Genomic DNA, 60,680 nt, shown 5'->3' on the forward strand with positions numbered 1-60,680 from the left:
AGAGTCATAGAAGGTCTTCAAGAGTGGGCCCTCCACTCCAAATGACCTGAGTCTCCGCAGCAGGTACAGCCTGCTCTGCCCTTTCCTGTAGAGGGCGTCTGAGTTATGAGTCCAGTCCAGTCTAGTGTTCAGATGAACACCAAGGTACCTGTAGCTGTCCACAGCCTCAATGTCCATACCTTGGATGTTCAGTGGTTGCAGTGGAGAATGCTTGTGCCTGCGGAAGTCTACCACCAGTTCCTTGGTTTTACTGGCGTTGATCTGGAGGTAGTTCAGCTGGCACCAGTCCACAAAGTCTTGGGTCAGACCTCTGTATTCCTTGTCGTCCCCATCAGTGATGAGGCCGACTATTGCAGAGTCATCAGAGAACTTCTGCAGGAAGCACTGGGTGGAATTGTGGGAGAAGTCTGCAGTGTAGATGGTGAAGAGGAACGGAGCCAGAACCGTTCCCTGTGGGGCCCCCGTACTGCAGACGACCCTGTCCGACACACAGCCCTGAGTCCTCACATACTGTGGTCGGTCGGTGAGGTAGTCCAGGATCCATATACCAAATAAATCCAAATATTCCTGTGATTTTGTTCAGCGGCATCAAAAATATACCCAGTTCTTCTTCTATGGACAATAATAAATGCATTCCAGCTATGTTCACTTTTTCTTCTCTCTTTTTGTCACATCTTACTTTAATATTATCCAAACTTATAGACTTTACTAATAGTGCAGTGCTTTTTATCTAGACATACACTGCCACCTCTTGGTGTTTCTCTATATCCACAGATAATATTTTCTTTGGTCTGTCCTGTCAATTTTTTAGCTATTTATTTAGCTATACATTAATAGAATTATGTATTCATGGAATAATTCAATTCAATTTAATTCTGTTTTATTAATATTGCATCAATTTACAACAACAGTTGCCTCAAGGCACTTTATACTGCAAGGTAAAGACACTACAATATTATAAAAAAATCTCCCAACAATCATACAGCCCGCCCAGCCCCTTTTAACACAGGAAGAAATATCTTGCAGAACCAGGCTCAGAACTGTACTTGAACACAAGTAAGAAAAATATAGGCAGCCCAGCCTCCTCATAGCTGTACTTATCAAATAGGTGCATCTGTGGTATAAATGTGAAAATCCTAGGTGATTTTCAGAAAAGTTGAACTCTGACCTTGACCTTGAGGTCAAGATTCCTCTCCTCTGGGATTTTTAGTAAATGCACGTATGGTGTACATTTCAAAATCCTACGTTGCCTCGTTCTCAGGTAATGGCACTCACAAACTTGGGTGTCCAAGTTTAGCTCATATACCCGACATAAGCGACTGTAAACCAGTAACGACAGCTACTTCACTACGTGTGGGAATTTACACTTAATAGTTGGAATCAAAGTCATAAACTATTAATAGTTCATATTTTTTTCGTTTTAATCCTTGGTACGCGGATCTTCAGAAATAATTTGTTCGTCAGAATCACTTATCCGCTACAAAATTAATCTAATTTAAATACGCATGACTAGAATTTCCACTCTTTACACCCCCTGTGGAGCTAAAAATGAGGTACAAATTTAAAATAAGTGTAAAAAAAAAAAGATGCACATTTGTTGACTGGAATATAAAAGAGCAAAGGCGAAGAAACACCGAAGCAAAGCTGATAGAAATTTTCACAAAAATATAGGCACGACTATTGACTATTTTTGACGCACTTTGGAATTCGGACGCTGTTCGGCGCTCTCTCATCGCGAGAAAAGCCCCGGCCTTGCCCGGCCAAAGATGCTCCGGCATCTCCAGAGTCTGCGAACACCCCCAGAAACTCAGCATCCAGCATTTCAGCCCTGACGCCGGAGCGCACCGGTTTACAGGCGACCTCAGAGGCGCTGCTGTGACAGAACAGTTTGCAATGGACACGTCTGCACCGGAACCGAGGACCACTGAGGTTTGTGAGGTGGAGGAGGCAGAAGAAGCTGTAAGCTTGAGGAGAAGTAGTAAATCGTCAGTTTCCATTTAATTCCTGCCTTTACGCAGGGTGGAGAGGCAGCGCGATCCGCCGCCTGACAGTAATCCTCTGCCCGGGAGGAGCAGGGAAAGCCCTTTCAAGGCTGAGGCAGAGTGAGGGAGGGAGAGTTTTAAGTCGGACGGGGAACGAGAGAGTTGTCATATTCGGAGCTTTTGCCCTGCCACTCGAGGTTTAACGGGGCGACTCTCATTCAAGCTTCTGGGAATTAACTTCGCACCATGAGCGGACCGACGGACGGTAAGCAGTGTGCGCGAATCTGCCTGATCAATACCACAGTGTCCTGAGAGGGCTTAGCTTGAAGTAGACATAAACAGCCTCTCGCCAAGGTTATTGATCACTGGCTCACTTATTGACAGGCTGTTAACTAGCTTTTTTTTGGCTGTGGCATTTTGAAACAGAGCATGATATTGGTTATAGATCGGTGACGGGATTCATCAATGTTTTCCTCAATGTCATTGCGTGTTGCCAGATCTGAGGACTGTCAGCAGTATGAACTGACTCATGAGGGACTCCAACAGTAGAGAAATTTCCAAAGTCATATCACCCAGCAGGCTGTTTCCTTTTATTGACCCAATATTTAAAATCACTACTCGAACATTTACTTTTTGAGGCAGATTTTATTGTTATTATTCTTATTCTATTATTCTTTGTGTGTGTGTGTGTGTGTGTGTGTGTGTGTGTGTGTGTGTGTGTGTGTGTGTGTGTGTGTGTGTGTGTGTGTGTGAAAGAGAGAAATCATTTTTGTAGTCAATATAAGTAAGACGGTTAGAAGACTTTGTGATGGCTTGTCAGATGTATTGTCAGATGTATTTTGGAGAGAAGGAGCCTGCTGTTCTTTGATAGCTGGAAGACAAAAGAGCTCATCTGTAGTTGACACTGTGCTGGGTGCACATATTAAAATGCATCAGTGACTCAACATAGCACCAAATAAAAGCAGGTTTTTTTTATCAATGTGAAACCACCTAATCCCAGAATTGTATCTCTGAAGGAACATAGAACAAAGTGGATCTGCTGCTTCTATACAGTGCTTTCCAGTAAGAGCTACCAAGCAGCTGCCTTCTCCTCCTAGCAGCCATTCAATTTTATACCTCCCACCACAGGGAATAGTTAACCTTATAAGGGCTTTGGTGGTGCTACACTTGTACAAGTAGTACCATGTCAGTATAGTTGAGGCCACCCCCAGCTGAGTGACTGTAACCCCCACAAACTCTGCCACAGAAAAGAAGAGGATTATCTGTTTGCTGGCTGATTTGATTATGAAGTCACGAGATAAATCCGATGGATCCCCAGACTGTTAAATGATTCATGCTTTAGATGTTTTTTATATTTTTTGCATGCTTTGTGTGAATCACTGGATATCTCAACTCTACTGCAACTCAACTATTCAAATAATTTAACTTGGTCAATCAGTGGTTTCCAGTCGTTCGTTGGGACCCATCATGAAGTCTCAATTATACAAACGTAAAAATTTCAGTGGCTTTACTTATGAGTTACTGCATATTAGGCATCATTTGTGCCATTTCATTTTCAAGGGGTCACTAATGCACTCCTCAAAAATAATAAAGGGAACTCTTGATCATCACAATATAACATGAAATCAGATAAACTTCATAAATCTGACCAGTCAGAAAGCATTTCACCTGCTTTAGTGCAGCTGAACGCGACAACAGGTGCACTGTTGTGGTCTCTTTTTATCCTTCCTGACCTCCTTTCTGTACTTCGGCTTCTTGCTGGTGTCCTTGTCAATTCTTTTAGCACCAGATGATGTCTGCTGCTCATTGAGATTGCACATGTAGTCCAGCTCCAGCACGTATTCATACGTGGTTTTATGAGAAGGTTTGCTGTGTCTCTCAGCACAGTCTCCAGAGTGACTGGGCGAAATGAGGAGTACTGAACGCAGCTGTGGTTTGAATAAGAACAGGAGGCCTGGCATTGCCAGAGCCCTACTAAATGACCTCTAGCGAGCAATTCATGTGCATGTTTCTGACCTAACTATTACAAACAGACTCCATGAGCATTGCATGAGATGCTGATGTTCTCTAATGGGATCTGTGCTCACAATCAAGCACAATGCAGCTCAGTTGGCATTCACCAAGGATATCCAGATGTCTGTGAAGAGAACAGCACCTCTAGTGGACCTGCCAGTTCTGGTCTTCTCTGGCAAATGCCAAGTGAGAGAGAGATTGGAAATTCTAGTTACTTTTAATAATTTATCAGCATCATACATCCGTGATAACAATAACACTCACCAGCCATTACACAAAGTACACCTGCCTGTTACTGGGTTGCACCGCTTTTGCCTTCAGGATTGACTTACTTTTTCATGGTATAGATTCAACAAGGTGCACGAAACATCCCTCAGACATTTTGGTCCATGTGGATTTCATGGCATCACACAGTTGTTGCAGATTTTTTGGCTGCACATCCACGATGTAAATCTCCTGTTTTACTACATAAGTTACTCTGTTGGATTTTGATCTGGGACTTGCGGAGGCCATTTAGACTCATTGTGACATTCCAGAAACCAGTTTGAGATGATTTGAGTTTTGAAGATGAGCACACTGAGGTCACAAAAAACATCCACGTGGTCAGCAGCAATATTCAGGTTGGCTGTGGCGTTTAAATGATGCTGAGGTGGTACTAAGGGGTCCGAGAAAAGGCCCCACACACACCATAACGCCACCACCACCTGAATTGTGATGTAAAGATGTTTACATCACATTCTGACCCTGCCATCCAAATGCTGCAGTAGAAATCGGGCTCATTACCAGGAAAACATTTTCCAGTTTTATTATTGTCAATTTTGGTGTGAACTGTAGCCTTAGTTTCCTTTTCTTAGCTTACAGGAGCTGCACCTGGTGTGGTCTTCTGCTGCTGTAGCCCATCAGCTTCAAGGTTTGAGGTGCTGTGCATTTTAAGACTATCCTCTGCATACTTTAGCTGTAACGAAAGGTTATTTCATCTACTGTTGCCTTCCTATCAGCTTGAAGGAATGTGGCAATTCTCCTCTGACCTCTGACATCAATAAGGCATTTTCTCCCAGAGAGCTGCCACTCATGGATATTTTATCTTTAAAATGCCAGTAGATCAGCAGCTTGTGAAAAACTCAGACCAGACTGGCACAACAACCATGCTGAATTCAGAGTCACTTAAATCACCTTTTTTCTTCTTTCTGATGCTCAGTTTGAGCTTCAGCAGGTTGCATTAAGGGGTACACAGGGTACCTAATGAGGTGACTCTGACTGTATATATAAATGACACAGCGATTCTCTCATCTGTAACTGGAAAGAAAATGTATTTTTTCACTGCACTCTGGTGTTAGTGTCAGTATTATCATTATTATTAAATAGTAATAATGTCATGTGATGTTAATTTCCTTTAACTAGCTCCTTCATTTCCTTTCCTCCAATGGGAGCCTCTTATTTTTCATCACAAATCTGCAAATTCCTGAACGTTTTAGTCAAGGTAATATGTTAGGAAGACCGCCCTTTTTGAATAAAAACAGATATTTTTGATTATTGTATTGGTCATGTATTGCTTAAAGAAGCAAATGTTATACAGAGCAGTTATTTGTTGTGTGGACAGAACTTTTCCTAGCTCCATTATCAAGAAAGCAGTACCCATGCTACACACACACACACACACACTGCATATACAGTACACGCACACAGCACGAGTTCAAATTCCAAAATTTAGATCACTTAAACCTGCTAATAACACACACACACACACACGCACACAGTAACACATTTAATTTCTCAGCCACACACAGGTGGCTCAAATCTTTCTATGTCTGTTGTTCCAGTTCTTGTGCTGCCATCTGGCTACAAAACCAATGCCAGCTTCTGTGATACACACACACACACACACACACACACACACACACACACACACACACACACACACACACACACACACACACACACACACACACACACAAATGTGTGTGTACTTGATGATACAATTTGTTAGGAAGCATTTTTGTCCCAGTTTTACCTTTTCTTTATCATGAAAACATTTTTAGATTCACAACCCTCTCTTTCCGTGTCTCTCCTGCTGTCACCAGCTTAACCTGCCAGCGTGGTGTTTGCTGTGATTGCATAATACTCTGAGACACAGCAGCATTAACTGTAATGTAATTGAATTGAGCAGAATACAGTAGAATTGTTGCTCAGAGTGCTGTACGGTCTGTTGAGCGCAATTTACTTTTATGGCAAAACAAAATTTAATGAGTCAGGCAGTGAATTTTAATCCTCCCACTGCTCTTTTCCTGTGCTGTCCTTTCATCACACAGATGTGGTACATGGACATGTGTGTCTGGGAGAAGTTAAAGAAAGGCCTTTTTCATTAAAATGGATTTGACTAGTTTCATAAGGATGACAGAGATGTAATCTCACAAAGACCCCAGAGTGCACTGTTCTCTCTCCAGCAGTGTGTGTATCTTTGCTATTCTGCATGTATGTTGAGATTTGACATCATTCAGAGCTTTATTGACATATGCAAAAAGATTAAGTCAGAAAATGCAATGCAATGGTTTGCTGCCATCCAGGATTAGAAATGGAAAAAGTAAATATATAGGAAAGGGAAGGTAGTCAGGACTGAGGGAGATTGCACTACCTGAAGGCAACATTGTAGACATAGAGGACAGAACTTGGAATCCCACAGGCAAATGGGAAACATGAAGAGCTCGCTAGAAAAGCTGCAACCACCAAATACCTGCAGAGACTAAGACAAATCCTGTGGAGTCAGTCGAATGGGAAGAACAACCATCAACACCTACGCCCTGCTGCCCGTTAGATATCCTGTTGGGATAATCAGCTGATCAAAGGAGGAGATTGAAACCACTGACCAAGGCAAGAAAGCTGCTTTCCATGCATGGAAGTCCAGCACCCTGAGACTGTATGCTAAGTGGAAGGAAGTAGTTGGAGGACTAGTGATTGTCAGAACCACTATTATCAGGAAGATGACCACGACTGACCACTTGCTTAGTCAATACCACAGGCAGCAGAAATCTGAGAAAGAAGAGGAACCATCATGGAAGGACAGGTCCTTGCATGGCATGGACCACCTTTACATAGAAGAAGTGGCTGATATTGGGAAATCCTACCAGTAGCTAGATTGAAAGACAGCACAGAGGCATTAATCATGGCAGCAGAGGAACAAGCTCTGAGCACAAGATCCATAGAGGCTGCGGTCTACTACACCAGTCAAGACTCCGGGTACAGGCTGTGTAAAGATGCCCCTGAGACAATCCAGCACATAACAGCGGGTGCAAGATGCTAGCAGGCAGGGCATACATGAAACGCCATAACCAAGTGGCATAGTATAGAGGAACATCTGTGCTGAGTATAACCTGGAAGTCCCGAGGTCAAAATGTGAGACCCCCCTCCAGGATGATTGAGAATGACTGAGCTAAGATGCTGCGGGACTTCCAGATAAACTGGTGATGGCTAACCATTGATAATGGACATGGACATAGTAATGGTGGACAGACAGAAGAAGACAGATGATAGATGTTGTCTATGTGCCTTGCAATAATAATGGTTGTAAATCAGGCTAATCTCCCTTGCAGACTAAGAGGCTTCTGAAGACATTGGGTACAAAGTCAATCTCTTCATGTTTTGTGAACATTCAATCAAGTGTGTACGCTGGTGTGTCTGTTCTATTACTGTAAATGTTTTTATTCATGTTTTCTGACTTACTGATCCAACAGGATTGGTTGCCATAGTGTTTGTGCACCATTTAACAAGAGTGTCATCTGAAGGCCACACTGACGTTTTTTTTTTTTGAGCGGTTGATGTTGGAAAGTAATTGTTGCCTTGTAGAACTGATTGCTTTCATCTTAACTCATGAGGCAAAACTGAGAAACTGTTTTCAAATTCATTAAGATTCATTGTTTTGCCATCCCTGTAACAACATGCTTGGCTGAAAAAGGCGTTTAAAACCTTGTCATTTTGAGGCTGTGGAGCAACTGGCTCAAAAAGATAACAAGTAACATGCTTTTTCATCCTTGCCTCTCTTCTTTTCTCTGCCAGCAGTTCAGTACCAGTCGAGCCTCTATGGAGGAAACAGCAGCAGCAGCTCTCCCGTCTCCAGCCGTGGAAATTCACCCATCGTGTGTGAGCGCTGTGGGGAGGTTTGTCGTGGGGAGGTGGTGCGTGTGAAGAACACACACTTTCACGTTAACTGCTTCACTTGCAAAGGTAAAAGAAAAAAAACTAATAAACCCACACACAAACATGCTTTATGTATGTATTTATTTTTTTGTTTTTTACATTACACACACATAAAAAACTCATTAAGTGTGCACCACAGTTATATCTGCTTCCGTACTCCACTCTTAGCCTTACATACAAAGGTTTAAATTCATTTGTTTTTCAGTCTTGGTCTAATGCATTTCATCCGCATCAATTTACATAGTTAAATATTAAATAATTACTCAGACAAGAAGGAACCAAGGCAGTTGAATAATTGCTAGCTTCTTCTTGCTCACTGAAATGGAGGCTGAACCACAACTTCACCGGGAACAGCCAGAAAAAATTAGAGACACCGATTTGGAAAATAGTTCTGTCTCCAGAGACAAAAATTATGTTGATGTAGGAAATATCATTTAGCACAGTGGAAAGATCGTTGGTCATTTAAACATATAAGGCATTGTACTTCTGTCCAGATTTTCTGGCCACATAACATGCATAATATCATATTTTAAATCACCCAGATGCACATGTAAAGAAAACCAGTATGCATAATTGTTCAAGGTCTGTTAAATAACTTTCCTCCTTTTTTCATGTTGTTCCAATTCTGGATACTCACGAAAAACCTGGTTAATTGGTCAGAAAATGAGACTGAAATATGTACAACTGTGTTTTTAGACAGACTGAGGTCCTGTGTAGAAAGTTATTTAAAAGACTGCAATGTTTTGAAGTCATTTAACATATATTTATAATAGAAAATGCCCCCAGTAAAAAAAAAAAAAAAAACTAAAAGAAAACAATAGGTGACTTGATACTAAGAAATGCGTTTTTGTTTTTTATTTTATTGTCCTCTTATAGAATTAGATTCTTGCAAAATGTTTCAGAAAAAAATGGTCTAATGATAACGTCTACAAATGAACAAGGTTAATTAGTCACCTGACTGAGCATTCCTGAGAGTTCAGTCTCTCGGGGATGCTCGAAAAAGCACCAAAGTAAGAAAAAAAAGACAGAATGACTGATTGAATGACTGTGATCTTCAGGCCCTCAGGAGACACTGAAATAAACAGTTTGTAGCTGCAGCCATTAATGGAAAACTCCACCATGCAAAGAATCACATATCAACAAGTTCCAGAAGTGCCGATTTAAGGAGCGCTGCATCAATGCCATGCATAAAGTAAAATAAATAAAGGATTTCTAATTTACCCTAGCGGAAAATTAAATTATATCGATGTTAAGGAAGCGACTTTTTTGGAAAATACGCTTACCACACTTGCTTGCAGAGATAAAGCTTAGCTTTGCCTATTAGTTTCGCATAGCACAAAGACACAGTCTGGGTGAAACAGGTAGCATGGGTATGAATATTGCTGTTCTCCAAAAGAAAAACTGACCCTCTTGCAACTAAGGTTAGCAGTAAGGTAGTAACACATAGCCAAAAAATTGTATAAAGTGAGCAAATCTCCAAAAATAAATCCTAGCTGTAAGCAGTGGATGCAGGTGTAAAGAAGCAGAGGAAAGATTTAATCATTTAGATTTAGTGTGAGGCCCTGTTTTTAGTAACACAGCTATACGCTGTTTTAAAAACATGTTTATGCATGACAGTGTGCATTTGTGCATGTAGTTGTGCGTGCAAACCCGGAACTATATATGTCACTTGATGTCTCTGCATGGTTGAGCTCCACCAGCGAGCAGGTGGGACAGAAGGCACTAACACAGCTTTGCAGTCAGCAGCTAGCTTAGCAGTGCAGTCAGCAGGTTTTCAGCCCCTAGTCAGACTCCAACCAGCTAACCTCCTTTCACGGGCCGGGACCTACACAGTCCCAAAGCATACTGCAAGACAACACAGTTTTCTCTGTTTGATCTGACAGAAGCATCGCATCAATGCACTCAGTCACAAAGCACAGAAGAAGAGGATTTTCTATTTTTTTTTTCTTTTCTTTCATGGAACGCCATGTTTTATCTCACGCACCATTACTTACAGATGCAGATCTTAAAATAGCCTGAGGTGAAATGACTCTTTTGGTTGTTTGGATGAATAATTGATTATCTGCTCGATTGAAGCACTCACTCCTCCTGACGGGACATAAGCCAGATGTACTGACAGAAGTGTCCCGTTTGATATTAAAGTTCATATTATTATGGACAATTGATCTTGCAGAGTAAGCTTAATGACTTTTAGCTAATGGCACAGTCCATTAGTACTTCATCAGCAGAGGAGACGTCAGCTGATGGAGCAGACAAGAATCAAAACGTCAGCTTTTAGTACACAGATGTCTGGTTTTTCCACTCTTCTGCTTGTTATCTTCTTCTTGCTTCTGCTCTCCCGTGCTGTCGCTCTCTCGTCCCACCTTCTTTGTTTTTTAGATGTGAATGTCAGTGAGTTACAATGCATCTTTGGTAAACAGCTTGCCTGTTAACGTGACTATTCAGGAAAGAACAGGGGTATTTTTAGGGAACAAAGACATTAGAGTGAGACGGATGAGGCAGCTACACTCTATTTTAGAGTGACTCCAATTGTTTTTTAATGTGTTGTGAAGTGACTAGTGGTGATGGTGGTATGCAATGAAATCAAGATCTTGGGCCTTTTTAATGACATATAAATTAAACGTATTGAAAACCTGGAACTATTTAATGACAGTTAATTATAAGTTTTCATTGAGTCAGAGAATAGAAATCTAGATCAGACTGGCAGTATAAGAAGTCTGTGATGTGATGCATGAAGAAAAGACCGTGCACGGTTTTTCTGACACTTTTAGTCGTGAAAATATTAACCAGTTTGTTTTATTGAAATGTCTCAACAAGTATTCAGTCAATTTTTGTGTAATTTGGTGACTTAGCAGCAATAACATCAAGGTATATTTTTTCTAGGACTTTATCAGTCTCTTACATGGTTGTGGAAGAATTTTGGACCACTTTTTCTACAAAGTTATTTTAGTTCATCGAGGCTTACAGGCATTCATTTATGTACAGCTCTCTTCAAGTCCCACCACAGGATATCATTTACCAACACCCAATTATTTTCTTTTTCTGTTGTAGATTTGCTACTGTGCTTGAGATCATTCTCATTTTGTATGGCCCAGTTTGGGCCACGCTTTAGCTGTTGGACAGATGTCCTCATATTTGACTCTAGAATACTTTGGTACATGGTCGACTCAGTGACTGCAGGGTGTCCAGGTACGGTGGCTGTAAAACAAGCCCTACATCCTTATTCATCCACCGCCATGCTTAACAGTTAGTATGAGGTGTTTGTGCTGATATACTGTGTTCTCTGTGCATTATGGGCAAACATCTCCACGTTGGTCTCATTTGTCCAGTGGCCACTGGATGCAACTTAACCTAAGCTGTGCTGCCATGTTCTTTTTAGAGAGAAGAGGCTTCCTTCTGGTAACCCTTCCAAAAAAGACATAATTTCTCAGTTTTTTCTGATTGTACTATCATAAAATGTACCATTTGGTATGCTAACTGAGACCTGTAGAGTCTGTAGCTCTTGGGTTTTTTCAGTTTTTCTAGCCATTGCACGGTCTGATCTTGGCATAAATTTGATGGAAACTCCACTCCTGGGAACACCAGGGCACTGTGTTAACACACCTGAATGCTACAGAACAGCAAACATCTGCTGTTATAGAGAGAGTCGTACCTGCTATGATCAGTTAATGAAGTGCATCTCATTAGCCGCACCTTCTGCTACTTACCCCCTTAATTCCTATGGAAGCAGTAAAGATGTACTTTTTTAGAGGACTGGTCAGAGCGTTGTATGTAACACTCTGTCCAGTATTTAACCTATTTTTATAAAATTAAGCTCACTACTGTGCAGAAGTAACTTCATCCCATGTGCAATTTAGAGCTGAAAGTTGTACCAAAAAAATGGCCTTGTACACATTCTAATATACTTGTCATCAATGTGAATTTTCATAAAGCAGATAAAAAAATGTGGCTGCACATAATGATTTCTCTGAAAATCTCTCATACAGCATTTCATTTAAAATCTGACTGACAAATGTTGACTATTCACAACCTCAGCGTCAAACAATACTGCCAAAATCCATGCTGTAGCACATAATTCTGCCTTTGTACAGTTAGACCACAGACTGATTAGACTCGTGCTTTTCCCTTTTCCCCTCATCAGTTTCTCTTTGATCCTTCTGTCCCGATCACACACTCATGCAAATCCAGACGCGCTACAGAAAAGGAAATCCATCTTAAATTGATGATGCTAATAGATGAGGGAAGACAGTGACGGGATGGCAGATGTGTGCTGGATGGACAGATCAATAGCCTCATTGATACCTCCCTAGAGTCCCCCCGCATCTTTCTCTACGTCCTCATCCCTTCACTTTGCTGTCTGCTTTCCTTTCTCCTCACATATGATGCTCTTTCTCTATTCAGCTTCCTCTAATCTCTCCCTCGACTCCCATCTTGCCCTTCTTCGTCTTCCTCTGTCTTGTCTGAGCCTTGTGTCTGAAATAATCCTCTCTCCTCGACATCTCTGCTTTTTCAGGCAAGAAAACTTCCCCATCTACATCATCTAAAACCTTCCAGCATCTCTTTTCTGGTAAATCTATTCGAACACTGGCAATAAGGAAAAGTGCTCGGAATTTTCCTTTGTATTGAAACAAGACAAGACAAGGCTTGTAATGTCTTCCCTCAAAGGCAGTGAAATATCGGCACGCACTAATTTATTTTGATAGATCATCCAGCTGCAGGTGCTTTGCCTTCTCAAATGAATTTAAAACAGACTCCTATGATTCTAGTGAAGCTTGCTGCCAAGGCTGACCCACTTTAAGATAAAACAAGTTTGTGTTTCACAAGTGAAACATACCAGGAGCAAGAGTCTGTGTATTTTATCACCATTAGTGTGTGCTCAGCCATACACAGTCATGGATGGCCTGGCTCTTTCTTCAGAACAGACTTCAAGGGCAAACTGTAAAGCATTAATCGCTGTATCAGCTCTGCTTTGCAGCACTTTTTTGTGGTTTTGAATGAACATTTGCTGACGTCCATGTGTGTTTCCATACATGCTTGTATTCTGTGTTTGTACGTGTAACTGAAAGCCAAATCACAAAGATGAGACAGTCCACACCACACCTCCAGGAGTTCCTTTTGTTTTGCATCTTCATTATATCTGTTATTATTAAATCTTATTCATTTTTCTTCTTTGAATCTTTCCTTCATTCACTCAATGCTTTACTTCAGGCTTCAAATAAAGAAATCATTACTTGCAGTCTTTCTGCCAATATCGCGTGTTTGTGGATAAATGCATTCACACCTGAAGCACTTCAGTCTAATAGGCTTTAAATCACTATTAACAGCTGTAAAAAGAAAAAGTACTTGGATACTTGAGTGCCTCTGACAAAGTGCAGCTGAACCTGTCACTTAAAGGGAGAATAAATAGAAGGCTGGGGAACAATTAAATCGATGAAGCAGGGCGTGAAAAAAGGGAATACAGTTTACAAAGCAAATTTATTTAATGGTTGATATTTAATTTATTTATCTGTGCTTTGGGAATAGTTTTTATTGTTTTCTTGAATAGCCCAGTCTCACGGCAGTTTTTGAAACAATCATAAAAAATACATTTTTTCATGTTTATGGGCACAAAGCAGGTAGGTGTGACCACCGCAATCAGGAAAACAAGTTTTGAAAGACGTGTCGTATTTTAACCCAAGCCGTGAAACTTTTTAAGCCTAAACACTTTTAACTGACAGTACTTTTAATGCCTAACCTTAACCAAGATACATATTGATAATGAAAAAACTGTGATATGTATGTAAGGTTAAGATGACTTACACCTCCAGCACCCCTCCTCCAACCTCCAAATTTTTTTCCTCAACTTTCCATAAGTACATATTCAATTCAATTCAATTCAATTTTATTTATATAGCGCCAAATCACAACATAAGTCGCCTCAAGGCGCTTCATAGATACAGAGAAAAACCCAACAATCATATGACCCCCTGTGAGCAAGCACTTTGGCAACAGTGGGAAGGAAAAACTCCCTTTTAACAGGAAGAAACCTCCGGCAGAACCAGGCTCAGGGAGGGGCGGCCATCTGCTGCGACCGGTTGGGGTGAGAGAAGGAAGACAGGATAAAAGACATGCTGTGGAAGAGAGACAGAGGTTAATAACAGATATGATTCAATGCAGAGAGGTCTGTTAATACATAGTGAGTGAGAAAGGTGACTGGAAAGGAAAAACTCAATGCATCATGGGAATCCCCCGGCAGCCTATGTCTATTGCAGCATAACTAAGGGAGGATTCAGGGTCACCTGGTCCAGCCCTAACTATATGCTTTAGCAAAAAGGAAAGTTTTAAGCCTAATCTTGAAAGTAGAGATAGTTTCTGTCTCCTGAATCCAAACTGGAAGCTGGTTCGTACATATCAGAGTGGACTCATGGAAAATCATGTCCTGGGCCTTAGGAGTTGTGTTGAAGATAAATAGATTACTTCTTGATATTTATAGACTGTTCTGCAGGCCTTGTGATTACAGGACAATTTTATAACCTCAATAGTGCCTTAATTTCATTGCTTTGCAAATCACAAATTAGGGTTATTAGTGAGACTTTGTTAGAGAAATTAGATTTCTATTGATTGTTATTTATGTCAAGTGAGAAGTCGTGCAAGTTAAAGTGGTTTCAAAAACTGCTCTCTACACATGGATTGAACTGCAGATGAATGAGCTAATTAAACAGAATTTATTCAAACCCCTCTCACTTCACTTGCTTTTCTTATTAAGAAACCAAAGTAATTAGTTAATGTGAAATATATTCATCTGTACCCATTTAAGCTTCTTGTTATTAAACTACTTGATTTCCTGTTTAATTAAAGGAATAAAAGACAAATGTGAGGCAACTTTGAAAAAGCAGGCATGATGCAGACTGAGATCCCCAGTTTTGCACAAAATAGAATATAAAAGCAACTTTTACACAGCTGAATAAACGTCAAGCAGATAACTGGTTATCAGAAGTGTGAGATGCTGGAGAATATACTCCGGTGTCCTGTTATATTTTAGATAGCAAGGAGTTTATTAAACTTCACTGAAACAATCTGCAAATTTCATTTAAATTCAATAAACTATCATCTTGTCTTTATTTTCAGTTAGCACATACCTTAAACACTTCAAGCTGTAAGCTAATGATAGTTATATAAGAGCAGATGCATGCTGGTGCAATAAGCTGTAAGTTTTACGTCCAATGGATGCACGATCTGATTAGTTGACTAATCGCAAAAATAATCGGTGACTAGTCGACTATCAAAATAATCGTTTGTGGCTTACACTGCATATAGGACTCTCTGATATGTCAGGTTTTATTTAGCTCCTGGAGGAACTGGTTAATGCTGATTCAACACACAGAGCAGTCTAAATATTAAAAAAACAAAACAAAACAAAAAAACCCTCCTTCAGTTTGGGACAGCAGGTGAGGGTCACGGAGTGTCAGGGGTAAGGTCACATTGTCCTAAGGTCTTGTTTGACAGGGTATGGATAGAAGTGCCTGACAAGTCTCTGACCTATATGAACATTAAGGCTCAGTCAGCAAGTTCAAGTAGCAGTGGGAAGATTTGCTCCAACTGTCCATGAAAGAGTAAAATGTCATGTGACAGAGGGAGAATAATGGATGGTAGCAGGCCGGCACATGCTCATTTATATTCTGGGAGTTCACTGCTGTGACATTTTCGTCTTCTATTATAATTACACTGTAAATGTGTCAAATGAATTTTTTAGTTCAATGGAATTATTTGTGGTCAGGCATGCCCTTGTATTTTAAAAGACTACATATAGGGATGGGCCTTTTGTGGCAGTATCTGCGTACATTTTAAAGAAATGACTGCAAAGGAAAAAAAAGTTTTTATAAGATATGGTGAGCTACTGGATGATGTATCAGCCCTCCTTCCAGGTCTTGGGTCCTACTGTGTTCATTAAAGCCGTTGTCTTTTTAACGTGCTTTAATGCTTTGTATCTTCTTTTATGTGATGCAAACAAGCCCCTAAAAATAATCAGTGGTCAATGTCAGGCTCTCTGGCTTTTTATTAGCACTAGCATGCTAATAAAATGTGCAGCACTATGTGCAGCAGGTCTTTTAGCCCAGTTTTAAAAACTTTACAATGTAACTGTAGCCCAACGGCTCATGGTTCACCAGACTCAAAATATTTGAATGCTTCAGAAAACAATCATTTAAAGCTAACTAATATTTGAATGGGCACATGAAGCCTAGTCTGTTAAACTTTCCTAAAAGTCCTCTTCACATGGATTGGACCTGAAGTGGGTTTATATCAGTTTCACAAAAAAATAGCAAAGCATTGTGTAAAGATATGCCAGCAGCTGATATGTGCATAACATGCAAATATTAAACTGGATAAGCGTATTTACTATCTTAGTTTAGTTTGTTACTAAGCTAACAATTGCTAGTTATCACTGAACACAAAGCTGACACTATAACGATAAGTTTGTGTTTTAGTCATAAACCAAAGCAGTGGCTGAATGTGAGTATCATCAAAGGAGAATTGGTTAAATACCAGGTTCAAATAGTTCGACAATAAATACCTGTACAATACTCTACAATCACGCCTCGCCGGCTTAAAAGTCTGGATTTTGAGTTAAGGTTGTTGTTTTGTTGAGCTGGCAGCGGGAGAGATGCAGCTGTGCGTGTCCAGCAACCGTCATTAGTGAAATACAAATGATCAAAATGCCACTAGGTCTGTCGTGGATATTGTTGAAATGATATTTCAGTCTGGACCAGCAGTGGGATTACACCTACCTACTAACTGACTGCTTTTGCCATCCCTAGTAAGATAAAACTAATAAAAAGGTTTAAATATGTTTAAATTCACCAGTGAAAATTAAAATGACATAAATATTTGTTGAATGCTCTCTGGTGATCTTGATTATTTGAAAAATAAATATGAAAGGATATCAGCCTGTATAAAATTCATGCATTGATTTTTGTCAGCGAGAACAGCTTTTGGAAACTGGCCTACGATTTGAAATCCAAAAATAACAGAGAGGCCTCTGGAGAGGCCAAGTCTTAACAGCTCCCACTCTTCCCTGTTTCCTCTATATCTTAATAGCTTTCCATTGAGACAGTGATGAATGTGTGAACGTTATCTGCATGGTGAGAAATGATGGGATGTGTATTTGAGGCTGGTTGTGTGGCTGGCAGAGTTGGACCCAAACGCAGGACTGGGGAACACAAAGGAGAAAACTAAAAAGTGGCTTTATTAACTAAAACAAAGTACAAAACAACATGAGGAAAATCAAACTTTCAACTTAACTGGGAAAACGTGCTGCAGAAGACACAACCATGATGGATGATGTAAAAGAGAGCAAAGGGAGATTCAGACAATATAGATGCACCAGGTAATGAGGGAAATGGGAAACACCAGGGAACACAGCTGAACACAATCACAGTAACGAGACAAGGGGTGCCAAAACCAAACACAACACACAGGAGACGAGGGATCATTAAAATAAAAAAAGAAGTAATAAACACTAATGCCAGGACTAAGACGCCAACTTGACACAGTGACTGGAGATAAACAAACATGGCGACATGACTGACTGGGGAGACACAAAGGGAACATAAAAGATGATAACTAAAGATTACATAACCTAATGAGGAACAGAGACTGGAAACAAAAGGAAACCAACATAAAAAAAAATAAACCTCGAACCACAATAATCGATATTAAAACTCAGAGGCACCAGGAATATAGAACATGAACAAAGGACTCAAACACAAAACTCATTTTAACCTAGAATGAACCTAAAGACCTACAGAAGCGCAGAACTATAATACAAAAATGATCAAAAATGAGAAAAATCCCAAAACATCCTAAAATCTCAAAACCATGACAGGTTGACTTGCTTGGCTTGACAATATTTACCTTTTATATGTCACATAAAAATGGCCTTTTGTTTTGACATGCAGTATGTGAGTACAATGAGTTCGAGAATGAGTGCTTCAGTAACTGTAACTCTTCCTCTGTGAACTGCTTTAGTCTCAGCCCGACTGATAAAGGTCAGGCTGGCATTTCAAAGTTGTACAACAGCCGCTTTGCCAGAGGAGAAAAGAACCACCCACCCCCACCCAAAGAACGCTTAATACAGTATTGTTATCTTTTTTCCTACACTACAAAAGTTTACTTCAGAATCTTCAGGCTAAATAATAAGTAACGAAATACTTAGTACATAAGACAGACTGTTAGCCTTCACTGTGAAGAGTTACAAAAAAGTCTATCACAGTGTGAGCTTTGTGCTTTAATTCGGGTCAGAGAGAAATTAGAACCTTACTGTAAAAGTCATCAGTTTAAATGCAGCAGTCAGTGTGTTGTCTTTACTTTGGGATCCTATTTGTCAGACACTTCATTTAAAATATTGTCATTTATTTCTAAAGCACTGAATGAATAAGGATTGAATAAACTTCTCATAGTTCTCTGTAGTGTTTACTATTATTCCACTCTTTTTTATGGTCAGCAGTCCACAAATGATTATTGGCATTATTGTAATAAAATGTATATTGAACAGCAATACCATATAAATCTAACTTTTAAGGTGTTATAAGGTAATTGTAAAGCGAGTTGGATCCTTTTCAAAACCCTTTAAATATATTTAAATGAAAATTCCTGAGTTTGGCTGCAGGCTCATATTGTTACTTAATGTTGCTTTACCATATTTATGATGTCTTCAGCTTTCCTATACAGTTCTATACATCTCTCTCACTCCTTCTCTCTATCTGTCTGAGCCTCTTAACACACTGGCTCAGATTAGATCCACTCACTCTGTTGGGTTTAGAGCCATTAGCTTAATTAGAGACTAGACGTTCAATTCACTGTCCGATATCTTGATCCGTTGGCTGCCTTTCAGTCGTCTAACCTAAAGTACGTAAAGGTTTCATCATACTGCCTCTGTGGATAATGCAGCGTATCCTGGGCAAGTCCGTTACAAATTATCTGTCAGTGACAGACGTGCAGAGGTGAAAGCATAGCAGTAATTTGATTCTTTTTAGATACTTTCATGGGAAAATATCTTTACACTGGTTCCACTACGTAAGAATTTTTGGTTAATATAAGCCATTGGCTGACACATATTGTAATAAATACTATAAAGCACAACTGATGGCAGATGAGGGACTCAGCTCCCTCCAGCTGGAGCAAATAGCTGTTCAGTTCCTTTTAAAACACCTGATCAACCAGCTGAGCAGAGGCCGCCTAACCTTCACACACAGTCGGACTAGAAGCAGTCACTTGGCTGAAGGACTTTGTATTAGCTAAATGAAAGCCGTAGATCATACTGCCAGTATATCTCGCAAACACTGTGTCTATCTGTGTGCCCTTTTTTTTGCTGGATATGCACTTATCACACAGCTCTGCCTCCACATAAATGTATTTAAAGTTGTGATTTGTAATTGGACACATGCAGATAGAGACAAAATTCCATATATAGTATATAAAACACAACACGTGCAAGCTAAAAGCAATACAAATTAGGATCAGGGTTCTGTAGATGCTGTACCGTCTGTTGCAGGACTTCTTGTTCTTCTTGTCCCTGAAGATAGTTCTGTGTGTTTCCTACTCAGTGTTTGGAGTCGCTGTTCTCCATGCACAATGTGAGGCCAGTCAGAAGCCTCCCTAATGGTATTACATAATCAGTGAGACTCCAAACATTTGAAGTGGCTGAAACTTTATTGCACCTTCATTTGGATGGACAAGCATAACATACTGTATGAGTTAAGACACGATGGTCGCTGGTCTAATCCCTAAAAGCAGATTAGAGTATTAACCCTTCTGAGCTCAGAAAGGACAACAGCTCGTACTGTACTAATCTACACCCACAAACAGTACACGCGCGCGCACACACACACACACACACACACGCACGCACTCACACAGAATATTAATTGTGACTTTAAATCAGCCGGTGAAACCTTTATGTGGATAAGTGGATTAATACTGTTGATTGTGTCAAAGAAGGCTGTCAATTAAAGTTTCTTAATTACTTCAGCAGCTTGTGGAACATCATACATACTGATCACATACATATTTGACCAACTCGACACCCTGTTCTTTTATTGGTCATGACAGTTTGCCCTCAATAACATGACTACCATGAGCAACCTTGCCACATTGTAACTATGCATCCTTTTTTTTGCTTCTGTTTATGAGAAATGAAGTTCTGTGTCTCTGTTTAGTGTGCGGCTGTGACTTGGTGCATGCGGGTTTCTTCCACCATTCTGGTGAGTACATCTGTACAAAGGACTACCAGCGGCTCTATGGGACCCAGTGTGACAGCTGTAACCAGTACATCACCGGAGAGGTGGTGTCTGCCCTGGGGAGAACGTACCACCCAGACTGCTTTGTCTGCAGCATCTGCAAGTAAAGAATGAGTGTTTCTTCATGTAGACCTAAATGTTGGCAGGCAGATAGTCAAACAGACAGACTGATTGAGTCAGGCAGTCAAAGTAATAAAAAGTTATTTGGACTCGCATTCATCTTGTAAATCTATACTTGGTAGTAGTCTGTCTGAGATCAGTAATAAATTCAGACGAAGGGATCAGACAAAAAAAAAAGAAAGAATAAAATCCAGTTTAATAATCACAGTGGGGATTGAAGACCGGTCAGGACAGGTTGTCTGATGACTTAGTCGAGTGGCAAGGTTCAGTGTTCTGGTGCTCCTGGTGTCAGCAGATTTATGGATCATGACATAAAAGTATTATTTAACCAGGGGGATTATCTTACTCTAACCTTAAAGAAGTGCTGTGATTCCATAAGTACAACTTAAACATGACGATCAACAAGTAGATATTGTGAGCAAAATGAACTACGCAGAAAATTAACAGACTTACTCTGCGTGAATGTTTTCTGTCATAACACAGAGATGCAAACCTTTCAAAAAAAAAAAAAGATTGATTAAAAACATAATTGCAAGATGTTTGTGTTGAAATTCTGCTCCACATAAAAATGATCCCTGGCCTGAGTGTAGTGGTTTACATGTTTGCTTGCCAAGTGAAAAGATGCTGCTTCATTTCCAGCCGGAGGCACAGATCCCCTTTGGGGTTGTGTCATGAAGGGCATCTGGTGTAAAGCTCAGCCAAATTAAACCTGCAGAGCCGCCTGCTGTGGTGACCCCTTGTGGCAAGGCAGCATTTTTTTAAAAGTAAGACATCGTAGTTGTTTCTCACACGACTTTAGAAGAGGCCTGCTTAGATTACTGTGTACGAGTAAGCTGTGTGTTAAAATGTTCTTGGTTTCTTAAGAACAGCTCCTGTGTCTGCCTCACGGGCTCTGTGCTCGCCTCTGCTTTTACCCTGAAATATTATCCCATACCTCACTGGGTATGAAGCGTTATTCATTTTAACTGTTACGCACTGAGAATCTGACAAAGATTTCCAGAGCTGAGAGCAACATTTAATCCTCGCAACTTTGACATCAGCCTGGAGATCTCGTTTTATTCTTTGCTACATTCAAACTGCAGAAATACTCCTCTGACACTGCCGATGGTAGTTTTTGACAGTATTTATGTTATTAAAAATGTCCCAGTGTAAAAAAGAATTTGCTAAATGTTCGTTTTCAATGCTGGGAAAGTTTTCATGTATAATGTAAGGGTAGCAGAAATAATGGCAAATATTGTGTGAAACTTCTGCTAAAGAAACTTGGAATTACCTGCACCAATACTACTTACGTACATCGATACTGTTCAACTTGGGAGTACAAGCAAATTGGAATTTCGTGTGTTTTCTGATTGGGTAAACTGTGAATTATCTATCACCCTATCTGCATTCTGCATGGCATTACTGAAATGGTTTTTTTATGCGTGCTTTCCCAGAAGCCCATTTCCAATTGGAGACAGAGTGACCTTCTGTGGGAAAAAGTGTGTGTGTCAGCAGTGTTCACTTTCTCTGAACAGCGACAAGCCCGTCAAGGTCCACGGACCAAGCTGTAAGAAACAAACACGCACACACACACAAATGAAAATATACGCTCACTGATGTGTACAACACCATACACAGCAACAACATATCTCACATTTTCTTCACTAGACAAAGGATAAGCCAACACACATTATCCAGTTCTTCAAAAGCTGTGCAGGTATTACTTTGTAATAATTATTTTTCTATGAATATTTCAAGGAAATGCATGGTGTTTTAAATAGAATATACTCAACTCAAAGGTTCATTTACTAGCCTGTAGAATATGCAAAATGTCATGTTTGATACTCCAACAAATTAAAGAAATGGAAGAAATAAATATGTGTCCAGCTTTGAGTATTTAAGTTTGTGTGTGTAACTAAATCCCATCAAGTCCCATTCATCAAACCTAACACAAGCAGAAGAAGATTCAGAAGAAGAAGAAGATTTTTTAAAAAAGCTATTAGCTATGGTTTTTCCCTGCCTAATGATATTTAACTGACTCATATCTTTGTGATTCATCCAGCATGTAAGACTGTTTGTTCCCCTACAAATGAACACTTAGAGTTGCACAGTCCACCTGCTGAACGCTGCAAAAACACAGCATCTTTGTAGGTGTGTAGCTGCAGGGAGATACTTCCAAACACACCCACAAACACAGAAGGTGGCCTGCTGCTTCAGGTAGTCCTGGTAGCTCCATCTGGCAGAGACAGTGTGACTGTCACGACAGGAGAGAGGGATGAGGAAGAGAGGAGGAGGAGGTAGAGAAGTGATGAGAGGTTGGCAGAGCAGAAAGGCAAGGACATAAAAGGGGAGTGATAAATGCATAAATGCTCAAAGTGTTCCTGCCTGTTCCTATCGTACATGTGTGCGTTCTCATTACCGCGCTTCCTGCTTTTCCTCTCCCCTCTCCTCCCCTCCCCTCCAGACTGTGCCGGCTGTGGTGAGGAGATCAAACAGGGTCAGTCTCTGCTGGCTTTGGAGAGACAGTGGCACGTCAGTTGTTTTAAATGCCGAACATGCGGCTGCGCCCTCACTGGAGAGTACATCAGCAAGTAGGTGGCTTGATCCTTCCTATCTCAAGTCAGTCATAGGTGTGCTTGGGCAAATATCAAACGTTTCTTCAAGCAATCCACATCAAAAGCCACTGCACAGAATCTGCCTCCTGTATCCAGACTTTTAATTCTGAAACTACCGTACTAGAAAATTGCACGTTTAAAACATTTGTCATCAAGTTGTGGAAAGGTTGAGGTTTTTTACTCATTTTTCTACTATTTACTATCAAAATTAAATTGAAATGTTGCACTTGCTTTGTAAATCTTTACAGGATGAATAGTTGTGGAGTAAACTGTGAGCTTTTTGTCTTTCTCACTGTTTCTCACTGTTCAGAGATGGGATACCTTACTGTGAGACTGACTACCACAGTCAGTTTGGGATCAGGTGTGAGAGCTGTAACAGGTACATAAGTGGCAAAGTACTTGAGGTGAGTGCATTTTTCTGTTGTGTATGTGTGCTTTTGGGAATATGCGTGCATGCTTAAAGACAGCTGGGAACGACAGTGGGAATGTGCATGTTCTGTGCTTGTCAGTGTGAGCTGGTCTATAAAAAGCTGCAAAAAAATGCAGCTGTCCCTCTTTAAATGAAGTGCTGACTGATGACGAAGCAGCTTTGGAAACCCGACAAAGCAACACTTCCCCATCTCCTTCACACTATTCATCTTTTTTTTCCCTGTTTCTTATCATGCCTCTCCTCCTTCTTCACTCTGCATTGTTTTTCTGTTTCTTATCACCACTCTGTTCCCGTTTTCTCATCTGTACCATTTGCTTTTGCCATTTTGTGTCTGATTTTCCTTTCCTTTCCTTTCCTTTCCTGCAGGCTGGAGGAAAACATTACCACCCCAGCTGTGCGAGATGTGCCCGCTGTCACATGATGTTCCTAGAAGGAGAAGAAATGTACCTGACAGGTAATCAGGATATTGTGTGTTAACTAGCAAAATAAGTTTCCCTTGTATGAAGTGGAAGAAAATTCCACTATCAACCTGAACTTGGATAAAACAAAGCTTAACATTTAATAATAATTATAACTTCTGAATATAAAAGTCTGAATATATTTGTTAGGAAATCAATTTAGTCTGAATTTATGTCTCCATAGTCACAAATGTGCTTCTGCATTTGTACAGTTAACAGGCATAAAAATAGACTTCTAGCTTCAATTGAATTAGTACCCTGCAAGTATCCAGATGGCCTCTGTGTGATTCTGCATCTGTGGAAGTGTGTGTGTGTGTGTGTGTGTGTGTGTGTGTGTGTGTGTGTGTGTGTGTGTGTGTGTGTGTGTGTGTGTGTGTGTGTGTGTGTGTTGGTATTACTAATGTTGTGGGGACATTAACATGTTTACTCATATTTTGAGGACAAGCTTCCCTTATGGCAAATACTTATAATAATTTAATGACTTCTAGGTAAGTGTATATGTATGTGTATGTTTACACCTGTGGTGGACACAGACATAAGACTAAGATTTAGATCTTGGTACTTGGCTAAAATGTCCTCAGTTCCAACTAATGTACCATGCGTCATTTCCTGAAACCTCTGCAAAGGACTGCATGAGAAGGATTTGGGGGTTTATGTCTGAGTGTGTGTGTATGTGTATATATTAAAAAAAGACCAGGAATGTCAGTGAAAAATACCTTGACCTTATAAAAGATTGCGGTAACAGCCATTATATAGGTTATTGATCTCAAGTATAACACTTGTGGTAAATACACAGAAACCCACACATCCCCCTCCTCTGTCACACAGAGAGGTTGGAGTCAATTACCTGTCAGCCTTCACCTCCTCCACTGTTTCCATTACTCTCAGCTGTCACTGACAGAATTATCCTAAATGATGTTACCATCACCAGGTTTTAAATTGAATCATCCAGGAAATGTTGTTTTATAAATCAGATAACAATGACTAAAGTTAATGAGTTCAATCATGGAGATACATGAAGATAAAGAAAACTCTTGTTGTGTATATATATATGATGAATTTAGTTTGAGTCCCACATATTCAAAGAGCATGCAGCATTTATATCATGATAATACTGCTAAGTATGAATTAAAATTGGCAGATTTCTTATACCTGACAGGTGTGTTCATTTGTCATAGAACAAAGAGTTTTTATACAGTCTGACAGAGAACAGCAGGAAGATTTCCTGAAGCGTTATTTATGGTAATTGGGTTGAATCAGTCAGAGGGCTAAGGAGCTCTGCTTCCTTAGTAGTGTGGAGTGGAGGGAGTTGTGATGGGTTGTCCATAATGGAGAGCAGTTTGTTCAGTGACCTCCTGTCCCTCACTGACTCAAACGGCTCCAAACTCTGGCCAGTGATGGTTCCAGCCTTGTGAATCAATTTGTTAATCCTACTCGCATCTCTGGTGCTGATGCTGCCCTGCCTAGCAGACAACAGCAAAGAAGAAAAACAAATAACAAACAGGGAGTGAAACATTATAAAAAAAAATCAAAAATACAGAAAATATGTACAAAAACTTAACAAATAACAAACTAAGTGTACTGAAAGGCATACTATGAAGAACATATGGGAAAAACATGGGTGCACTGCACACAGAAAGAACTGAGGTTAAACAGAGGCTAAATACACAAGTGGAACCTAATTGGTGAAAACAATTAGGAAAAAGCAGCAAATCACAGCAGTGAGTAAAGACAAGAAGCAAACCAACTGGACACATGAGAAAGGAGACTGCTGAATAAAACAGGAAGTGACCAAAGGAGCACACACAGACCCGGAGTGGGTGGCTGGAACACACACCAAGAAAATACAAGATGAAAACAGATATTATAAAATAGTGCAAGTGATAAAAAATTTAAAAAAAAGTAGGACAGGACAAGAAAAAAAATTGTGAACACTTGGCTTAATGGAGGGAAATTTAAATTTAATATTAAGTTGCTGTACCGTAACATGTGGCCGACAGGCACAGTGTCAGAGTTGCCACACAGGGTGGCACCTCCTGTTTCAGCTCATTGTCATTCTGCTGCTCTACCTCTCAAAGCCACCAGTAAAACTAAGCATTTGCATATAGTACTTGAAGACCACATATGTGAGCTTTTTAATCTATACCTGTAAGCGTGTACATTATATTCTTTATAGATGTGTTTGAGACTAATATGTGTGTCTGTGTGCTGAGCTCCTGTAAACTGCCCCAAGGTTACATTCACTCCTTTTGATTACTTTAGACATGTAGGAGGCCCGAGCAATCACCCACGTGAGGCACACTCAATTACGACACACACACGTACACCCACTCGTACATGCACACACAAACTCGAAATCCATCTCATGACACATGTCTAGAATAAGAAGTGGTTTGTGTGTGCAAGTGCATACAAAAACTGGTTTGTGTGGTGGTAGGGATTAGGAATGGGAATTAATGAGAATTTAGAGATTCCAATTCCATTATTTGATCCCTTATCGATTCTCTTATTGATTGTCATGAGGTTCTCATTGGCTCAGTTTCAAGAGTCACCATCATTGCTAAGCAGCAGTAAAGAAAATACATTCATGCAAATTAATTGCATGCTGTGGGTCAAATGTTTGCTGAGGTATTTGCCCTCTTTGCTTTGATCAGTGTTGGAGTCGTCACTCAAAAAAGTCATTATTACACATATTACACGGGACATTCTTCTTTCAAGTAATGTGGTACATTACTTGATTACTCCCAGGAAAAAGTAATTTGTGATCCTACTCGTTATATTAATTTCATAACAATATGTAAAAATATAAAAACCCCACACACACAAACACAAATTCCCAGTGAGAACACAGATCTCTAAGATCTTTCTCTTAGTAGAATCCAAAGCTAGCTGCAACAAAGCAAAGATGAAAACCAGCACAAAAAAGCAATCGCCTTCCGCTTTAGAAACGTGAACAGATAGAAACGGAGGCTGCAGCCTGTTTGCTCCTCTGCTTGTTACCTGTTGAAGTTCAGGGTCTGGCTGCTGAGGTCGGTATTGACTGAGCTTTCACTCTGGGTTCTTGGCTAGCTTAGCATTAGCATGCTCTCTCGGTGGATGCTTGCAAAGAACCAAAGTTATGTTAGCAGCATAAAGCAGTTGTTTCTGTCCAGGATTTTCCACTTTGCCATTTATCTCGTCCTTTTGTGCAATAAAAAGTTCATATCCACGCTCTAGACTGCGTCACTATTTTCCTCCTCTTACACGTGAACTGAAATCAGCTGATTGTAATTAGAGTTCAAGAACTGTTTTATGAACTAAAAATGGATGCTAGCATCTTCAAAACGGTTAAAGGATTGAATTGCTGTTATGGTTTTCCTTTCCCTTCATTCTCAACAACATTCTCAACAAAAACTTGGATTTAATGTTAGTTAATTTCCTTTCTTTAAAAATTAGCAGCAGACCATGGTGTTTTTGTTTTTTTGTGTTTCGTTTAAATGGCGAATTACATTTTCCCTTCAGGTTTGGGGCCGCTGCTTAAAAGACGTCTTTTAATTCATTTTATCATCATTACATAAATATAATGGTGGTAAAAGAAAGCACATCTTTTAGAAGCGGTACTGTAACCGGAAGGTCGCCGGTTCGATCCCCGGGCTCTCTGTCCTGGTCGTTGTGTCCTTGGACAAGATACTTTACCCTACTGCCTACTGGTGTCGGCCAGAGGGGCCGATGGCGCGCTATGGCAGCCTCGCTTCTGTCAGTCTGCCCCAGGGAAGCTGTGGCTACAACTGTAGCTTGCCTCCACCAGTGTGTGAATGTGAGAGTGAATGAATAGTGGTATTGTAAAGCGCTTTGGGTGCCTTGAAAAGCGCTGTATAAATCCAATCCATTATTATTATTACAGCCAATCAATGCTCAGTGATCACAGCTGAGTGATAAGCGATGCCAAAGAGAATCATTTTTGTTTGGCAGAATCAGTTTTTGTTTGAATGAAATGTTCCTTTCCAAGTAGAAACTGATGATTAACCACATATATTTACTCTTTACTCGGCGTAGTCTCAGTTTCAAAAGACATACAGTATGCACTTCATGTGCTCAGTGTGTACACACTTTGTATTGGCAGCATGGCTCAGCAATAAGGAAAATTTTCTGAATATTTAAATATCTTTTTATAGACTACACTTAGAATTTCAAATGGTACAAATATATAAATGTTATTACTACTTCCCTGGGTTTCACACTGGTTGCCTTCGCCTCATATTTTTGAATAGAGTTAAGATCAGATGGCCAGTTTGTTCCACTGATTACCCTTATTTTGCATAAAGTCTGTACAAAGACAGCAGAGCCTTCATTCCTACATCCCACATCTGCATGTAAGAAGAAAAAAAAACCCAAATATCTCAGGTTACTTTATAATGGCACTATTGTTAAAAGAAAAAATAAATAGGCATGCAGCTAGTTTTCTCAGAGTTTATTTTGCACTGTGTTTGAGACTGAATTCTTTTTCACTGCACAATTTAAATTCTCCTCATCCTGTAGAAAAAGGATTTCAAGTCCAAGGCCACACATCTGTTTGACAGCAGAGTTAAAGACCGTGGGTGGGACGGGGGTGCACTGAATCACCACGCATGGTTCCTGTCTACACTATTGATTTTGTGTGGGTGTTTGTGTGAGAGCGGTGTGTGTACTTATTGGGCGTGCATAGCCTCCTGCTTTGTGTGTGCGTGTGTGTGTGCGTGTGCGTGTGTGTGTGTGTGTGTGTGTGTATGTGTGTTGCAGATTTATGGTGTTGATGGTGGTTGTATATTAGAGTCATGATCAACTAACTGAGTTCTTTTTGCTGGCCTGCACCGCCCCAGGGCTCAAGAAAAATGATACATAGGCAACGTGTGTGTGTACACATGCATTTATTTGTGTGTGTGTGTGTGTGCGCGCGCGTGCGTGCGTGTGTGCGTGTGTGCACACGTGTGCTCAGGGTGGATATATTACTGTCATTATCAGATCTACATGGATATAACATCCTGACATTAGTGGTCGATTGTTATAAGAGCTACGAGATCTCATTCATTGCCTCTTTCCTCTCTTGCGCTGTAGTTCACCCTGCTCTTCTTTGTTTACTGTTGCTCATTCTTCTCTCTTTTCCCCTTAATTACTTCACTTCTTTTTCATTCACAAAATTCTTTTGCCATAACTGTTAAAGCACAATTATGCCAACACAGTCAAAAAAATATAAACAACAACACAATTATAATGTCGCATCCTGGAATATTTGATGTAATATTTTTGCGCTTTAACACTTGTTTTACTTTCTCTTTTCTGTTTAAAAAGGATGGTACAATCATGCCGGCTTCCTTAATGGAACAATTTTGAAACGTACTTAGTTTTTTTTTTAGTCTACAATGTAATATAAGCAATGAGAAGTATTCACAGAAGCACAGCATGAAAACATGATAGCAAAACTAAAGAAAAAGTACTGAATGTATTTTTTATAATCAAGTACAGCGATAGAAGTTTCCATATGGTTGATGATAAATCAGCTGGCTAAATCATTGCTATAGAATACAAGAAGACCCAAGTTTAAGCAAAGTAAGGCTTCTACTTCAATATTAATAACTTTGTGGACATTATTAGAAACATACAACATGCAGTTCAGCATTATTCACTTGTTCATTCTTTTCAGTTCCATTCTTGTTATTTGTGCAATACTGTTTATTGTGTCTTATTTGCTAATATCTGTTGCATTTTAGGCAAAACCACAACAAGGAGGTAGAGAGGCAGGTTGCAAATAGTAACTTTATTGACCATAAAGTTGTTAACAAAACACAATGCAGAGCGTTAGCAGCAAATTCCAAGTCTAAGTCGTTTTATAAAAGCTGAAAGAAGACACAGGATAAAAGCTTGATAAAATGACAGACTGAGAAGTCATACATGCTAAAGACCCACCAGGTGGAAATGGCTAGTATAAGGTTCATATAGACTAAATTAGACAATAAGGATAGTGGGAAATGAGCAAAGGCAGGAAATAGAGCTACATGAGGGACAGGCCTTCAAAATAAAATAGGGAGTCACTAAAAGATGACATGGCAAAAACAACAAAATTTGGGGATCACGTGTCTTAAATTGTTTTCACACATTCAGAATGTCACTAAACATTAATGACAGGTGAAGATGATGACATGAATAAGAGTTGGCCAAACTAAAAAGATGAGTTACTGTGAGAAAAACATCTGTTTAATTATGGTTGGGATATTTCAGTTTAGACAAAGGAGTGGACAGAATTTTTATTTTTCCCTCTTGATATTTATCTGTGTAGGAAACTACAAGAGCTACATCCTCTCTTATCAGTTTAGATAAACTGCCTCCACACACACACACACACACACACACACACACACACACACACACACAGTGTCTCATGTGTGTGTGTGTGTGTGTGTGTGTGTGTGTGTGTGTGTGTGTGTGTGTGTGTGTGTGTGTGTGTGTGTGTGTGTGTGTGTGTGTGTGTGCCTTTGATTGATGTTGATGCACTTGAGAAAAGCTGATCTGCTCTTCATAGGATCCCATAAAACTGTATGGCTGCTGCCCACACGCAATAAACAAAGTAAACTGAGATAAAATCCCATGTGTGTATGTGCAGGTTCAGAGGTTTGGCACCCCATGTGTAAAGAAGCAGCTCGGCTGGAGAGGAAACTGAGGGTGAGTGTTACTCAAAATACCTGCAAGCCCCTGCTCTTCCTCTCTGTTTCTGTTTTTGTCCTCTCAGTGGTTCTCTCTTTCATGCTGTGTCTGAAATGTCTCACTGTTGTTTTAAAAGCAGGTATGTCGCTCTTAGCATTGTAAGAAATGTGCTCAAATCTGCCCTCAGCGAATTTAGTTTTATATATAAAAATTTGGATAAATAGACTTTATTTTGCTGTTCATTTATAAAAGATTTCATTGTAATATATAGTTCGTCACCAGATTGTTCATACTATTGTTGTAGCTTTATTTAACAGAAATTGTCCAAACACAGCATAAAGTCTTATTGTATTTTTTCAAAGCATTTCATCGAAAGTAGAGCTGCAGACCTGCACTTTGACAGCTCTTGCCAGAGCCTGGTGTTATCATGAACATGCAAATAATAATCATCACACCATGGCAGAAAAGGAAGTTGTAACTTTACAAAACACATACACACACCTACACACACCTACACACACACACACACACACAGGGAATATGAATGTTAAAAGCAGGAAATTAACATTTGTTGTCAAATGATTGCTCAGCTCAACCGGGAAGTGAACACGTCAAGAAAAAAAGTGAGATTCAGCTATTCCAGCACATAGAGGAACATTTACAAGAACACTTACATGATTAAGAGTTGGCTTAATAATGCTGTCACAGTAAAAACATAACAGGTACAGAAGTGTTAGTTTGCAGCTATAATATTCAGTACAAAGTGGTTCTCTATCCTGAAAGATTAATACTGAAGAAAAAGTCAGGTATCCGCCTTTTTAAGTCTTTGTATGAAGTCAAACAGATTTGATATCTATAATATTACACAGTTCTGGCTGTGAGCAGAGAAGCTCCATCCACTTGCTTTATATTACAAACAAAAAAGCAGCATTAACAAAACACAATTTTTTAAGTGAGAGGCTAGATAAAGTATTTTAGTTTACTTATTTATTTTAAATTTGGTCTATATTGACATTTAATATCACACGGTTGATGCATGATTTTGCAGCTGCACCTGCATGCTGTGAATCTCCTGTTCTACCACATCTATTGGATGTTGATCTGGTGACTGTGGAGGCCATCTGGACTCATTGTAATGTTCCAGAAACCCTTTTTGGGGTGGTTTCAGCTTGGTGTGACTTGGTGCGTTAACTTACAGCTATTAGAAGATGAGCACACTGAGGCTTGATGCTGAGTAGTAAGGATGGAGTCCAGAGTGTGTCCCATAGACCATCATACCACCATCATTATACCACTTTAAGTGTTGATACAAGGCAGGATGGATCCAGGCTTTCATGTTGTTTACACCAAATTCTCACCCTGCCGTTCAAATGTTTGAGCAGAATTCAAGGCTTATTACCAGGTGACCGTTTTCCAATTGTCTGCCGCCCAGTTTTGGTGAGCCGATGTAAATTATAGCCTCAGTTTCCTGTGGTACTGGAGGTACTGGTGGTACTGGGTAACCAACTCAAGGTTTGAGGTGATGTGCTTTCAGAGATGATCTTCTGGATACCTTGGCTGTAACGAGTGATTATTTGAGTTACTGCTCCAGGTTCACTTTTTTGAGTAATGCATTAAATTAAAGTACTTTTCTGCGCTCACTGTTGTATTTAAGCTAACTTTATTCACCTTCTTGCTCTCACTGACATTTGTCCCACCAGCTGAGACGTACCTCCGAGACAGCATCCATTTCTCCTCCAGGCTCCTCTCCTCTCCTTGGCTCTCCTCACCGGCTCATCTGTGTGAGTAACCGTCACCATGGCTACGCCATGGTTGCGCCCTCAGCTGTCACAGTCACATCTGTCACTCAAACATAACCAGCATAGACAGAAGCACAAAAGAGACCCTTAAAGCTCAGGCGGTCTGTGCTATCAGTCTCTCAGCAGACTTCTTGTCTGTCTGTTGCCTCTCCCTGCCTTACTGTATGCCTACTAAAAGCAAATTGCCAGACTACTAAAGCCTTAATATGCCTTTTATAATAAGCAGGCTTTTATCTTAAGCCCTTTAGTTTCCTATCCAGAGTTATTGTCTTACAGTGCACACTTTTTAGCTCTATCTTAGATCGTTTAATGTCATGTTTAAATTTTTACTGGCCCATCAAAGATTTCAGTTTAACCTGCTCACCTGAATGTTTACCATTGCCTCATTTCCCTTCCTGTATGCTACCATATGTGTGATTTTCTATGCAAGAATTTGGGTGCCTCTTCTGTTGGTGATCGAGATTGGCTGTTTACAGCCAGTCTTCTACTTATGGTTTGGTCTTCATTTAATGTGTATCCCTGTCTACCTGTCTCTCTCTAACAGGCTAAGGGTGATGGGGATGTTTTGGAATATAAGCAGGTGGCAGCACTTCCCAGGGTTAAAGCCATATATGACATTCAGCGGCCCGACATTATTCCTTATCAGGCCGACCATGCACAGACGCACCTCTCAGATGACACTTTGGAGAGATGCAACCGTAGGCAGGTAGTCACACACACACAAACTCACTATTTGAATTTCTTCCGGTAAAAATAAATTGACCATAAGGTATTAAGAATAATGAACAGTAACAAATATCTTTTATTTCTCCTCATATTCAGTCATTGGGCTCCTTATCACCATACTCTCATGTAAGTACTCCCCCACCTCTTTGTGTAATGGTTGAGAAGGTAATCCTTACTCTAAAGTATTAAATACAAAAAGAAAATAGATGTAACCGGTTTTAATTTTAGAACTCAAAACAGTAAAGTTGAGTGATATCAAACACCGGCAACATTTGAATACAAAAAGACATAGTTTGATATTTTGGGACATAATTTTGTACCCTTGAGATATACCATCTTAATTAGTAAACTTTAGAAGTGCTGGTAGGTGGATTTTGTTCCCATCAGGCTGCATGCTTCCTCTGATTCCAGTCTACATGCTACGCTAACCTAACCACTTTCATATTTAATGCGCATCTATTTATATGCTAATATTATTGTTTCAGTCTTGGCATGAAGGAAAGTAACCATCCAAGTATTTCTTTAATTTGTGCCATCATTGTAACGGCACCGTGATAGTCTTCACTGTCTGTGTTTAGACTACATCTGCACATGTTTGTGCACTAGGACTGCTAGCAGCATACACACCATGTAGGTTAATAAACTGCTGTCAGCATGATTAAAACTGTGTTGTGGAAGTAACCTTGTGGTCTACTTTACTGCCTTTAGTAAATTAAAGCACATTACTCAGACAGCCTCTAAAGCAGCCTTTCCTTTCAGGATCTCTTGGATGGCATGGAGTTAAGAACAAGACGTTCCTCCAGCTCCCCCTATACCGACTCACCTGCACACAGTCGTCACGGAGGCTCCCCACTGCATTATTATGTCCCTGGTAATACTCCCACTCAAGCAAAGACACACACACACACACACACACGCACACACAGAGAAAAATAGCTGGATAGAAAGTCTTTGTGTGGGTGCAACTCACATTTGCATGCACATGTAATCCATCGGGTTATTTGTCAGTGTATCTTTCAATACCCTGTCTGTCTTACTGTTTGTGGATGTGGGTCATTGATGCTTTGGTTTCTCTCATTGTGATTGGCTGGGCTGAGTGCAGGCAGTGAAAGTGGCAGGAGTTCTCCTTATTATAGTCAGCCAGAGCCCAGGTGTGCTACACCCACCAACACCTTCCAAGGCCCCAAGCATTTCCATGTGCCAGGTAGGCCGTTACTGTGTATGTAGCCCTGACCCTAACCTGTTAACTAACCAAAACTTCACCACGTCAGACCAAAACTAATCCACAGTTCACTGATGGACCTCATTTGTTATTACTATATATCAGCTATAGCAGCTGTTCTCCTGCATTCATGCACACAGGTTTTAATTGGATTAAAATAATAATTTGATATTTTGTTGTCATTTTTGAAATAAAAAAATCCTTTATAGTCATGGCAAAAAAGTACACTGTCTCAAGTCTAAGGTTTTACATATGAGGACATAATAAAAAACAAGGTGGTCCTGAGCAGGTGTTAGAATGAGGTAAATACAACCTCAGATGGACAACAAGCAACTAACTAACAACAGCTGAGCCAAAATGTAGAAGCTGTGTGTGAAAGAGAAAATACGGTCCATGATTCAGTCGCTTGTAGAATCACCGTTAGTAAATTGAAGTAAACATTTTCTATACAACATTATTCATCTCTCACATCATTGTAGAGGAATTTCTGCTCACTCTGCTTGACAGCGTTGCCTCAGTTCATTGAAGTTTGTGGGCATTCGTTCATGGACAGCTCTTTGAAAGTCCCACCACAGCATTTTATTCAGGTTGAGGTCTGGACTTTGTCTTGGCCAAAGCAACCTAGATTCTTTTCTTTTTCAACCATCCTCTCATATATTTTCTGCTGTGCTCGTTTATTGTCCTGGTGCATGACCAAATTTCTCTCAAGCGTTAGCTGTCAGAGGAGTTCAAGGTTCCCAGGTCCAGTGGCTGCAAAACAAACCCAAATCATCACCCCTCTACCACTGTGCTTGACAGTTGGTATGCTGTGTTTGATTTTTACCAAACATGGTGCATTATGTGCACTATAGCCAAATACCCACAGTTTAGTCTCATCTGTCCAAAAGCCATTGTTCCAAAGGTATTGAGGGTTTTCCAGATTCACCTTTGCAAACCTGAGCCATGGTATAATATTAATATTTAGAAATAATCAGCTTTTTCCTGGCACTTCTGTTATCTTTTTTGCCATTGTGTTAATACATCTGAATGCTCTAGACCGTGGGTGTCAAACATAAGGCCTGGGGCCAGAATCGGCCCAGGAAAGACTCCAATCCGGTCCACTGGACGGCTTTGAATCTCCTCCTTTGTGAAGGAGGGGATTGCTTTTGGACTTTTAACTGTATTTTCATAACTTTTAAAGTTTTTCCTCTCAATAAATATCTCCTACATTTCCATTAGTACTACAACAAGTAGTTAAGTAATTGATAATAAAACACAGAAAATGTACTGTTTTTTCCACTATCTACTATCAAAATTGAGCTACAAGACCTTTTCTGTAATTTTATATATTTATTGATTTGTGGTGACAGATTTCAGGGGATCCATGGGTGAGGGGGCGGGTAGGCGACATCGACGCCCAAGTTTGTGAATATGATAAGTGACATAGGAGTTTCAGATAGGTGTATAGCTGTATCTAGGAGGCTGAGGGGGTAGCACTATTTTTGTTTTTGTTAATGTTCTTTTTTTTTTTTTTTTGTTATAATGTCGTGATAGTAAAAACCTTAAAATTCAGGATTTACTTTCTTTTTACCATGACTGTAACTAAAGAGTAAATTTGAATATTGAGTAATTATTGTGATGGAAGAACAGTCTTCTTGCTGGTTCCAATTTATCTACCCCCCTAAAAAATGAGTCACAAAAAAGTAATTTGAGATATTAATTACTAATGAGCACGATCCATCCATCATCATCTAGAAAGAGGAACAAAAGTTTTTCTGTAATTCATTCATTTTCATCTTTTTTTATTTTCTTTTATCCTTTTGCCTTTGTCCTTATTTCATTGATGTTTTAACAACCATACAATGTATTAATCCTCCTCTCTCATTGACCAATGGGCACTCTTTGTCTATTTTGTCTTTCTCATTTGCAGCTTTTGTGTAACATACGAGTACTTTAGTACTGTCATCTTGCAACAAATATCGGTTAATTTTATTTTAAGAGCCCATCAACCCTCCACTTTAACAACTTAACGCCTCTCTCCTCTCTGAATGCTTCACTCTGTCTTTGCTCCCTTCACTATAAAAGGCCTCTTCTTCTCAATATGAGCTGCATATTTGATTTCCCTCCATCATTCCCTCTTCCTGCCCCCACTCCATTTCTCAATTTGTGTTTCCTCAAGCTTTTTTTCCTCTCGCCAGCCCTGAAACAGCATTTCCTGCTTACTTTCAACAGAGTACGAAATGTATCTGCTGGATGCTTTTATTCAAAGTGTCTCAGAGTGTCATGTGCATACACATTTAGTGCATACAAATAAGGTTGCAAACTTGGTTGCATTTGTGGCACACAGTGTGAATGGAAATGTTTTCTGTTTTTTTCATTATTTATTGTTGTATTAAAGGCTTAAAGGCATTTATAGTTTACTGTGGCATGTTGTTGTGGCGCTTTCCTGTTCTTGTCTCTTCTTAGTTTTTTCTTTTTAATTTGGATCAACTTTAATTGCTCTCCACCCTCATCTTTATTCTTGTGACGCCTGCTTTTCTTTCCTGTATTAAGCCTGGGAAGCTGTATTAATCAACCTCGGCATGTTAGTCAGGTTGTCTGGATGCAAGGCAGCACCTCTGCAGTACCAGTTTATCACCTGTTCTGTCAGCTTCTGTCGTGCTTAAGACTGTAAATGTATACAACTAATTCGGTGGGGGAGGTTAAACAAGGAAAGCCAGAATATTTAACTCCTCCGCTCTCCTCTGTGCACTGCATACTGGGATTTTGTACGGGAAGGTGATTGGTATAGTTTTACCTTTATATACAGTTTGCATGATATCTTTAAAGAAATGTGAGGTTAATTTAATTAATTATCTCATTAATTGTTGGTGTAAAGCTATGCATTGAGGTACTGGTGTTCTCCCCAGAAATGGTGTCCCTCTCTGGGGAAAAGCAAGTGATGCTAACAACACAAATAGTGCAACTAATGAAAAAAAATTGAAGGAGGAAGTGTCGCTGTGGCAGGTGATGCAGCAGGTTCAGCTTCAGTTGTATGAGATTAAAGATGAAAAAATGGTGGATGATGGTTGACATAATGTGGAAATACATTTTTCCCCTCCCTGCATCTGAGCAAATTCTAGACTTCTGTAAAAAAAATTATTACTGATGACTATAGTTCTGATAATCAGCATTTCTGTCAAGGCAAACGTATCCGACCTACCTTCGTTTCACCTTTGTCAAGTGTGGTGAAGGAAAATGACCTCAGTGTTGTGAGAAGAAAATGTCATTGATTTGGAGGTCTAGTCAGTAGTTTTGAGCTTGGGTTTGTGTTATAAAAGCATATGTTTTAGGTTTACTTCCTGTATGTTCTCACCTGTACCTCGTTCCCCACCATCAGTGTTCACAACATATGGTATATTCCTGTTCCCTTTCTTCCTGTGTGCACCTTCTTTGGTCTCCTGTTTTCCTTTGCTTACGTTTTTTATTTTGGATTTCTGTTAATGCCACATTATGGATTTTTAACATTTTGGACTTTGATTTTACCCTGAATAAAAATCTTGCTTTGTAATTCAAGTGTGCCATTCACAGCTCTGCACTCAACATTGCACATTAGGGCCATGATGTCACCCTAATGATTTTTCAGATCACCATACAGCTACAGAAGACACCTTCAGCACCAACTGTGGCAAATTAACATTCAGAAGCAGACCCCTCCTGTCAGTCTTTCTGAAGTCAGTGGAGATTAAGAAAAGATCACTAATATCATTATTTCAACATTGGGAGTTGGTAAGAAACACAACATCGTCATCAGTAATAAGAATTGCAAAAAGCTAGGAGACAGGAAAGAAATCTCACATGAAAGGCAACGAGGTTCTTGATTAGAATCTTTGCTAATGATATAGATCAGAGATGTCAGATTCATTTTACATCATGGGCCACATACAACCCATTTTAAGTGGGCAAGACTAGAAACTGTCACCAAGTGCTTGGTCAAAGCAAGCACTTGTTTGATTGTTGGGTTTTTTTCTGTATTATTGTAGACTCTTTACCTTACAATACAACGTGCCTTGAGGCGACTCTTCTTGTGATTTGGCACTATTTAAGTAAAATAGAACTGAATTGAATGGATGCCAGTCATGTAGATGGAGGGATTACCTACACTGAAGTTGAACTTTCCTTTGAGAAGACTTTTTTTACTACCATTCAGCAGCTCAGTTGTGACTCCCTGAAGAGCCCTATAGGCAACAAAAAAAAGGAGAGAGAGATGTTAGGGTTTGCTAAGAAATCAGAGACCAGCTTCACTTCACTGTACAAACTATAAAAATAGCTGAATCTTTTAAATACATTTAAGGATGGTCTGGAAGCCATTATTCATTATATTCAGACTTTCAATAACTCGCACTATTGGACAATTTAGGCCTTTGTGTCTAGAGGAAGAAAAAGCAGATCATCTTTGTTGCAGATGCTATTTCATGGGATAAGCTGTTGTATTCAAATACTGCTATATTGTTGAAAATAAGAGGACTTAGCAGCTACGTCACTGTACAAAGAGGCATTAGGCAGGGTTGGCCCCTATGTGGTCAGCCATATGCTGTTGCCTTTTAAATCAGCTTAGATGGGGTCTCACAGGTTTAACCTTTGCTGCAGTTTCACGTACATGAACTAATGTGCCTGCTTATGCTGATGATGCAGCTGTGTTGATTACTCGTCATAACAATTCTGCACATGATCGCATAAAACCCCACTAAAATATGTGAGCACACCCTTTCCAAGAGTTAACTGGTTGAAGAAGGCTCGAGATGTAAATGGCAGCTGGCACTTCCATCTAGGATGCACTGGAGCAGAAAGGGATGAAAAAAAATTGTGTTTTTGGAAAAATTATATTCTGAAAAGAAACTGACAGGGTTCTGAGGAGAAAAATCATTGCCCAAACCATCTAGCAACAGTTTGACTATAGGATGAGGTATTTGGTTGTGAATTATTTTGTTGCCACTTGACTGTTGTTGAACCTTCAAGTACACTTTTAAAGGAAATACAAATAGGACTGGCTAACTTTTTCTTGGGAGGATATCACTGGCTCAGATGTGCATTTCTGTTGTCACCTCTGTGTGAAGGTGGGCAGAGTCCGGTGGTTGCTTTTCTCTGAATAGAGTTCATGTGGATGATTGTATCGATTTTGGAGTGATAGAAATGTCCTCTGCAGAGTAACTTGTGGATCACTTGATCTCACTTTCTGAACATATTTATGTGTTGTAGCCACACTATGTACAGGTTGGGGTTGTAAATATGTACAGTAGCTTTCCTTTGTGGGATCAATAAAGTATCTGTCTAATTGTACAAAGAAATTGGTTTATTAAAGAATTAGTTAAAGGTCAAAGTTCTCCTCTTCTCTGAATGTTTATTTTGCTTTTTCTCACCAACTGACTCTCTTTTGTTCTCAGCTTCTGAAGAAACTAACATCTATAGAAAACCACCCATCTACAAGAGAGAAGGTTGGTTAATTGGTCAAATTTTTGTGATTTCAAAACCTTTTTTGGGGCTGTGTATCTGTCCAGTTAGTTGATTCTTGTGTTCATTGTAGCATAGTCTTAGTGTGATAGTTCTGTGTGTCTGATTTAAAGAACCAGTTACAGAAAAGATCTGAGTTAAAGCTGCAGTATAGATTTATGGACACACTTCTTTGTTGTCTGTAATCTGCTACCTCTGATTAGATTCAGTCTTCTTAGGATTTTCTCAACATGGAAACACTCAGAATAAATGAAAGAATTTCTTCTGGACCCTTACACAGCCTTAAAGTAGCTGCAGTTTGACCCATCCCGTTCAGTTAAAAAGTTTATGGTGTGAATTAACTCTAATTTTGTTCCCCAATTTTTCAGCTCTTGTCAGTTGTCCACTAGATAAGTTTCACCTTCTGAAACTAGAAAGGTTGATGGCCTTTGGGTACTGATCACTTGTCCCTGTTAAGTAGGCTTTGGTTGGAATGGGGTAAACGGTCTATGAAAAGCCTAAGAAATACATGTTTAAAATGCAATTTCATAGTGAAAAATGATAAAACTACAAGAAATGAACCCAACATAAAGCAAGATGGCAGACACAAAGCAAAGCACCTCTTGGGGTAAACCGACAAACTGACAAAGGGGACAATACGGGACCACGCGCACACACACACACACACACACACACACACACACACACACACACAGAGGGGTGACTGGAGGTGAAGCACAGGTGGGAACAAGGCACAGGTGAAAGCAATAATTTGGCAGATAGTCACAGCAGAGAAAAAGACCATGAAATAAAATTAGAGGTGTGGTTGTGCAGTTAATGTTGCTTAGGAAGGTTTCTAACAAATAGAAGTGACCCGGAAGTATCTGTATGGCAGCCATAATAACAAATCAAATTCTCCACCTGCTAAGAAAAGACCCTTCCTTTATTACGTGCAACAAACCATCCAACTGTTCACCAAAACAATGACTGTGATTTAGGCCTAAACCAAACTGATGGTGATTTTGGTCACATAAATGTTAACACTAAGTGTGTGTTTCTCATTTTTGAGTCAATTCAATCACTAATTTCACTTATATGAACTATATCAAAGTGTGTTTAAGATATACATGAGTCATGTCTGTGGTTGTATTGCCACCCTTTAGATTGATCATCATCATATGATATACATTTTTACTCGGGGCTAGCTGGGAAAGGCTCCAGCCTAAGTTGTTGATGGAGGGAATTTTACTTCGGTCACAGAAAATTTCAACAGTAGGTAGGATAAGAGTTACTGCATCATTGGTTAGGCAGGAAAAAAATAATAAAATAAGATTCATTTAATTTTATAGAATTTCAGCCTTTTTTACTAGTTCTTCTTGTAATTTAGTAATTTAGTCCAGCTATGGGACATTGTAGTTTTAACATGGTACACCATTTACAAATATGTGCATTCAGATTCTCTGAGTAAAAAGCTTTCCTTTTCCTGTTTCCTTATAAGTTTTTCTGGACACCTTTCCTTGATGTTTTCCATCAAAATCAGGTAAAAGGAAGGAGGAGTCAATTTTAGGACTACTTGATTATTATCCATAAAAAGAGACATGAGAAACTAACCTTCACTTCATATCAAAAAGAAGTGACCAAGAGACAAATAATACAGAGTAAAGATTAAATATGATGCCAGAGGCAGAAGAACAGATGAGGCTGGAGAAACTAAAAATATTAAAAACAGTAAAAATAGCCAATCTGTTACACCACCACTGCAGCCATTGTCTGTGCTTCTCAGTTTTGCTGTCATGTATCTGTTGGAGGAGGACTCATATGGAGACTCTTAAGGCAGCAGCATAAATTGAAAACACACCTTTACTTAAATAGGTTGAAAAGTACAAACTATAAATATTAAGGACTATACAGGAATCCAACAATTTAGGCACAGAAGACACAATAACAGACACTGTACAAGGACTGACAGAAAGATGCCATTATATATACACAAGGGGGGGGGGGGGGGGGGGTTAGCTGAAGTGAACACAGCTGAGGGAAATGAGACACAGGTGAACATAATCTACAGTGGCTTGTAAAAGTATTCGGCCCCCCTTGAACTTTTCCACATTTTGTCACATTGCAGCCACAAACATGAATCAATTTTATTGGAATTCCACGTGAAAGACCAACACAAAGCGGTGTACACGTGAGAAGTGGAACGAAAATCATACATGATTCCAAACATTTTTTACAAATAAATAACTGCAAATTGGGGTGTGCGTAATTATTCAGCCCCCTTTGGTCTGAGTGCAGTCAGTTGTCCATAGACATTGCCTGATGAGTGCTAATGACTAAATAGAGTGCACCTGTGTGTAATCTAATGTCAGTACAAATACAGCTGCTCTGTGATGCCTCAGAGGTTGTCTAAGAGAATATTGGGAGCAACAACACCATGAAGTCCAAAGAACACACCAGACAGGTCAGGGATAAAGTTAGTGAGAAATTCAAAGCAGGCTTAGGCTACAAAAAGATTTCCCAAGCCTTGAACATCCCACAGAGCACTGTTCAAGCAATCATTCAGAAATGGAAGGGGTATGGTATGGTATGTATGTATGTATGTATGTATGTATGTATGTATGTATGTATGTATGTATGTATGTATGTATGTATGTATGTATGTATGTATGTATGTATGTATGTATGTATGTATGTATGTATGTATGTATGTATGTATGTATGTATGTATGTATGTATGTATGTATGTATGTATGTATGTATGTATGTATGTATGTATGTATGTATGTATGTATGTATGTATGTATGTATGTATGTATGTATGTATGTATGTATGTATGTATGTATGTATGTATGTATGTATGTATGTATGTATGTATGTATGTATGTATGTATGTATGTATGTATGTATGTATGTATGTATGTATGTATGTATGTATGTATGTATGTATGTATGTATGTATGTATGTATGTATGTATGTATGTATGTATGTATGTATGTATGTATGTATGTATGTATGTATGTATGTATGTATGTATGTATGTATGTATGTATGTATGTATGTATGTATGTATGTATGTATGTATGTATGTATGTATGTATGTATGTATGTATGTATGTATGTATGTATGTATGTATGTATGTATGTATGTATGTATGTATGTATGTATGTATGTATGTATGTATGTATGTATGTATGTATGTATGTATGTATGTATGTATGTATGTATGTATGTATGTATGTATGTATGTATGTATGTATGTATGTATGTATGTATGTATGTATGTATGTATGTATGTATGTATGTATGTATGTATGTATGTATGTATGTATGTATGTATGTATGTATGTATGTATGTATGTATGTATGTATGTATGTATGTATGTATGTATGTATGTATGTATGTATGTATGTATGTATGTATGTATGTATGTATGTATGTATGTATGTATGTATGTATGTATGTATGTATGTATGTATGTATGTATGTATGTATGTATGTATGTATGTATGTATGTATGTATGTATGTATGTATGTATGTATGTATGTATGTATGTATGTATGTATGTATGTATGTATGTATGTATGTATGTATGTATGTATGTATGTATGTATGTATGTATGTATGTATGTATGTATGTATGTATGTATGTATGTATGTATGTATGTATGTATGTATGTATGTATGTATGTATGTATGTATGTATGTATGTATGTATGTATGTATGTATGTATGTATGTATGTATGTATGTATGTATGTATGTATGTATGTATGTATGTATGTATGTATGTATGTATGTATGTATGTATGTATGTATGTATGTATGTATGTATGTATGTATGTATGTATGTATGTATGTATGTATGTATGTATGTATGTATGTATGTATGTATGTATGTATGTATGTATGTATGTATGTATGTATGTATGTATGTATGTATGTATGTATGTATGTATGTATGTATGTATGTATGTATGTATGTATGTATGTATGTATGTATGTATGTATGTATGTATGTATGTATGTATGTATGTATGTATGTATGTATGTATGTATGTATGTATGTATGTATGTATGTATGTATGTATGTATGTATGTATGTATGTATGTATGTATGTATGTATGTATGTATGTATGTATGTATGTATGTATCGCCCATCTCTGCTAACAACTGGGGGACGGAGACGGAAACTCAAGATATAAACAGACCTCAGATTATAAAAAGTAACCACAACTCAAGACTAAAAGCTCAAAAACTTACTTAAAATATAAAATTCAGAGAGCCATAAACTTTATAAAATGCAAAACTATGCTTTTTCCATATTTCCTTTTGCGCTTCTTCATCTTCAAGATGAGTTCCAGCGTCACTCCCTTTCCTGAGCAGCTCAATTTTTCAAACAATCGACACTGGAGTTGAACATAACCGCATCAATTTTAAGATATGAGCTGTTGACTGTTTGGAGAACTGAATGCAAATGCCTCTCCGTAGCTTCTATGTAGGTTGATTTCTGCCAGCCCCTTTCTCTGTATGACCAAATATCTCATAAGTCAGAAGACCATTCAGTGAGTTCCCAGATTGACCTTAATATGACTGAATCTTGTATCACCCAGTCACACTGACTAGCCTGCTCAGTTTTTTAGCGTTCTAGCCAAATGCTACCTCATGAGACTTTTGGAAAAATGCACATACTAAATCACAGTCAGAGCTGATGGATTGGTGCATTCCTAATTATGACAGTAGCATTCCCCATACATCATGTTGATAAAGTTGCTTTAAGGTTACTTGGCTCAACTATAAAGGTATGCAAACTTGAGGTGGATGTAAAGTTTGATCGCAGTTTTGATACAGCCACATCAAACCTGTGATTACAGATTCCGCTGGTGGAACTGAGAGAAGCAGTGCCAAATAGTGTCTAGATGATCTATCTGTGCTCACATGGCAGGTCCAACAGAGTTACAGTTCTTCTGAAAGACCTCTGCATGATTTACATTGCGCCACAAAGTGCTGACAAGCCTCTCTCTCTCCTGTTGGGCAGTCTGCAAACTGGGCTGTGTGGATGTGGATTTACATTTACACCATTAATCATGTATAGAGCAGATTTCATATTAAGGCAAAATACCATAATCAGGTGTATATACGATACATTGATACCATAATGTGTTATAGGCAGATGTGGCTGCACGTCTGCCTATAACACTATGCAATAACACTATTTCATCTATTTCCTCACATGTCATCTACCACATCTAGATATACCACAGAAGGAATCACAAATAAAATGTTTTAGCAGCTCCAGCTGTATCAAATGATCTAAGTCAGGCCAAAAATACATTGCATCTGTTTTGGTGCATCTGAAAGGTAGCATCAGTTTTAGATGTAAAATGATACTAAAAATGGGGGTGAGGTGGAGCCATATTGCACTTGATCAAATGCTTAAGTTAAATGAATACTCAAATTAAATTAAAAAAAAAACATCACAATACAAAAATGATAACAAATACGCACAAACAGATGGATTTTATTTGTCCTTCAAAGAAGAAAAATGCCATTCATGTATACACATGATTAGTTTAGTGGCCCTGAAGGTACAAATGCACTGCGTCTTAAGAAAACACCAGCAAATAGAAAAATGCTCAAAAAGCACACAAAAGACAAGGGCCGTTTGGGGAAACAACAGTGTGATGGACCAGCTGCAGAAGTGACAAACTAGCAGTTAATAGCAAACATGAATCTACAGTGTTATATGAATCATCTGATTAAAAAAAAACACCATGCGTGTGTCTTTTTCACATCTTTTCTACAGTCATTTGTGGTTTAGTTTCTGTCACGTGTGCAGCTGTGCTGTCACATTACTGTCTTCCAAAAACACTCCATTGTGTTTTGTGATTTCCTGTTTCCATTGTGGTTTGTGTGCTTTTACAGTGTTTTTCTGTTTGCTGGCATTTTTCTTAATTACTTCTTGTGAGATTTCAGCCCTAACAGAAACTTTACACACTTGTATAATACCTTAAAGTGTTTCATTCTGTTCATATTTTTTATTCAGAGTCAGCATTATCGCCTGCTTGAAGTTTTGTATCACACCCCCTCCCATTGTCTCTGACCTCTTTTCGATTTTCCATTCCCCTGTTTTTGATGCGTCTCCCCTCTTCTCCTCCTTTCCTCTCACATACTGTGCTCTCTCCCCTCTCTGTAAATATATGCACTACTTCATCTGTCTTGTTTCTCTTGCACTCACGCATCAGCAAACACGTTGGTCAGAAAATCATTTTAAAGCCAACAATGGGAGGGGGGGGAAAAAGACACTTTCATTAAACAAGAACATCTTTAAGGCTTTCTACCCATATAGATGTTTCACTTCTGGTTGTTTTGTTGTTATTTCTAGCATGAAATTCAGCACAAGATCCTAGGACAAAAAGATTTTCTGTCACAAATCAAATGTTCAAAGTGTGTCTTTAACAATAAATTTAAAAAAATACCCTCAACAGCTTCTCTAATTATCTTCCTGTCAGAAATATCAGCCTCTCCAACAGCCAATAAGAGTAGGACCAATGACAATCTCACCAATTCAAATCGCCTTTCCACCTCAAACTGTAACAGCATTTATCACCCGAACTCCAACTACTACCCATATACTGGCTCTCCAAAAGGTAAAGCACCTTCTACTTAACAGCATGTTTTACTGCTATACACAAACTGAACCCAGAGAGCCAAGTGACAGTTTTTTCACTTTGATGTTCACTTTTTCAGTCTTCTCACTTGCTCCCTGTTACCTTTCATTTCCTCCATCTCTCTGTCTAGTCTCCAGGGTGAGGAGGTTTTCATCTGGAGGAGAGGAGGATGGACTGAATCATAATATAAACAGGGTAAAAATACATCTGTTGCTTCTTCCTGTTATATTTTAAGTGAGGGTTAATATTTAATGAGCCAGTTAATTAAATGCTTCTTTCCAGCCTCACTTGACATGATACAAAGTGATGCCCCTGTACTCCTCTCTTCTTCTGTCCTCACATCCTTTATCCTGCATTATTCCATCACCATCTGTCAACTCATGCACCCATCCCACTCAATCAACTCTTATTACTCCATCTATCTGTCCTTTTGTTCCACCTTGTTTTCCCATCTCTCTTTGTTCCTCCCCTCTGCTCTACTTTCCTTCACTCCATGCAGGGAATTGGCAGATTGATCCTGAAGGAGGAGATGAAGGCACGAGCAGGTTGTCACGACAATGACCAGTGGGGTAGCAGACACAGCTCCCGCTGTAGCAGCAAGGAGGCGCTGAGCAATCTGGGATACAGCTCCCTTAATGGCTGTAAGTGTGTGTGTGTGTGTGTGTGTGTGTACATGTGTTTATTTACATCTTGAATATGCCAGTAAGCTGATCAACTTTATTTACCATGCATTGTCACATGACAGTAGGTTAGGCTCGTAATCTTGTCTTTAGTATGATGAATTTGATGTGGGATTTTTTGCAGATATATTAGTAAAAGTCTATATTGTAATTCATTATAGAAAAAACAAACTAAGTCTGATGATTTTAAGAGGTGGTGCCATGGCTATAAGTTGATTAGCTGGAGTAAAGCAGAAATATTCAAGTGGATGTATTCTGCTTTTTTCTTATTTTATGGTGTGTATATATATAAATACTGTTACACTGGTGAATGCTCACATTAAACGTGGCTAAAGTTTGAAATAATGAGGTCAACACAGGCTTCAGATGGCTCTAAATGCACAGTTTTTTTATACTCGTATTTTCATATGACATCACTGAGAGCAAATATCCCTTATATGGTCATCTCAGGCACACAGGACTGTGAGCAGCGCAGCCTAAGTCATCCGTTGTTCAAACGGTTTGTTTTTGCGGGACAGCTAATGAGAAGAAAGCTTACTTAAAAAGACAGGAAAAGGAGCCACAACAGACTGTTTTTATGGCAATGCTACAAACACCCCTTTTATCTGGTTAAGTAGCGAAAGTCTGTCTATTGGTTGTTCCCTCATTTGTTCCAAATATTGGAAAAATATCTCCCTGTCTACGGGATAAACCATCTCTCTAAAGTATCTCAGTATTTACTGGACTCCATTGTTTTATCTTCTGTTTCCCATATGATTTATATAGTAATAAAATATTAAACATTTGCATGTTAGCATTATCAGTGTGACCATGTTAGCATGCTGGTGTTCATAAAGAATTTTAGCTTCAAATATGGTAAATGGCCTGTATTTATATAGCGCTTTACTAGTCCCTAAGGACCCCAAAGCGCTTTACATATCCAGTCATCCACCCATTCACACACACATTCGCACACTGGTGATGGCAAGCTACATTGTAACCACAGCCACCCTGGGGCGCACTGACAGAGGCGAGGCTGCCGGACACTGGCGCCACCGGGCCCTCTGACCACCACCAGTAGGCAACAGGTGAAGTGTCTTGCCCAAGGACACAACGACCGAGACTGTCCGAGCCGGGGCTCGAACCGGCAACCTTCCGATTACAAGGCGAACTCCTAACTCTTGAGCCACGATCGCCCCAAATAGTAGCTAGCCTGGCTACGTCCTTTCTGTCTCTCTTCTGGTGAAAGGTTAATGATGTTAAGTTTGCATGGCTTATGGATATATTCCCAGTCCCTGAAGTATTTTATTTATTTATTTAATGTTTAAAAGGTTTGAGGCTTTAGTAGCTAAAACAACATTAGTTTTGGTTTGGGCTAATTCTGATTAGGATGCAGTGACTGAAGGTTAGATGTTAGGAAATAAATGTAGTTTCCTTTATAGCTGGAACAGTGTTGGGTGTTGTACTGTTTGCTGACCGAGCCTGAGCAGGTGGGGTTTTCCCGCTTCTGTGTTAACTCTTTAATTGATCCCATTCCTCATTGTGTTCAGCAGATAACGCGAGACAAAGATGGAGAGATTTGGAGAAAGGCAAAGAAAGCGTGCGTTGTGTTGTGTTGTGCTGGGGGTCCAGCAGGAATAAAAGGAAGCCTGTTAAAGCGGAACAAAGAGTGAACACTATAGAAAGTGTATAGATATAAGGGTGAGAGAGAGAATCAGAAGCTAAGGCAATTTGGAGCTGTTGAGAGAAGATGTACGACATGAAGCCTTAGAAGTAAATCAGGGTCAGAGAGCGGTGGAAAAAGAGGGAAATGAGCTCTGTCCACAGGGAGGTCACGGAGAGAGAGAGAGGTATGAATAATGTGGGTGCTCAGTGCTGTGTAATCACTATGGGTTTATGGTGCTTGCTGTTATTACACTGATTAGAAAATCCTGACAGGCGCACTCATCTGTTCTTCAGAGGAAGCTAATTCCAAAATGGGATGTTCACCATTTTTCAGAAATGGAATGTACTGCTACAAACTGACTGACATGCTTGGTGACTTCCTCTCACTGAATTGATTCGGACCATTTTTATCCACGCTAGCAGCGTGACCCTAAGGATGGCAGTATCTGTCCATCAGTTAGTTAGTCAATCACTTCGGTCTAATATATCTCAGCATGGTGGTATGGCCATGACAATTTCACATTTCATGTTCACCAGAGGATGACAGCTGGTAAACACATTTATATCATTCTCAGAGATGACCTTAAGTCATCAGGTCAAAGCTTAACAACTGAGCATTGCAGTTGTTTTGTTTTATTCTGATTCAGCCTTCAGAGTCATTGATTGTAGATTGTTAAGTGATTGCATAATCATTCAAATGTACTTAAGTGTGTACAGGATCAATAATTAATATTCAGCAGTGATGCAGCTGTCTTAAGTTTAGCACTAATACTAGAGAAGCAGCTGCATTTAAATTAGTAGAAAACTAGCCGTAAAAGCGCAAGGTGCTTTTGATTTATTTTTATTTTTTTATAATAAATCATTATTATCTTTGATTATTTGTTCAGTTAAAGACTTAAAGATGTTTTTACAAGATCCTCAGCTGTAGTTTTGCTTTGTAATTAGCAATTGCTAGCACGCGATCATGCGAAACTAAGAAAATCTCACTGTAATTATTTCACCATAGTGACAGAAACAGTCAGTAGCAAGCTTTGCTAGTAAGTCATTATAATAAAATGGAAAAAAGGGAAAGAACTTTTTCTTTTATTTGTTTGTTTGTTTATCTATGTTTGAGAAAAAATAACTGCATAACTCTATTCGAAATAAGTGCAGTGGGTACGTGCCATAAGCATATAAATATCTAACGTGCTGCATGCCTATGCACATAGTGCTTCATATTTTAAATGATGTATAGGTCTTGGTAGTGATTAATCCTGCATGCAGATCTTCTTAGGGACATTTTTTCACACAGCTGATGTTTTATAGACATCTCCCAAAACAACTGGCTTTTTTAAATATGTATACCCTCGCCACTGAAAACTAATACTTTTACTATGTGGTAGATTTATTAACCCTACTTAACAGAGTGTGACATCTGTTCATGTTGTCCCAGCAACTGATATGCATGTTTATGCGCACACTAAACGAAAAGACCAACATGGTCCACAAAGGACAGCAGCATTGTTGCAGCTTTAGTCAGTTTAATGGATCAGGATGAAGAACATCTGCTGATTGCCAATGCTTTTTAAAGACGAGAATGAATATCCCAATATTAACTTCAGCTATGCCTTTGTTCTCACACACTGTGCATATAATGCATTTTTCATGGGTTTTATTTTTTAAAATGTTCAAATTCATTGCATTATGATTAACATGGAGTCCTCTTCATTTGGTAGATATCCTAATTACTATAACAATTTCAGTATTTTAAGATATATACAACAGAATGCCTGGATTCTTACGTGTGTTTAGTAGGATGTCATGTGCAGACGAGTAATAGTGCATATATTGGACAAAGGATTGAAAATGACGATGTGAGGCGGGAAGAAAAGAAAAGATTGTGCTAGGGAGATGGAGATAGATAATTTGATGCAGTGACCTCCTAAAGTTCTCTTTGTGTCCCATAACATACTATAACTTTCTCAATAGATTCCACAGATCACTGCACGATTTGTTCCTCAGTGTTTTAACTGAATCGGAGATGGATTCAAAATCCATCTTGCCGTTTTTCTTTAGCAGTATTTTATTCTCTTTACTAGCATCTCTTTTCTGGGAAACAAGTCCCTCTACTAAAGTGTTTATTGAGCTAAAGTTCTTATTCTAAATCATTTTTAAAAAAACTGCATTTTTGGGGCTTGAGACAAAATTTTCACAGTATGAAACTGGTGAAATTACAATATTTTCATATGGCCCCTCTCCCCACTCCTTTGTTTGTCTGTCTTTCAGCTCCCAGGTCCCTCTGCAGCGCTGACAGCGGTGAGTGGTTCATCAATGTGTTTTGATCTGCTTGTTCATCCCAATGGGAGCCGCGGCACAGACAGACGGCTTTTCCCCTCATCTTCTTCATCCTGTTAGTTCTGCTGTGACAGCAGCAGAGCTTTAAGTAGGAGATTTTTATCAGTTCACACTGACACGTGCACAGACACCTCTATCTTTTGAGTTACGGGTAGGAAGATGAATGACAACAAGGCCTGTCTTTTTTTCTTTTTTTTTCAGAAGCTGCATCATCCACAGTGATCTGTTCTATAAGCTCTTGTTACATGTGACAATATTTTTAAAGATTTTGGGGAATTCCGATGCTGTTCTTCTGCTTTTAATAGTTGTTTATGTTTTAAATTCAAATTCAAATTTTATTTGTTACGTACACAGTCATACACAGTACGATATGCAGTGAAATGCTTAGACAACTGCTCGTGACCTAAAGAGAAAAAAAAAGGAAAAGGAAAAGGCTATGAATAAGATAGGAAATAACTATGAAAAATTAAAAAGGGTAAATTTAACTAGGAAGGAATAAAACATAAATTAAGGTTAAAAATGAAATAACTGTACAACACAAATTAGAATGAATTTTAAGGCATTAAAGTCCGAACTGGGCTTCCATATTTGTTTTTGAAAACTGTGCATTTGTGCCCAATAAAGTAATTTTGATGGTGCACTAAATACACCAAACGTTAGCTATAAAGATTCAAAGATTCAGTTATTATAGTGAAGGAACAACAAAACAAAAATTGTGATACATGAGATGCTTATGCTAGTAGTTTTCATGCTGGCAACAGAGCAGTACATATCTGAGATGAACACTGACTATATCTCATTTCTTGTTGAGAAAGAAAGTAGTAGATGACAAACTCATTATACTTCAGTATTTTACACATACTGTGCATTGCCAATACACAGCAGCCTGTATTCTGCTGCATCATGGTGTTTCGCCAGGGCTCTTTGACATTACAGGGTAATTTAATTCCTTTCAACACCAGAGTAAAAGAGAGAAGGAGGGAGGAAGGATGAACAGAGGAGTTAGAGGGAGGAGTGAAAAAAGGAGGGAAAATCTAGTGACAGGGGAAGAACAGGAACAGGAAACAGTGATAGTGAAGTAAAGGCAAGCCAAATGAATTGAGAGGAACAGTGGGATTACACTGCCCTCTGCTGCTTCCACTGCAGCAGTGCACACAACAAGTGCAAGGATGCCCAGGGCTGGACTGGGACAAAAAATCGGCCCGGGCATTTTGACTAGAGACCGGCCCACCAAAAATGTGACGTCATTCAGGGGTAAAACCGCAAAGGATTCTGGGAACTTGTGGCAAGAGGTACTAGCGCATGCAGGCTTTCAATTGAGCTCAGTTACACAGCGATAAAAAGAAACACAAAAAATGGCAAGAAGCTGTTGTATTATTAACTGCAATAGCCGGTGTTGTGCCAAAAAGTGATTGTCTGCCAAAAACTGATTGCTGGTATTTAAATTGCTATGAGTAACTTGTTGGGCTATAATATGTGAAACATATGTCAAATGTCATCTCTCCATCTCTCTCTGCTGCTCTTCTGTCTCCTCTGTCACAGACTTCTCCACTTTAGATGATAAATCAGCCTGGTGCAACATGTAAGGATTGGCACAATTTGTTAAGATTTTGAGGAGTTTGAGAAACTAACCTGAAGCATAAAATAAAATTTACTATCAGTAACTTCATAGCACCCGCCCAGCAGTATATAAACTCCATCATGCTAGCTAGTACGCAGTACCAGTTATTCTAAGCGCCTGTAAAAAGTCAGCACAACGAAAACAAACTACAACTAAACTTGGTTTATAAATGACACAGACAGCAGGTCATAACTTCTTGCCTGAAGTTCAGTTCCTCTGCCACTATGACCGGCGGCCGCCTCGGTCTCTCCTCCTCTTGCCTCCCCTTTCCCTTATCCACCTGCTGGCCTCCACCACTTGCTGATGTTGCTAAATCTGTGGAAGCTATGCCATAGCTACCGCCAAACAATTCAGTTATTTTTACACATTTGGCAGCGTCTGCCTGAAGGGCTCGTTTCTTTTTGGCCCTAATTTTTTCTGCACCTTCTTTCCTTTTTTTGTTCTCCATTTTCTTTAGTTCATCTATAAGATTGCTAAACAAGGGGGAGGGTGCATCCGACCTCCTCGGCTGTAATTGGTCCAGCCCAGAGTCGATCATGACCAACTGGCCAATCCAACACCTTTCATTATTTATACCCTTCCAAAAAAAAAAAAAATCGATCGGCCCATAAAAACAAAAAATCGCCAACTGCCCGATGGCCAGTCCAGCTATGAGGATGCCCAGAGATACTTGGTTGCCACCAGTGGTTATCACTGATTACAAGACAGGTGCTATGTTGGTATAAAGGAAGTAATGCAACTCTTTTCTGCAACTTAAAAGCCATCTCAGATCACAGCTTGGGTCTTTGAGACATTGTGTTGTAGCCTTGAGATTTCAAATATATGAAAAAAGGGCACTTCTGCTTTGAATTCTTATATGAAACGATAGAAAGTTGATCGGAGGCCTTTTTCCAAACTCCCAGCAACATGTCAGTAACTCGCTGTTTGAGCTATTGAGATGAGAGGTTTCAAGATCAGAGTTGGGTGAAAGATATTAGATAGAAAAATGAGCATAAGACAGAAAAACCATTAGATTATCACTTTTCAGACATGAAAAAAAGTGGAAAGAAAACCTGATGAAACAGCAAAATATAGCTTCTGCTCATTGACAGAAAAAAAGCAAAATGTTTTTCCCCTATTTACCCACAGCTCAAAACCCATAGCTTTCTTAAAATCAGATACAGAAATGTATCTGTAGTTTATTTCTTGCTGTATTTGACAAAATCAAATTAAAAATTTTGAAGCTGTGAAGTAACACCCCCCCCCCCCCCCCCCCCCCCCCACCAAATAAATAATTAAATAAATAAACCAAAAGCACCACAGACAATAGAGGCAGTGTACTCTTGATTCTAATTTAAGTGTGTCGGTATCAGTTTTCATTCTTCATGTGCTTGTTTATGTGCTTTTGTTTGTTCTGCCAGACTCCTACATTGCCAAATCAGCCTCGTTGCCAGGCTACGGCAGAAATGCACTGAACAGGGTAAGGAATCAATGGGTTTTGGCTGTGTGTGTGTGTGTGTGTGTGTGTGTGTGTGTGTGTGTGTGTGTGTGTGTGTGTGTGTGTGTGTGTGTGTGTGTGTGTGTGTGTTCCGGTTCTTCCTATCTTGGTGGGGACCAAAATCTGAAATTTACTATACTGGTGGGGACCAACAGCCTTCGTGGGGACCAAAAACCAGGTCCCCACGGTGTTGAAGTCATTTTTCACACTCAAAATGTGGTTTTAGTGTCAGGGTTACAATTGGGATTAGGCATTTATTTTTGATGGTTAGGGTAAGCGGCTAGGGAAAGCATTACGTCAATAAGATGTCCCCACGAGGATAGCAACACCAGATGAGTGTGTGTGTGTGTGTGTGTGTGTGTGTGTGTGTGTGTGTGTGTGTGTGTGTGTGTGTGTGTGTGTGTGTGTGTGTGATGACTCGCCTTGTGTTTGGAGACAAAAACCAAGTTCCCATAATTGATGATTGCAGTCCACAGATAATGAATGTAGGTTTCCTCTCAAGAGTCAGAGAGAATAAGATACACATGGCCATTTGCTAAACTGTAATACATTGCAAAGTCCTTCATTTGCTACTGACCTGAAACCCATTTGTATCAGTTGCTTCTTAAGGCCAAGTGAGACAAATGGCATGATGCTGTCGATACATTAGTGTGATAAGCTGTTAGACTAAAAAACACTAAAATATTGTAAAATATTAAATGTGTATTTTTATTCCATGTTTTCCTAAAATGCACTTTCCTGTTGCGGCAGCCTGGGAGTGTTGGTGGAGATTATTACCAGTATGACAGCACTAATGCAGTTAATTGGCAGATAAGAGGTAAGCCTATTGCTCAGCTCAATCTGCTTACTTGAGTTTTTCTCTTGATCGATTGCCTACCTTAACACATGTTAGTCAGAACTGTTGGAACAGCAATTGTCAGTGACTCCTTTTTTTCTCCTTCTTTTCAGAATATAAGGTAAGATCCAGTTGCTAGTAAGAAGTAAGAAAGTAAGAAATCTGTTGCTGAGCAAAGAGTGACAGGTTTGTATCAGTGGATAAGAATGATGATGTTGCTTCTTTAATCTGAATAATGAATTAATCTCACTCAGTAGCACCCACTTCAGCCAGAGAAATTGTAACGGTGACAGACTCATTTTACTGACAGCAAAGTCAAACCCACAAATAGACGTTAACAAAAGCTAACAGTACCAGCCTTGTCTTTTTATGGCAAGATAAGTATATGTGTACTCATGAATATGAGTAAACACAGGCTGACAGTACTATGACAGTACTCTCTAAGATCAAGCTGCCTAATTGGAAAGTTAATAATAAATAATAGTCATGTATTGTGTATATACTAGTGCATGGCGATTCTCCAGTATTGTCTGGTCTGTAGTTTTTCTCCTTTTTAGGCAGTTGCTAGGCAACATGGTATCTCAACATAGCATGCATAATTCAAGTTTTGTGGTTAAAAAATTGCATGATATTGTTGTGAAATTTTAATCATATGACGCTTTTAAGGTGTTATAGGCACATAAACTACAAAGGCATCAGTTAACTTGGTAGGTGGTTGCTTGGCAACATGATGATATCACAACACCTGCTATAGATGAGAACCTTCAGGGAAAATTTTGGTTGCTCAAATCTTGTTTGCGTAGTTATTTTGTATATAATCACAATAAATATATATTTCTTCTTTTTAGTTTTATGTAACAATGTTACATGTTGGTGTCACATGCTGTATCCTGAAAAAGCTCCTATTTATTTTTGTACTTTTTGGCACTGAATTAAAAATACATGTAAAGTAAAACCGTTCAAGCTTTATTTTTGTTTGTATTTAGATGATTATAATTTATAGTTCAGGAAGATCAGAATTATGCTGAAACAGACATCAGTAGACTTGATTCTGCTGCGTAATTATTGTAAATAATTCTCACTTGTTCTTTAAAAGTCATCATTTTAGGATAAAAAAGAAAATCAACCGAGAACTTCATTAACACCAGAAAAAAACAGCATTTCTTAACATTTTCATTGGTGAAATCACAAATTTGAAAAAATAAACTTAATGTTCTTTTTTTTTCTTCATATACAGTTTTAGGGGTTGTTGGCATTGTAACTGCATTTGACCACTAGAGGGTAAAACAAATGCAAAATGATTCAGATTCTTCTGATGCATACATGTTAAAATATATACTGAATTTCCAAAATTTTTACTGATGTTTTTGTTTTCATCCTCATTCAAATAATCATTTTCAGTAAAGAATTTAGAAAGAAGTCAGCATTTAAAGTCCTTTTAAGTCCTTTTAGCGTTTCATACTTGTTTCAGCTAAATCACCCATGGTGCATTTTGATGAGGAACCTTACAGGAATATTAATAATAAAACAACCCTTTGACAGGTATTAATAATATGTTTTCTTTCTTCATAAGATCTACCCATATGAAGCCCTTGTGGTGTCAGTCAGAGGGCAGCAGCGCCTCCCCAGTGATGTGGACCGAGCCAGACTAGAGGTGACCTGTTATAGGACCCAACTCTTTCACAAAGTCTACATCAAGCGTTGCTTTTGATCTTTCAGACTGTGATGAAAGCTCTCAACACTAAAGAACAAAAAACCCTGCAGTGTCCCTCATGTTGGACACAATGAGCACTGCAGATGTTTTACGAGTCATAGAGCAGCAAAGAAAGCAGAATACAGAGCCTTCCTCTAAGCACTAAGTGGCAGATGTTGTTGCCCGTAGCCTCAAACAACCTGCAATGTAAAGCTGAATGGACAGACTGATCATTAGCGGAGAAAAACATTTAAAGCACAGTGTTCCCTGTGTGCTGCACTGTGCAAAAGTCCTGAGTCACCATTCATTTCTTTATATTTTGCTAACAAAATGGGAAATAGGTGCAGTGATTTACTGAAACACGTGCAAACGTAAATGGAAATAGAGTGCATAAAGCAAAAACAGAATTTTTACAGTTCCAAAGAGCTTGAACTTTCTAGGCCTCTTGAAGGACATTCAAAGATTTTGACTGCCTTTTGTTCAGTTGTTTGTCAAGATGATCCCGCACTGCTTCAGAAATGTTGAATTCCAGGCTCAGGTACAAGGAGTGGACTAAGAAAAAACTGCCAGTGTCCTAAGAAAAAAATTGAAAGTGCTTCTGAAAGCCTGGATAGTTATTGCTCAAACCACTTTAAAATTACGAGAAAGCCAGGCTACTTAAAAGCAAACTTTACAGAAATGAGGGTGACTTGATACTTTTGTATAGTACTGTATGTCTTTTCATTTGGTACTATATCAGTAAAGGTCACTACTTATGAATTTTAGAAACTCTGTGCAACTGGTCGTGTCACATTATTAATGTTTTTTCTCTATGGTTTATTAAATGTAAAAATTAGATTGTGTTTTAATCTTCTTTGTCTCTTCCTGCTAACAGCGTCATCTCTCCCCAGAGGAGTTTTATAGAGTCTTCAGCATGTCCATGTCTGCCTTTGACCGTCTTGCTCAGTGGAAACAAAATGAACTGAAGAAACAGGTCAGACTCTTCTGAGAAAAGTCAACAGATCCTTTCACTGAACCCAGCTTGAGTCCATGGCTCAGCGGAAGAAGAACTGAACAAAATAAGAAGGCAGAAGAGGGATGTTCTTGGCTTGTTGTAGCTGCTGTGTGTTTGGACTTCTTAAGCAATGTTTGTGAAGTCTGCCAAGTGGCCAAAATTGAGGAAAAATCCCCACCAAGAAGGGAAAACTGAGTGGTAGAAAACTAAAAGAGGAGCAGAGAGCTTCACTGGAGCTACAACGGGTTGCTTGTGCCTCTCCTACCACTAGATGGCAGTGTGTTTACACGAGCGTTACAGTTTTTGTCTGAACTACTGATGTGCTTTTTAAGAAACTCCAGGTCTGCCAAAAAAACGTGTATTCTTATGAAGTATGTCAGCTGTTCTAGAATCTAGTTTTGGGGGGTGAGAGTTGCTGCAAAGTCTGATAAACTGGCAAGACAAGAAAATGAGCACTGTGTGATTCTCAACATTGGGGTTACTGAACATGGTGTATAAATAATGTGTTTTTATAATGTGCACATCTTGAAAACCAAAGGTTTTCGTCTACATTTTTCAAACAACATGTTTGATTTTTGATGTCAGTATTTCTGAAGCCATATTACACACTTCTTTTCTACATGTGCAAGCAGACTGGACAGTCCATTGACGTTTGCTTTGAAATGACATTCGACATAAATGAGCTGCGTCATGGCTCAGAGCTGGGAGGTGTTAGTTTAGAAGTGGGGGTTTAGTACTATACACTTTAAAATAAGATGTGTGCGTTTCACTTATATATGGGAATCCAAGCTTTTTGTTCGTATTTGCAGTTATTCTCAAGAAACAAGCCCGAAATTCAGATGCTGGACAACAGTTGAAACACTTTTTTTCTGACATGTTGTGTATGTGTGAGGGTGTGAGTGTATGACTGACGATGGTAAACAGTTAATCAAGAATTATTATTTTTATTAATATTTAAAAGCCATCTGAACAAAGTGAAGAACTCTGAATATAAGGAACGCCAAGAAAGGAAATATTGAAGGAAGAAATATGAAAATATGAAGTAAAGGTTTGTGTTTGTGATTAACAGATGCAATATGTAGTGACTGAGCTGAAAGTGGTCTAATTAAAACAAAAATCACTGGATAACTGTTGCAAAGAATGACTCAAGTTTGTTTTAACTGGCTGTAAAAGGTGAAGTAATGCCGTTGAACCAAGTGGAGGGTTTTTGTGTTTACAGGCTGCAGCAATTAATCACATATACAACGTTTGCCTTTTTGTTTATTGGAGTTTTCATTTACAGCCTAATGTCTTTCACTGCTACTCTTAAATAAATGATGCACTGATTTATTTAGTGTGCGAGTGGAGGACTATCAGTGAATATATCTCTTGGCAGATTTGTATTTTTGTGCACATAATAATAATAATAATTTATATGAGTTTACTATATGAACATTTTTTTAATTAAAGTAATGTGCATTTTAGAAATATAATACATAGTCTGAGAGGTTTAAATACAATTATTTATTTAACTGAGTGACATTTATTGCAGCTACACCACCTGAATTAGCACCCAACCGTTGCAATCTTTTTTATTCATAAACTTGTATTAGCTGTTATTTGGTATCATGAACATAGACGTTTTTTTTTTTTTCTGGTTGTACTTTGGTTTTACCACCTGACATGGATGGTTTACCAGCTGAATTTACCCATTAGTATCCATATTTAAGAGAACACAGCCAGCCATGAAGACCTCACTGGGTTACTCTGTATGATGAAACATTATTTTCACTGTTATTATTATTTTATTTCATATTAATAGTCTCATATTCATGGTGGAGCCATCGTGACATATGACAAATTGCTGAACAAAATTCTAGCAATTATCTCAACAGCTTCAAAACTATCTGGATTTGATTTTTTTTTCTTGAAAAAGACAGTTTTCACCATTCTAAAGAACACCAACATTAATATTTGACTTTTTGTGTGAGAGAGACTGAACTCCTTCAGCCAAACTCTTCTTTAATAAGTCATCTTCAAGAAATAGTTTCCAGGCTTCTTGAAAGACCTCTACTGTGTTTTTAGGCGGCTTTAGAAACTCACTGTTTTACCTCCCTTTGTTCATATATGATTTAAACCAAAAATGGAATTTTCAGTCCAGTTCTTGTATAATCTAGCATACCTCATTATTTTCTCCCACTTACTTTTCCTTTCTGATGATGCTTCAGTGAACAGTAGATAATCAGCTGAAGAGCCAGATGCATCTCTCAGGTCCCGTGTCAGGTCTTTACTAGATATCTTGCTGTTTTGCAATGATGTGACGTTCAGATATTGTTCATCTGCTGTAGGTAGATTTTATTTAGTTATTTTTAGCCCTTCTACTTATTTTGTCCCCCACTTTTCCAATTTCCTTTAGATTTTTTAGGGACACACTGCACACCATAGTGGGACTTCCCAAGTTTAAGGATGAAAAAAAAAATACAATTTTATACCTGTCAAACCTTGATATCAGTGCCATTTTGTATTATAGATTTGACTAAAGAAATAGGAACAAATTATCTGTTTTTGCAAAACTGATTCTTTGCTAACTTATATATAGAAGCAAAACTGTTTCATTCCTTTAGTTAGGTTATTTTTTATGCTTGAGTGGTTCAGACTTCGGGTCCTAACAAACAACCAAACTGTCACGACCTGCGGGGTCGGCAAGGCACTGATCAGCAATCTCTCTCCCCCTCCCCTGTTTTGCCGGGGCGGAACTCATGGCGGGTTCACGCCCTCGGCCCATGCCCTCCCGGATCATGCACACCTGGGCCTCATCAGACCAGCTGGTATATC

General features: G+C 39.0%; 1 protein-coding gene across 6 annotated transcripts; it reads left to right on the forward strand.

Annotated features, from left to right (window-relative positions):
* Positions 1 to 1,807: 1,807 nt before the first annotated feature.
* LOC308387216 (actin-binding LIM protein 3-like) lies at positions 1,808 to 59,184 on the forward strand. 6 transcript variants are annotated; one of them, XR_013969904.1, is made up of 24 exons: positions 1,808 to 1,929; positions 2,019 to 2,247; positions 8,046 to 8,213; positions 20,381 to 20,564; positions 22,015 to 22,127; positions 23,025 to 23,151; positions 23,486 to 23,579; positions 23,972 to 24,059; positions 30,680 to 30,738; positions 32,421 to 32,501; positions 33,064 to 33,225; positions 33,342 to 33,371; positions 34,005 to 34,116; positions 34,348 to 34,449; positions 39,870 to 39,920; positions 46,430 to 46,567; positions 46,719 to 46,783; positions 47,088 to 47,229; positions 51,178 to 51,207; positions 54,268 to 54,326; positions 55,095 to 55,161; positions 55,293 to 55,365; positions 56,753 to 56,833; positions 57,747 to 57,885. XR_013969904.1 is itself a non-coding variant. In XM_080867132.1 (22 exons), the coding sequence occupies exons 1-22, from the start codon at positions 2,229 to 2,231 to the stop codon at positions 57,858 to 57,860; spliced, it is 2,094 nt and encodes a 697-aa protein (XP_080723258.1). In that variant the 5' UTR covers positions 1,841 to 2,228; the 3' UTR covers positions 57,861 to 59,184. The 6 variants fall into 6 exon arrangements, 2 of the variants coding, with proteins under 2 accessions (XP_080723258.1, XP_080723257.1); XR_013969905.1 differs by having other exon boundaries at positions 1,841 to 2,247; XR_013969906.1 differs by having other exon boundaries at positions 1,841 to 2,247; positions 8,049 to 8,213.
* The last annotated feature ends 1,496 nt before the right edge of the window (positions 59,185 to 60,680 follow it).

This window comes from Rhamphochromis sp. 'chilingali' (assembly GCF_963969265.1).
Source record: "Rhamphochromis sp. 'chilingali' genome assembly, chromosome: 19".
In the NCBI taxonomy this organism is placed as follows: domain Eukaryota; kingdom Metazoa; phylum Chordata; class Actinopteri; order Cichliformes; family Cichlidae; genus Rhamphochromis; species Rhamphochromis sp. 'chilingali'.

Bases quoted from the DNA above. Each gene is read 5' to 3' on its own strand.
- LOC308387216 (XM_080867132.1), top strand. The intron at 32,502-33,063 runs GTGAGTAACCGT...TCTCTCTAACAG, and splicing joins CTCCTCACCGGCTCATCTGT to GCTAAGGGTGATGGGGATGT. The intron at 51,208-54,267 runs GTGAGTGGTTCA...TTGTTCTGCCAG, and splicing joins CCTCTGCAGCGCTGACAGCG to ACTCCTACATTGCCAAATCA.